At 42.0% G+C, this 72,089-nt stretch overlaps 1 protein-coding gene across 3 annotated transcripts; it reads right to left on the reverse strand.

Moving 5' to 3' along the window:
- Window positions 1-19,288: 19,288 nt before the first annotated feature.
- TAF1C (TATA-box binding protein associated factor, RNA polymerase I subunit C) lies at window positions 19,289-52,748 on the reverse strand. Of its 3 annotated transcripts, XM_063453534.1 has the most exons (15): window positions 52,621-52,748; window positions 46,071-46,205; window positions 45,812-45,905; window positions 45,271-45,383; window positions 42,951-43,046; window positions 42,526-42,593; window positions 36,998-37,236; window positions 34,593-34,721; window positions 28,349-28,466; window positions 28,090-28,161; window positions 27,880-28,015; window positions 26,192-26,320; window positions 25,782-25,956; window positions 22,723-22,860; window positions 19,289-22,534 (listed from the first exon to the last, which is right to left on the reverse strand). In XM_063453534.1, the coding sequence occupies exons 2-15, from the start codon at window positions 46,203-46,205 to the stop codon at window positions 21,072-21,074; spliced, it is 3,105 nt and encodes a 1,034-aa protein (XP_063309604.1). In that variant the 5' UTR covers window positions 52,621-52,748; the 3' UTR covers window positions 19,289-21,071. The 3 variants fall into 3 exon arrangements, with proteins under 3 accessions (XP_063309604.1, XP_063309603.1, XP_063309605.1); XM_063453533.1 differs by lacking the exon at window positions 52,621-52,748 and having other exon boundaries at window positions 46,071-46,280; XM_063453535.1 differs by lacking the exons at window positions 45,812-45,905; window positions 52,621-52,748 and having other exon boundaries at window positions 46,071-46,200.
- Window positions 52,749-72,089: the final 19,341 nt, after the last annotated feature.

A 72,089-nucleotide genomic window follows, 5' to 3' on the forward strand; every position in this document is an offset into this window, starting at 1 on the left:
CTGGGCAACCTCTTGCTTTCTAAATTGCATAATGTCCGGTGTTGGATGAGATGGTCCTGCAGCTGCTGAGAGACAATCTGAACAGAGACGTTTCCCTTGTCACAGGATATGCACAGCGTCCTTTTGGGCGACTTCCCTTTGGACGATCCTGAAGTCTTGGTACCTCTAGCACTACAATCAACAAACGTGCCTTTAAGTACTTTTCCACACTTTTTTTTTTAAAGGAAAAAAATGGCTTACCTACATTGCTTTGGTTGTGACCTATTATGATGAGATGAACCCGATTCCCTGGATCTTGAACGAGAATCCATCTGCAAGTCAATATGTGTGTCAAATGAAACTTCAACCAAGAAGAGTAAGCACATCAAGAAGAAAATAAATATAAGAAATTAACTTACTTTTTAGTCCAAAAGAAAAAGAAAGAAAATAGCCCAGCAAAGATGAGGTTAACAGACTATCCTGCTGAAGCTCCTATTTTAATCAGGAATCCCACTTCTGCCAGTATCGATCAGCATCTAAGCTAAAGAAATCTGGCGCTTTAAAAGCCAGGCGTCTGACGTCAATCAATGAAACCGCGCATGTGCAAAAGGGCCCGTGAACACGCGAACGGCTTTCCCGCGAATGGACCGCGAGTGCACGAATGATCCGTGCACTCGCGAACCGCCAAACACATATACAACATAGTAGCGCGCAAACGCGCTCTTGTTTGCGCCTGCACGCTCACTCGAACAAACTCCGCACAGGCGCCCTGAAACTCCCGAAAGTCGAGGCAACCTAACAAGCGGGATAAAGATATTCTTACCGGCTTACAGCGTCCTGGACGGGAAATTGTTCCCGTGTAACCTTCATCTTCCTCCATATTGCTTCTGGTGGGCAGACCTTTCTCCTTACTGACCAGCTTAAGGAGTGGACGCATTATTATGAATAATCCTTACTTGCTACTCCTAGGGTCACTGCAAGATGACAGAAAGGAAAAACCCCGGTCTCTAAAGGGGTTCTCTCCGGGGGACACCTTTGCGCAGGTCCGTGTACTGGAGACTTCCCAGGAGAGAGAGGGTGAACTCCCAAGGGGCTGGAGGAACTAATCCTCAGGTAAACCATAAAAGAAAATTTTCACAGTCTTAAGTCCAACATGTCCTAGTAATAGGACAGGAAAAAAAGACTGGGGAAGGAGGGGTAGGAGGTGGTACTTATACTACTTAATTATTAATCCTGTCCAATTGGGATAGGGAGGAGCTACACAATGTTGTGCTGCCAAGGATATGGCCAGGAAGTATATATATATATATATATATATATATATATATATATAAAATTATATATAAATTTAATCAATATCATTCTACGTGTAAAATTATACAAAATACTATATTAATCTGTAAGATATGAGATTTGAAATAATTGTTTAGTGAACAAGTGAGTGCGCTTTATTGTGTATTTTGTATATTTTGGCCCTATAATGTATGCATGTTCAGGTTCAGCCCTCTTTGTTTCATTTATATATATATTGTAACACACCAGCTCTCTTCCAGGTAGGATTTTGTCACAGATCTTGTAACCACAGCCTTCTAGGGTAATGTAGCCCCATGTAGCTAGAGCGCAGCTAAGCGAAAAAAGGCCTTGACAGGGGTTAGGAGGCGGGCTTAGGAGGAAGTAAGCAAGGGTTGGATTATGGGTAAGTAGGATTGGCTATTTAAATGAGCAGCCATTTTAGGTGAGTCATTCTAACTTTCTACCTGGTTGAGTTTGTGTTCGCCTCGGTGTGCGCGGACTTTGCTTGGTTGGATTTCCTTTGTCTCCTCTGCAGGGCCATGGACGACGTGGAGCGTTTGCTGGAGGGGATCAGGTCGGCAGCACGGCATCAGGGTGTCGACTGGCTACGGGCACAGCTCGGCCCTGCCCTGGCGGAGGCGGCGGATCGGGACGGTGATGGCGGGAGACCGGTCAGGGCTCGGAGGCCCCCGAGGAGGCTAAGCCCGGGCGCGGGGCCCGGTGAAGTTGTCCCCGGAAGCAGTGGGGTTTCGGTTGCGACCGGCAGCAGGCCCGGGAGCCGCGTGGTCGAGGCCTTGCCTCCCCGGCGGCGGCAGAAGGATGTCGCGGACGGGGCGCTGCTGCTTTCGGGTCGGAAGTGGCCGGGCGGCCCCCTGGTGTTGCAGGACCCACGGAGGGGAGGTCTGGGCGGGCTTCCCCCCCATCGGAGAGTAACGAGGATGACGAGGATGACGAGGCTGGATCCGGGAGACCGCATGGCCGGCCTGGGAGGCAACAGGCAAGTGCAGGGGGCTCCGGCCGGGGCCCTCTTGGCGGGAAGGTCGTTAAGGGGAGCTCTGCCACGGAGAGGGGTGGGAGTAGGCCAGTTGAGGGTGCCCAGGCCATAGTCCTAAGGGGGGAGGGTTCTGGGGCCCCGAAGCGTAAACGGGGATCGAAAGGTGTGAGTTCCAGGGGCGGGGGGGGGGGTCTCGGGATGTGGCCAGGTCAGAGAGCGGGTCCCCCGTAGGGGTGGTGGGTAGGTCTGGGCTGTCGGGGTCTAGTCAGCAGGGGGGTAGGGGTAAAGGGGCGGTGGTGGTAGGCGCGGGAAAAAGGGTTCCGGAGGCAGTCAGTCGGAGGACCAAGGGGGGTCGGGGACCGGGACCCTCGGTAGTGGTCGGGCGGCGGGGGGGCCCGGATTCTGGGAGTGGTAGCGACAGTCCATCACCCGTTAGATCGCAGGGGTCCTGGGAGGCACGGGGGAGGTCGGGTAGGCACTGCTCCCCCTCGGACAGCTCGGCAGGGGAATGTGCGGCAGCCCCTAGGTATGGTCGGCAGGGGCGGCCTAATAGTAGAGACGGGAGGAGTCGTAGCCCCAGGGGTTCCAGGGTGCCACGTGGTGGTAGAGGTCAGCGGGAGGCTTCGGTACAGGGCAGGCGCTCCCGGGGTCGTGACGGGAGGGGTATTGATGTCCGTTACACCCTACCCAGGACTTCTTCTCCTTGTCCTAGATCTCGGAGCCGTTCCGCCTCCTCGCAGGCTGGGCACCGGGTGGGCTCCCCGGTCGGCGAGACAGCAGCGGAAGTTCCTCTTCCTGGATGTCGGGCGATCTGCACTGCAGCCCCCACCGTCCCGGTGTCGGGGGGCTTGGCCGGTGAGTCCAGTGGGTCGATACACTCTAGTGCTTTAATTACCACACTTCAGGCACTACTCCACTCATTGGGGGCGGGGGGTGACACTAGCGGCATTGGTCAGGTGTGGGCTCCGGGTGCTGGGGCTACGGGCTCTCGGGTTGGGAACTCCACAGGGCCTAGTTCGGGCGGGGACATGGTGGTGCCGCAGGACGTAGGGGAGACTGGGAGCGAGCGGGCTGAGTTGACCGGGGGTATTCCCGACGCGGCTAGACAGCACGCGTATGTGTCGTTTGCGGGCCCGTTGGGGGTTCATTTGAAGCAGGAAGTGAAGGATAAGATATGGAAAGGGGAATTCTGTGAGATCTTCTCCCTCCTCCCATTGGAGGACTTTATAGACCTCAAGGAGGAGGATAAGAAGGACGAGAAGAAGGAGGAGGAGGAGGAGAAGAGGAAGCGGTATCGCAAGATTCCGAAATCCTTTGGGAATTGGCTGAGGGCTTTTTGTGTGCTGGCTAGCGTGCTCGGCGAGAAATCGCCGGGGTTATGCTCCTCTCTGTTTTGTTATTTGGATGGCATTTGGGAAGCGTACCGGACTTACGGGGGGTTGGCGTGGTGGCGGTATGACGAGCAGTTTAGGCAGCGGCTGGCGGCTAACCCGGGTATGCGGTGGGACCAAATGGACCTGCCGCTCTGGATGAAGTTAATGATGGCGCAAAAGGCGCAGCCCTTTCAGAACTCGGCCGGCGCTAGGGGGCAGTCCGCCTCGTCGGCCGCCTTACCAAAGGGCTTATGTTGGCTCTATAATGAGGGCCAATGCAAATGGGGGACCACCTGTCGCTTCAAGCATGAGTGCTCCGGCTGTGGAGGCGCTCATGGGCTCAACCGCTGCTTCAAGAAGGGGAAGTCCGGTGGCGCCGGTGCTGCTGTCGCGACCGGGGGAGGGGGTGCATCCGCTTCCCCTGGGCTTAACCCCAGTGAGGCTAAGCACGATGGAGCCATGGCTAAGCCGCTACGATAACAAGGCGGATGCCGCTGTGCTCCTGGCGGGTTTTGCGAAGGGGTTTTTCATTCCGTTCCAGGAGCGGGAGGGGGGATCGGGGAGGCTGCGCAACCTGAAGTCTGTGGCTGACTTCCCGGACGTGGTTAGGGAGAAGCTGGGCAAGGAAGTCGGGCTGGGCCGCATGGCGGGCCCGTTCGCAGTGCCTCCGCTGGAAGGCCTGCGGATTTCTCCACTTGGGGTGGTTCCCAAGAAGGAGCCGGGTAAATTTCGACTCATTCACCACCTCTCGTACCCGAAAGGGGAATCGGTGAATGACGGTATTCATAAGGACTTGTGCTCGGTGTCTTATGCATCTTTCGACCGGGCGGTCGATCTGGTCCGGCGGGCGGGGCGTGGGGCTCTGATGGCGAAGGTGGACATTGAGGCCGCGTTTCGGCTGCTGCCGGTCCACCGGGACTGTCATCACCTGCTGGGGTGTTTCTTCGAAGGGAACTACTTCGTGGACTTGTGCCTGCCCATGGGTTGTTCCATTTCGTGCTCCTATTTTGAGAAATTTAGCACTTTTCTCGAATGGGTGGTACGGGTGGAAGCGGGGAATCGTTTTATTGTGCATTATCTGGATGATTTTCTGTGCGTGGGGCCGGCTGATTCCTTGGATTGCCTGCGCCTGCTGCGGACGGTTGAGTGGGTGGCGGGCCACTTCGGGGTTCCGCTGGCGGCAGATAAAACTGAAGGCCCGACCACGTGTCTGAGTTTCCTGGGTCTGGAGATTGACTCTGGGTTGGGCGAATGTCGGCTGCCCCGAGATAAGCTGGACAGGCTTCGAGGGGCGGTGGCTGTTGTAGCGGGGGCGCGCAAGGTTACTCTGCGGCAGCTCCAGTCTTTGATTGGGCTGCTCAATTTTGCGTGTCGGGTCATTCCGATGGGAAGGGTCTTCAGTCGCAGCTTGTCGGCCGCTACTGCGGGGGTTCGGTCCCCGCACCATTTCATCCGGGTGTCGGCGGCCATGAAAGCGGACTTGGGCATTTGGGATGCCTTCTTGCGGGATTTTAATGGGACGGTGTTGTTCAGGCAGGAGGGCCAGTCATCGGCCGAGCTTGAGCTTTTCACGGATGCATCGGGCAGTGTAGGTTTTGGGGCATATTTTGGTGGCTGCTGGTGTGCGGAGAGGTGGCCGGACTCTTGGGGTTCGAGCCCTCTTATGCGCAACTTGGCTTTCCTGGAGTTGTTCCCGTTAGTGGTTGCGATGGCACTATGGGGCGACAGGCTGCGTGATCGGAAAGTGGTCTTTTTCTCGGATAACATGGCGGTGGTTCACGCGGTGAATCGTCAATCTGCGGCCTCAAGGCCGGTGGTTAGGCTGCTTAGGCGACTGGTATTGCTGTGTATGTCTCGGAATGTTGTTTTTCGCGCGCGGCATGTTCCTGGTTATTTGAATGAGGTGGCTGATGCTCTGTCTCGTTTTCAGTGGTCCCGATTCTGGCTGGTGGCGCCGGGGGCTTCGAAGGACGGGCAGGCTTGCCCGGACGAGATTTGGCAGCTGGGAACATCCTGCTTGGAGGACTTGTGAAGGCTTCCCTGGCGCCGGCCACTTGGGCCTCGTACAGTAAGGTTTGGGGCTTGTGGGAGCGGTCGCTGGACGGGCTGGCCATGGTCAGCGGGGAGGCTCTGCGGGATGCTTTCCTGTGGTACACCTGTCAGTTGCTGGCAAAAGGGGCGTCGCCTGCCATGGTGGACAGGTCCATGGCGGCGATGGCGTTTTGGTTCAGATGGCATGGGAAGGAGGACTTTACTAAGACTTTCATTATCAGGCAGGCCCTGAAGGGCTATCGCAAGGGACGCAGGTCGCCGGATACCAGGCGCCCGGTGTCGGTTCGACTACTGGGAGATTTGGTGGCTTTGTTGCCTGAAATCTGTTTTGATGGGTTCGAGGCTTCGCTGTTCAAGGTGGCGTTTATTTTGGCGTTTTTTTGGGGCATTCCGAATTGGGGAACTGGTGAGCGCTAATAAGAGGGTGCAAGGGGGCCTGCAATTTTCGGGGGTTCGTGTCTTGGATGGGAAGGTGGTGGTGCACCTAGGCAGATCCAAAACGGACGTCCGCGGCGTGGGCCGGGACGTGGCACTGGGGGCCTTGCCGGGCTCGGCTTTGTGCCCGTTGGCTGCTACGGCAGAGTACCTGGCGCGGAGGCCGGCGATGGGGGGTTCCTTGTTGGTGCATGCCGACGGATCCTCCCTCTCTCGGTTTCAGTTCACGAAAGTTTTTCGGTTGGGCTTGGGCAAGTTAGGGCTTCGGGCTGAACGATTTGGAACGCACTCGTTCCGTATTGGGGCTGCCACGGAGGCGGCTCGGTTGGGATTGGGGGACGAGGTGGTGAAACGGATCGGGAGGTGGGAATCGGTAAGATTCCGTTCCTATGTCAGATTGGGTCTGTTGGAGTAATGAGATTGGGGACCGTTTTATGCAAAAAAAAAAAATAAATAAGACGTGTTTTGGGAATAAGAGACTGGTAACTGGCTGTACTAAAATGGTTCACTGTGTTATTCGGGCTGGGGTGGGGGTCTCTGTCGGACTTCCCTCATCATTTGTTTTTCCCCCCAGGGCGTGAGGCATGGATCGTGGGCCATTCGTTTGTCTTCTGGGCCGAGAGGAGGGCCGCAGCTCGAGCGCAAGGCCAGCAGCTGGGTTTTCCGAGAGGCCAGTTGGCAGTTCGCTGGTTTGGGTATCGGGGTTTCTGCTGGGGGGATGTTTGTGGTAAACTGTTTGGGATGCTGGCGGCGGGATACACGCCAGACTTACTGGTCCTGCATATTGGGGGTAATGATCTGGGCCTTACGCCGCAACGCCGGCTGGTGAAGTGGATGAAGCAGGACATCAATAAGTTGAGGGGCCTGCTTCCGGGGGTCATGTTGGTTTGGTCGGAGATTGTCCCGAGGCGCCGGTGGCGGCACGCTCGGGATCCGTTAGCTATGGATAGGTGCAGGAAGAAAGTGAATAGCTTGATGGCAAGCTTTGTGCGGAAGGTAGGAGGTGTGGTGGTAAGGCACCTTGAGCTGGAGGAAGGGTTGCCAGGATACTACCGCTCGGATGGTGTTCACCTCTCGGAGGTGGGTTTGGACCTGCTCAACTTGGGTTGGCAGGATGGTATCAGGATGGCTCTGTTTATTCGGGGTGGCGGAGCTCAGACAGCTTAAGGGGTCAAGGTCTGAGCTTGTGGCGGGACGGGGAGCCGAAGGAGAGGAAATAGGCTCCCCTGGATGAACGTGAGGTGGAATAAACAGATTGTGGTCATCGGTGGTTGAGAGGTTTCGAGTCCTGGAGGTGACTCAGAACCTGGTGGGGCAGGGGTATCCGGGTATACCCCTGCCGTGGTTAATGGATGGTTGGCACTTTGGAATGTTGGTGTATGTTATAAATATGTTATATGTTATATGTTATAAATATGTATAGGTGTTATTATATGTGGGTCATTGCCTTTTGTATGGTAGCCGAAGGAACAGGATGCGAGGGGGCGGAGTATGGGGGGCAATGACCCATGTTTAATATGTTAATTTATTATTGTTATTATTATTATTATTATAATTATTATTATTATTATAATTATTGGTTAATAAAGCTGTGGACAAATTTCCCCATAATACTTAGTGTCCGTGTGTTATTGGGTTAGGTTATGGGGGTGGTTTGTCCTGGATTCCGACTGCCCAAATGGCGACTATACACCTGTCATGAAAGTCCAGGACACATCCAGCTCTGTTTTCAGATTTATTTGGTGAAACATATATACAGGTGTTTCAAAAGTGAAAAATAAACAAAACAAAATTCCTTACTCTTGCTTATTTTTTATTTATTTATTATTGCCATTTATATAGCGCCAACAGATTCCGTAGCGCTTTACAATATTATGAGAGGGGATTTAACTATAAATAGGACAATTACAAATAAACTTACAGGAACAATAGGTTGAAGAGGACCATGCTCAATCGAGCTTACATTCTATAGGAGATGGGTGTAAAACACATTAGGACAGGAATTTACAATCAAATAAGGTGGGCTGCCCTTTAGGAGAGGGCAAGAGACAGGTATGTGAGGTAAGGGTTAGTCTTGGAGGCCATAAGCTTTCCTAAAGAGATGGGTTTTAAGGCACTTCTTAAAAGATGCAAGACTAGGGGAGAGTCTGATGGCGGTAGGCTGGCTATTCCATAGGAAGGGAGCCGCCCGCGAGAAGTCCTGCAAGCGCGAGTTGGCCGTACGAGTGCGGACAACGGACAGGAGGTGGTCATGGGCAGAACGGAGAGACCGAGAAGGGACATACCTATGGATCTGTGAGGAGATATAAGAGGGGCTAGAGTTGTTCAGTGCTTTATAGGTGTGAGTTAGTACCTTGAATTGACTCCTATAGCATACAGGAAGCCAATGTAAGGACTGGCAGAGGGGTGAGGTGTGAGAGAAACGACTAGAGAGGAAAATCAGTCTAGCAGCAGCGTTCATTACGGACTGTAGGGGTGCAGTACGGCTTTTGGGAAGACCAATCAGGAGAGGGTTACAATAATCCATGCGGGAAATTACTAGAGCATGGACAAGCTCCTTGGTAGTATCTGGTGCAAGAAAGGGGCGGATGCGGGCTATGTTTTTAAGATGGAATCTACAGGATTTGGCAACATGCTGGATGTGAGGCTCAAAGGTGAGACCAGAGTCAAGTATGACGCCAAGACAACGCGCTTGCAAGGATGGACTGATGTTGGTACCACAAACTTGGAGGGAGAGCGAAAGAGGAGGATCAGTATTAGGAGGAGGAAAGACAAGGAGCTCAGTTTTTGAGAGATTGAGTTTCAGAAAGCGGGATGACATCCAGTCAGAGATGGAAGAAAGGCAAGCAGTGACACGTTGCAGGACGGCAGGGGAGAGGTCCGGGAGGAGAGATATAGCTGGGTGTCATCAGCGTACAGGTGGTAGTGAAATCCAAAAGAGGTAATAAGTTTGCCAAGAGAGGCAGTATAAAGAGAAAATAGAAGGGGACCAAGGACGGAGCCTTGGGGAACTCCAACCGAGACAGGGCAAGGGGAGGAGGTATCATTAGCTATACACAGCAAATCCCTATCTGAAATTGGGTGGCTTTCCCACTTGCCAATTGCCAATTTACAAAAAGTATACCTGCAAGACACCATTCCTCTGGCTTTTCCTCCTCACTCAGCAGCATGCTGATCCCTTCTTTTTAAAAGCCTGCTAGCTAATTGATCAGATACAGGTGAGGTGCAATTAGACATAAGTGATACTACTAAGCAAAATAAAAGTTCTGGTTCGACTGTTACATAGCAGCTGGTGCTATTGGAGCACTGGTCCACCCTGCTCTCCAAATGCTCCGCCCCAGGGACCCAGTAATGCAGTAATGCATCTTGCACACCTAACATCTCTCCCTGGGACATTTAACTCTCAAACCTCAGGCTGCTGTTCAGTAAATCAGGCCTAATATATATGCCATCAACTACCAAACCACATTTCCTCTCACAATATATATATATATATAAAATACACTTAGACAGTGTATGTGTGTGTATATATATATATATATATATATATATATAATCTAAGTATATAATTTTATTTTACACGGTTTTAACTTTTATTTTACTTTTTACAGACAGCAGGGGTCTACCTGTCATTCCAGGCACTCCCCCTGTAGGCACTGCTGTGGACGGCTATTCCGTCCATGTGATCGTGAGATCCTCACAAGGACCTTGTGATCACATGGCCCAGGAGAGCCGGAACGGCAGCAGGACTCCTCCCTGGGATGCCAGGTAAGTCCCCCCCACCGCGATCGCCGGCGAACAGGTAAGTACATAGGATGGCGGGGACGTGCTATGCCGCCCACTGGCGTTTAGAGCCAGGGGCCCCAAGGACTGCATAGCCCGCCCGCTGTTCTTAAGGGGTTAACATTGCAGCACTAAATGCAATAGGGGCACTACACCCAGATCACTTCAATGAGCTGAAATGGTCTGGATGCCTATAGCATCCCTTTAATGTATGCTTTCCTGTAGTCACCTCCAAAAATGCACCTATAATAGATGGGTGGGGTGCTCAGCCCAATAGGAATCTGGTCTGGATTCCAAATTTACATAGGAAATGGGGGCCGATGCAGCAGTAAGTATTGCAGTTAGCATGCTTGTGAAGAACGTCCCCAAGTTAACTTTTCAACTTTGCCCAAACAAACTATATTTCTCCTGGTTTGGTACTTTTCATATATCGAACGCACACTTCCTGGCAAAGGATGGCCATTTTCTGTCTACTGAATGCTACCAGCAGCACATGGCCGTGATCTCCCGTGAAACTATTTTCGCCCACTTACCCCTCCCGTTCCCAGTCACCTTTACCCAGTGTATTTATGTCCCTTTTTCGACCAGCCTGGAGAGCGGCCCCAAGGGCTGAGGTGACTAATCGCTCCCAGAGGAGCCCCACTTTTTTACCCACAGGAGCTTCCAACAATTGACCGACCGATTTTGGGCTTCGTCCACGTGTGCGGTCGGTCAAAACTTTCCCCTTGTAGCAATCCAGCTACACTGCATAGATCTAAGAACCCAAGTTCAAATACCGCTCAGATCTATGCAGAGCTATCCGGGGATAGAACATATGTGGGGGCTCCGACCTGTTTATAATATGTTTTGGGGTGTTTTATGCATTGTACCTCATGTGTCTGGGAGATAATTAGTTTAAGCAAAAGCAAACTCACTTATCTCCCAGACACAGAGAATCGGGTGGGTTTACCGTTTTGTGAATGGAGACCCCATACTGGCGGTCATGTATATAACCAGGTGACTTGGTCTAAAAAAATTAATACAAATACCATAGAGAAATAATGACAGCAAGCAAGGCAATCCACGAATATCCCAATACGGATCCCAATGACTGGACGACACACAGCATCAGGAGCAGAACTAACTTTTAATCCACACAACCTCCTTTTAAAGCATTCTCCCATGCAAGGGAGGGAGTCACCATAATTAGTACAGTAGCCAATAATGTAACAGTTACCTCCCACACATCTTCTTTGGAATTTTCCCACGCTGTGTAAAATGACAAAGAGCACTCTGATTGGCCTAAACCAGCCAATCAGTGTGTTCTTAGCCTAATTGCAGGGCCTGGCAAGGCTTTATAAGCCTCCCCCCGCCCTGCAAAGCTCAGTCTGCGCGGAGCCCTCCATGGGTGAAGATGGATTGTTTTTTTTGCGCTCGTTTATTTTATTTATTTATTTTTTATTGCGTCGGTTATTATGGCTTTTTATTTGGCCTTTTTGGGGCTGAAGAAAGAAGATTTTAGAAGAAAGAAAACATCGACTGGTAAGTTGTTTTTATCTCTTTTTTTTTTTACAGGTTTTTAGTTAAAGGTCCCCCCCTCATTATTTTTAGGGTGAGGGGGGTAGGTAGGGAGATATTTTTTTTTTTTGGGGGGGAGGGTTAACTAGGGCCCCCCCCCTTTGTATTTAGGGCCCCCACCCACCGCTTAGGGGTGGGGGCCGGGGGAGATTCACCACAATTAGTACAGTAACCAATCCCATAGACGTTGTGACAAACTGCCATTTGCCACTGGGCATTGGAGAGGACTGATTGCTAGCCTCCTGCCCTGCGACTATGGCCCTGGGATGTATTGCCCTTTAAGAACTGCATTTGGGCCTAATGGATCTTGGTATACTGTTTCTGGCCCTTTAACTGTGTTGTACAAAGAAAGGGTTTGTACTTTTAAACTGGCACTTCAGATGCAGTCGAAGTGCCGAAGTCGTCGAAGTGCCGAAGCAGCCGCCATTAGACAGTCGAACACGTGGTGGCGGCCATTTTAATCCAGTCGAACGCGGTGACCTGTACCTTCCCCCCTACCCTTTGACACTGCGGCTGGAGGCTAAGTTCCATTCGAAGATTCAAACACACGTTCGAACGGGACTTTGTCATTTTGGTGTAAAATAGACCTCCATTATACCATTATACTATTAAACCCTGCTACAACGCGACCCCGGTTCCACTTCGACAGAAGTCGAAGTGAGTTTGACGATTCGGATGGGACTTTGTTACTTTTCAGGGCAGAAATAGGTCAGTCCAAAGAGACTTTTTAATATTTCTGGAACCACTGAACGGATTTTCACAAATTTTGAATATGTTGTTCCACAAGTTGTGTTGTTCATACAAATTTAATTTTATTCATTTTTTTATTCATTTATGATGTAAAATGAGAAAGTTATAAAAATGTATTAAAAGTATAAGTTTTAGCTTGGAGATAATTTAGGAGATACAGTAAGAAACTCAATTATCTCCCAAGCAGAGGGAATGTGTGGGTTGTAACCTTTGTTTGATTGGTTAATGCCTAATTGCCTGTGGGCGTCTCCCTTGCAGGGGAGCACCACATAAAAGCAGAGTACCTGCCATTAAACATGAGTTCTTCTTGACCCTCAACACGTAGTCTTGTCTCGTGATTGGAGGGGACAGCTATATTCACACTGGGGACTGCTATGTGCTGCATATTCCCTTGAGCTTTAATCACTTAGCTCTTTTGAGAGCTTGATCCTGTTACGCTCTCCTTAGAGGAGAGGTCTTCCCCACACGGTCCTGGATGCTGGAGGTTCATGCAGGGTGGAAGGAAGACGGCGAGACTCCAGTTAAGCTACAGCGGTTGTGGAGTCTGCGGTGGTTGTGGTGTCTGCTGCAGTGTTTGGAGTCCTCAGGAAGCGCTGGGAGCATCCGTCAACGGAAGGTGTCCGTTACATTGGTGGCAAGCGGTGGGATGGCGTCCTAGTGCGAGGAGAAGCAGCTCAGAGACACTAGTAACATTTGGAGTTACAAATTGAAGGCAACGCTAGCCACTGCGCAGCGTCCCTACCTACGGCAGCATGGAGCAGGCATGGATAGAGCCCTGCGAAGAGCACCTCAACATGATACGTCGCTATGATGACGACGCTTACATTGAGGAGGTAAAGAGGCGGTTGGTTTGCTATGGCCCAGACCTTTCAAACGAGGTGGTCTCCCAAGTAATGCGCCAGTTGAGTGCTGAGAACAGTGCAGCAATGGCCATTGAGCGAAAACTGTGGAGCTTGAGGATATGGACACCCAATCTCCAGTGGCAGTTGGCGCCCCAGGGAGCCGAAGGTGGCGCCCTTCCTCCCCAGCGGCAGTGTGAAGTCCAGGGAGCTGAAGGTGGCGTCCTTCCTCCCCAGCGGCAGTGTGAAGTCCAGGGAGCCGAAGGTGTCGTCCTTCCCCCCCAGCAGCAGTGTGTCCTACAGGGAGCAGAGACAGTTGGTCTCTCTCTCCAGCAGCAGGACAATGTTATGGGAGTGGAGACAGGCAGTCTCCCTCTCCAGCGGCAGCCTGTGTTTCAGGGAGAGGAGTATAGCACCCTCTCTCCCTAGCGGCAGCTTACCCTAACAAGGGGAGACACCAATCTCCCAGACGGCACAGATGGGACCGTGGTCTCTGTGCCTGTCCAGATCCCCAACTACCCTCACAGGGACAACAGGAGGAGGGGGTAAGTACAAATTTCCCTCCTCAGCTAACTCCTAACTTGGCCCCAGGGTTAACAGAGGAGATGTTAACCCCCACTGACTCCCATGTTCCCCTGGCTACTGAGCCGGACTATGTTCCCAGTACCCCAGCAGAAGAGCTGGCAGCTGGGCAGAGTGCAGTCGGCCTCTGCCCTACCTTTGTCCCTTGTCCAGAGCCTGATGTCCTGCAGGCTATCCCAGCAGAAGAGCTGGCAGCTGGGCAGAGTGCAGTCGGCCTCTGCCCTACCTTTGTCCCTAGTCCAGAGCCTGATGTCCTGCAGGCTATCCCTGCAGAAGAGCTGGCATCAGGGCAGAGCGCCGCTGGCCTCTGCCCTAACGACCACCTTGTTACAGGACTGGCCTGCACTTCCTTCACCCCAGCAGAAGAGAAACATAGAAACATAGAATGTGACGGCAGATAAGAACCATTCGGCCCATCTAGTCTGCCCAGTTTTCTAAATACTTTCATTAGTCCCTGGCCTTATCTTATAGTTAGGATAGCCTTATGCCTATCCCACGCATGCTTAAACTCCTTTACTGTGTTAACCTCTACCACTTCAGCTGGAAGGCTATGCCATGCATCCACTACCCTCTCAGTAAAGTAATACTTCCTGATATTATTTTTTTTTTTTTTTAATTCTTTATTTTGGTTGTGCATTGTTGAGTACTTATGAAACATAAACATGTCAAATAAGAGCTTTACATCTTGCATCAAGCAATAAAATTATACATGTTGAGAGTGCTGCACATTTTTTTTTTTTTTTAAAAGAAGAGAAAAACATTAAGGAATAGTGGCGTTCAGTGTGTTGGGTGTAGATGAGTGAAGAGTATATTCTCATAGGCTACGCACTGACCATGATTATGAGGTACATAGATGTAAAGGTAAGGTGATGAGTCTATTACAGCTTACTGGTGAGTAGGAGAGCAGACCTCTAGCTAAACATGCGTGCAGTCTGTAGATGCGCGTTATTAAAGGCAGGTATAGAAGCTGGGAGCTGTAATTGAGTATGTTGAACAGTGCGGAGAACCAGGCTGTAGGGGATATTAAAAGGTGGTATCACCGTAATGAGACCTGATTTTACTTAATATAAACTCAGGGCTGGGTATAGGTCTAAAGTTACATGTAACGGTTTCCGCGTTAGGGTGTTCGTAGTGTGGGTGGTGCCCTCGTCTTTTCAGGGAGGGGGTGCTGCGTGCCTTCGTGGAAGGCCGACCTCTCAGTGGAGGTATTGCCCCTAACCAAGGGGGTAGCGGGGGGGTATAAATGATTCAGAGGTTGCGCATGTGTGGCTAAGAAGAACCGGACTAGGTTTATAGGAGGCATCTCTTTATGGGTGCCTGGTGTTGTGGTAGAATGCCTAATCTCCCTACTCCTGGGTGGTACAAGTCGAGGATCTTGTCCTCGTGTGGGAGATTCTGCAGTGGTAAACAAAAGGAAAAAAAAACATATGTATAACAACATTTGGTGAAAATAAGCAAATAAAATCAAATAAAATCATAGCGATAAATTTTTTGCAACTTCGCAACTGTGCGACTTAGAGCTGCTGGTCGAGTAAGGCCCCTCAGTGGGTATAGGTCGGTCTAGGAATGTCTCTGCCAGTCAGGTGTCCAACTGGCTATCGCTTGCTGATCTTGGCACAAATGGTGTCACATTGGATGGGTCCCATCCGTGGGTGCGATTTAGGCCCGTCGGGGCCGCCGTCTCCTCCTGGATATCCAGAGCTGCAAGGAACGCAGGAATATCAGTCCCTGTGGTTATTTTACGGATAGTCCCTTTATGTGTAATAAGAAGTGATCGTGGGGGTCCCCACCTGTAGGGCACTCCTGCCGCCCGTAGTTGGGCCGTGACGTGGGTCAAGGATTTTCGCCACTGCAGGGTGGCTTTGGATAAGTCCTGGTAAAAGGACAATTGTGAGTCCTCAAATGTAATTGGGGTCTTGTTTCTTACCGCTGTCATTATTTGCCCCTTATCGTGAGGTAGTGCGCAGCGGAGAATAACATCGCCCGGTGTTGTAGTGTTGGTAGCATTGGTAGGCGATACATCCCAGCGATGTTTACTTTTTTGGCGGTGGCGGGTGGCAGCACTGTGGCTAGTAACCGTCTTACATAGTGTGGTAGTTCCTCCTGAGGTATGGTGGCTGGTATGCCCCTGATTTTAATATGGTTGCGGCGGTACCTGTCCTCCTGTGTTGCCACTTGTATTGACAGAGCCTGTTGAGCTGCCTGTAGTTGGGCTATAGAGGTCTGTATATTGGAGGTGTCTTGACGGAGCTCTTTGACCTCTGCTTCTGTAGCTGCCAGTCTGCCTGTGAGCTGCTGCATGGAAGATTTCAGGATGGGCAGGTCAGCAGCAAGTAGGCCTTGAATGTCCTGTAGCATAGTAGATAGGATTTGGAGGTCCTGTTTAGTTGCAGGCTCAGTGTTGCTAACAGAGGCTGTGGACTGTGGCTGTGCGTCTTCCTTTGGGCTTTGCAGCTGGGGTGCTGCAGGGGCAATTGTGTGGGGAGGCCCTGGTGAGGGTGGGTGGTCGGGGGCCGCCATAGTGGCTGATGTGTGTCGTTGGAGCATGACACCTATGTCCCTCTGTTCGGGTACGTTACCGGGGGTGGATTTCTGAGTTCTGCGCCCCATGGATGTATTGGCAGTCGTTGTTTGGGGTGACCACAGTTCCGCTGCGTTTTCGTCGGGATCCCCGCCCCAGAGATACTCGAGGTCGCGGTATGAAGGCTTGTGGTAGGCCCCGGTTTTGCGTTTTGCCTTCAGATGCTTCGGGGAGTACTGGAAGGGCATCTGTGGATTCAGCAGGGTGTCCCCGGGCCGTTTAGGGCGTTTGCAGTGTCGGATGGCTGCTTGTTACCGAGATATTGTCGGGATTGCGAATTAGATTTGCGGAGCTGGGAGAAATGGCGTCCGGTCCGGTTCAGTGCCAGGCTCCGCCCCCCCGATATTATTTTTAAACCTTTGTCCCTCTAATTTAAGACTATATCCTCTTGTTGTGGTAGTTTTCCTTCTTTTAAATATAGTCTCCTCCTTTACTGTGTTGATTCCCTTTATGTATTTAAATGTTTCTATCATATCCCCCCTGTCTCGTCTTTCCTCTAAGCTATACATGTTCAGATCCTTTAACCTTTCCTGGTAAGTTTTATCCTGCAATCCATGAACCAGTTTAGTAGCCCTTCTTTGAACTCTCTCTAAGGTATCAATATCCTTCTGAAGATAGGGTCTCCAGTACTGTGTACAGTACTCCAAGTGAGGTCTCACCAGTGTTCTGTACAATGGCATGAGCACTTCCCTCTTTCTACTGCTAATACCTCTCCCTATACAACCAAGCATTCTGCTAGCATTTCCTGCTGCTCTATTACATTGTCTGCCTACCTTTAAGTCATCAGAAATAATCACCCCTAAATCCCTTTCCTCAGATGTTGAGGTTAGGACTATCAAATATTCTGTACTCTGCCCTTGGGTTTTTACGTCCAAGATGCATTATCTTGCACTTATCCACATTAAGAGCTGGCAGCTGGGCAGAGTGCAGTCGGCCTCTGCCCTACCTTTGTCCCTGGTCCAGAGCCTGATGTCCTGCTTGCTATCCCAGCAGAAGAGCTGGCATCAGGGCAGAGCGCCGCTGGCCTCTGCCCTACCGACCCCCTTGTTACAGGACTGGCCTGCACTCCCTTCACCGAAGCAGAAGCGCTGGCATCAGGGCAGAGCGCCGCTGGCCTCTGCCCCTCAAGTCCCCACAGCGTGTTGCTCCATCACCACAGCGAAATACCCAGGTGCAGTAACTGTTTGTTGTGGGTGGGCTGCTCTTGCACTTTGTTGTTGTGGGGGGGCTGCTCTGGCACTGGTTTATTGTGGGTTGGTGGATCGACTAACATAGGCTCGACTAACAGAAAGTCAGGTGCCTGGTTAGTCTTCCCCCCAAAGGGGAGATATGTGACAAACTGCCATTTGCCACTGGGCATTGGAGAGGACTGATTGCTAGCCTCCTGCCCTGCGACTATGGCCCTGGGATGTATTGCCCTTTAAGAACTGCATTTGGGCCTAATGGATCTTGGTATACTGTTTCTGGCCCTTTAACTGTGTTGTACAAAGAAAGGGTTTGTACTTTTAAACTGGCACTTCAGATGCAGTCGAAGTGCCGAAGTCATCGAAGTGCCGAAGCAGTCGAAGTGGCCACCATTAGACAGTCGAACACGTGGCGGCGGCCATTTTAATCCAGTCGAACGCGGTGACCTGTACCTTTCCCTACCCTTCGACACTGCGGCTGGAGGCTAAGTCACGTTCGAAGATTCAAACACACGTTCGAACGGGACTTTGTCGTTTTGGTGTAAAATAGACCTCCATTATACCATTATACTATTGAACCCTGCTACAACGCGACCCCGGTTCCACTTCGACACTTCGACAGAAGTCGAAGTGAGTTCGACGATTCGGATGTGACTTGGTTATTTTCAGGGCAGAAATAGACCGACCGCACAGCCTGAATCTGTGGAACTGTTTTGGGCATGCAAACAGGCGTGCGGTCGGTCCAAAGAGACTTTTTAATATTTCTGGAACCACTGAACGGATTTTCACGGATTTTGAATATGTTGTTCCACAAGTTGTTTTGGTCATAAAAATTTAAGTTTTATTCATTTACGATGTAAAATGAGAAAGTTATAAAAATGTATAAGTTTTAGCTTGGAGATAATTGAGGAGATACAGTAAGAAACTCAATTATCTCCCAAGCAGAGGGGAGGGAATTTGTGGGATGTAACCGTTATCTGATTGGTTAATGCCTAATTGCCTGTGGGCGTCTCCCTTGCAGGGGAGCACCGCATAAAAGCAGAGTACCTGCCATTAAACATGAGTTCTTCTTGACCCTCAACACGTAGTCTTGTCTCGTGATTGGAGGGGACAGCTATATTCACACTGGGGACTGCTATGTGCTGCATATTCCCTTGAGCTTTAAAATCACTTGGCTCTTTTGAGAGCTTGATCCTGTTACACTCTCCTTGGTGGAGAGGTCTTCCCCACACGGTCCTGGATGCTGGAGGTTCATGCAGGGTGGAAGGAAGATGGCGAGACTCCAGTTAAGCTACGGCGGTTGTGAAGTCTGCGGTGGTTGTGGTGTCTGCTGCAGTGTTTGGAATCCTCAGGAAGCGCTAGGAGCATCAGTCAACGGAAGGTGTCCGCTACAGACGTTACCTCCCACATATCTCCTCCCCTTAGATTAGCAATTAACACAATTATACAATGCATACTTTTCCCCACTTTTTAGATGTACCCCAAATATGTGTGATATACCTTTAATATGGTACCCCCTGGTAGCCCTGATCTGGGTGAGGAACATATCCAAAAATCACCCAGATCAGACCAGGGGTTCGGGAGTTATGGGAAGGTAAAGTTTTGACCGACCGCATGGGTAAGGTAGCCGAAAATAGTTCCATGAGATCTGGCTCTGCAGTCGGTCTCAGTTCGTGCCTCAAAAGTCCCAAAAGGCTATACCATCCATAGTGAAGTCGGTAACCGGATGAATCCCCTGGTTTGTGGAATTCATCCTACCGAACGACGGGCCGTTCGTGTGTTTCAATGGCACTTTCTTAAGTCCTGGAGGTCTTAGCGGTGCTCGGCTAGTCGAGTGTCTGTTTTGAGTTCCAGACACTCGATGACCAAACACCGCGGTTCGCGGGTTTAAGATGGCCGCCGCCACGTGTTCGGCTGCCACCCAGGGAATGTAGCAGCGTGTTTGTATGTGAAAGGGAATATGAAAAGCAATCAGGGAGGTAAATTACATGTATTCTTCACATCAGGGTGGTCCGGTTGTTCGGTACTTTGTTCGTATTGTGAATTTAGTGGTTCACCTGCAAGCTGGTATATCTTTATACCGAACAGAGTCTGGCCACATATAGTTATATGTAATTATGTATACTACAGGCATAGAAAAACTCTGAAGTGCCAACAATAAAAGAAATAGATGGGACAGCCAAAAGGGGTTCTGCTACAGGGAGTTATGTAGCTCTGGAGGTCTCAGTGGTGTTCGGTTGTTTGAGTATCCGATTTGAGTTCCAGACACTCGACGACCAAACACCGCTGAGATTTTCATGCGTAAGATGGCCGCCGCACGTGGTTCGTATGCCGAACGGTGACCACACAGGCACATCCAATGTATCAATTAAGCTGCGGTTTACAGAGTGTGAACGCTTAACGAGGCGCACACTTCTCACTGGTGAGGTCTAATGGTTCGGTAGTTTCATTCTATGAAACTACCGAACAATCATATGAAAGCTACATACACTTTACAGATATACAGGGAAACGGTTACACAAATAAATTTTCAATACGAATTCCTGAGGACAGCCTTAATACAATCCGCTACAGTGCTTTTACAGGGTAATTCAGGAACTGATGACAGAATAACATTTTAGATCTAAACAGAGGAATTGATGGAATTTCTCAAGCTATGGGTTTAATCAATCCCTGTGTAGCGGAATGGATGCCCTGGCTACACTTTTTTCCCCTTTCGTTCGGCTGTCTGTGCACCCCTGTTCGACTCTGTGTGGTGCCCTTGTTGGCACCTTCTGATCGCCGACCACCCCTGGCTGTTGGCCATGGGTTGATTGTTGGTGCAGGTGATTCCCCTGTGTGGCTGCCGTTCGTACGTGCTCCAGGAGTTGGCAGCCACTTTATCTCCCGGGGAACATGTACTGGTGCCCATCCAATTTCCCGAACAGCTATGAGAACAGCGTTTGGGAGACAATAACTACCAAACAAGGGGAGCATTCGCTCCCTTAAAGTCAGGGGGAGCATTTGTCGGTGTTCATGTGAGAACCCCCGAAAGATGACCGGTGATTGCCTTTTCTTTCTGTTTCAGTTTTGGGGCATCACCTAGTGGCCGACCGGTCGAAACTTCATTCGAATGGCGTTCCTGAACCACCTAAGGGATCTGAGCAGTATTTCGACAAAGTGGGTGCTCAGACTCAAGCTATTCGGCGACATGACTTTCGTGGGGTTCCTATGTTATTGCGATTTGTTTTTATGGCAGGTTGTAATATTGTGTGTGTTTTCCTGGATCTGAGAGATGGTTGAGTTATAGTTTTCTCACTCAATTGTCTCTCAGAGACAGAGGCTCCCTTAAAAATGTCGATGTGGAGACCCCATGCTGGCGGTCGGTTCATGAAGGCCAAATTAAACAGCGTTGATTACCAGAACTATGTGACGTCTAGTTGCTGGGGGGGGGAAGGGTCTTGGATTGCTACATTGCTTCTTTCAGCTTCGAGTAAGGAATAGCGAAGATACTTATGCTTGGTATTGGAGCTCTGCTACACCCTGTTATTTGCAAATATCTATTTTAACACAAATAGCCAACGTATAAATATATAAAAAAAAAGGTTTAATTTCTCACAAACAGCTAGTAGTGCAAATAAAGTAATTAATTCAGCAATAGGAAACTCTGACTGTTCTACAAGGTCCAGATCAGAAGCCCATCCGGGACCTTTTATTAGGAGGTTGGGAGCCCTGAGATGAGGATGGAGTCTGTGAGATTTGGACAGGTAACAAGGAGCTGGAAGAAGAGGGAAAGTCTACGGGTTCAGAGGGTTCCCCTAGGAAGGACAAAAAGTCCAGCATTGTTCGAGTCCTTTCCTTGGGTATTCCTTTTGAACGTAGAGACTGAGATGATAACAGAGTGGAAGAGTTGGCGATCTTCTTGTGGGTACTTGGATTCTGTTGTACGTTTTGGGATCTGAGCTTTTGTTTACTTGTTGCGTCAATATTTAAAGTTTTGGAGAGTTCGGACATTCCCCTAGACACAGTTGCTGATAATCCGGGAGAAGCAGAGATCATCGTCTGGGCTCCTGTGGTCACACCGGAAGACGATTCATGTTCTGAAAGACCAAGACTGTTTGACCACTGAGAGTTGGTGTCCATGTCAGAGTGTTCTGACTCAAAACTCAGGCTTGAGGTAAAGCTACTAGAGAGAGTGCTTCTACTATGAGCTCTCCGTAACTTCTGAATGCGTCGACGCTCTCTGAGAGACTGTATTTTACTGTTTTGGTTTAGGCCCAGGTAGTCATTCCACCAGAGTTCCAGCTTCCCCTCCCAAGCCGCAGTTAGCCTCTGGCTCAGTGAATCCTTCCAGCGTTGTGGACAAACAGATTCTAAAGGGTTGTGCTCTTTTTGAGTCTTAATTTGCACCAGTGTTCCTCGCCTCATACTTTCACGCAGTTTTCCACGCAGATTATCCAAATCCTGTGCTGGGTCTATTACAGCTAGAGTATGGATGAGCTGGTTTATATAAAACTTTGGGCGCTGTTGTCGTTCAGCTTTCCCACTACTGTAATCCTGGAGCAGATTGCTGAACCAGTGTTTGTATCGCAAGCAAGACTCAGAGCTTAGGGAAGGTTTGGTCTGGAAGGTAGGTATAGGTGCTGTCTTAGGAATACGATCAATATTGATGGGTTCTTCCACAGTTCTTGTCTCCTCTGATTCAAGATCAAATCCAGCAGTTTCATTGTGGTGATTGATGCCAACTTCATGATATGCGAGTGGAGTACGAATTGATCCTGGTGGTTGAGTTTCAGGTGTAAGACTTAATGCTAGAGCCTCTTCCTCAGAGCCAGTAACTACTGCACAAGTTTCTACAGAGGTGAAATCAATTTCTTCTTCTTGAACACTAACCACAGCATTCTGTGCCGTAGTTGGTTGCTGAACGGAACTCACGCTATGCGGTGTACATTGAGTACTGGTGCAGTCTGCCTCAGGTGTCCGTGGTACATTGTTTGAGTACTCCTCCAATGTTTGCTCATGACCAGGACCTTGCCATGTCTCAGGTCCTTGGCCAACATACAAAAGCCTCTGAACAAAGAGGTCTCCAGCCTCTGTGAGGTGAAAAACAGTCACGGACTCCTGGTCACCCTTCGTGCCAACAGCAGCCAATCCTGCATGGAAGATAAAAAGGAGCAAGAATAGTAAACCTAAAAGGAAGTTATAACAAGGGCATGTATAGTTCCTACTAGAAGTCTATAATAAGATCCTTTAAACATCTTAATAAGATCAGTTAAACATGCCACCCAAGACTTGCCAAGTCCAATAAACAGAGAACTTCAAAAGAAATGTTTGCATTTACCGGCTATAGAAGATGCTAGTCTCTGGGTCACCAAGTCCTGCTGCAGAGGGAGCAATGGGGGAAGATGCATCAGACTCCCAGCCAACTGTGGGAGAACAAGGGCTGGTAGGAGAAGCTGGCAAGTAGAAGTAGCACCCCCTGGAGGTAGAGTAGTATACAAAGCTCATTAATATCAGATAGAGGAATAAACGCCCAAACCTATTTCCTACCAAACTTAATTTCTTCTTTAAAATGGATTGGCTACACATTTAACAAATAAAGAATGAATGGCTATAACTGTTCTTACAAACATGGACTTATTATATTCCTACTCTGAATTTATAATTTTAGTGTAAAATAAGCAGCTTTATTCTCCTCTGCGGTTGTGGCTGGTCTACCCAACAGTGTACTACTTGTATATTGTAACTCTCTGTATAGTGTACCTGTATATTGTTACTCTCTGTATAGTGTACCTGTATGCTGTTACTCTCTGTATAGTGTACCTGTATGCTGTTACTCTCTGTATAGTGTACCTGTATACCGTAATTCTCTGTATAGTGTACCTGTATACTGTAACTCTCTGAATAGTGTACCTTTATATTGTTATTCTCTGTAGTGTACCTGTATACTGTAACTCTCTGTATAGTGTACCTGTATATTGTAATTCTCTGTATAGTGTACCTGTATATTGTTACTCTCTGTATAGTGTACCTGTATATTGTTACTCTCTGTATAATGTACCTGTATACCGTAACTCTCTGTATAATGTACCTGTATACCGTAATTCTCTGTATAGTGTACCTGTATACCGTAATTCTCTGTATAGTGTACCTGTATATTGTAATTCTCTGTATAGTGTACCTGTATACCGTAATTCTCTGTATAGTGTACCTGTATACCGTAATTCTCTGTATAGTGTACCTGTATATTGTAATTCTCTGTATAGTGTACCTGTATACCGTAATTCTCTGTATAGTGTACCTGTATACCGTAATTCTCTGTATAGTGTACCTGTATATTGTAATTCTCTGTATAGTGTACCTGTATACCGTAATTCTCTGTATAGTGTACCTGTATACCGTAATTCTCTGTATAGTGTACCTGTATATTGTAATTCTCTGTATAGTGTACCTGTATATTGTTACTCTCTATAGTGTACCTGTATACCGTAATTCTCTGTATAGTGTACCTGTATACCGTAATTCTCTGTATAGTGTACCTGTATACTGTAACTCTCTGTATAGTGTACCTGTATGCTGTAACTCTCTGTATACTTTAATTCTCTGTATAGTGTACCTGTATATTGTTACTCTCTGTATAGTGTACCTGTATACCGTAATTCTCTATATAGTGTACCTATATACTGTAACTCTGTATAGTGTAGCTGTATATCGTAATTCTCTGTATAGTGTACCTGTATACCGTAAATCTCTGTATAGTGTACCTGTATATTGTTACTCTCTGTATAGTGTACCTGTATGCTGTAACTCTCTGTATAGTGTACCTGTATACTGTAACTCTCTGTATAGTGTACCTGTATATTGTTACTCTCTGTATAGTGTACCTGTATATTGTTACTCTCTGTATAGTGTACCTGTATGCTGTAACTCTCTGTATAGTGTACCTGTATACTGTAACTCTCTGTATAGTGTACCTGTATATTGTTACTCTCTGTATAGTGTACCTGTATATTGTTACTCTCTGTATAGTGTACCTGTATATTGTTACTCTCTGTATAGTGTACCTGTATGCTGCAATTCTCTGTATAGTGTACCTGTATACCGTAATTCTCTATATAGTGTACCTATATACTGTAACTCTGTATAGTGTACCTGTATACCGTAATTCTCTGTATAGTGTACCTGTATGCTCTAATTCTCTGTATAGTGTACCTGTATACCGTAATTCTAGTGTACCTGTATATTGTTACTCTCTATAGTGTACCTGTATACCGTAATTCTCTGTATAGTGTACCTGTATACCGTAATTCTCTGTATAGTGTACCTGTATACCGTAATTCTCTGTATAGTGTACCTGTATATTGTAATTCTCTGTATAGTGTACCTGTATATTGTTACTCTCTGTATAGTGTACCTGTATATTGTTACTCTCTGTATAATGTACCTGTATACCGTAACTCTCTGTATAATGTACCTGTATAGTGTACCTGTATACCGTAATTCTCTGTATAGTGTACCTGTATATTGTAATTCTCTGTATAGTGTACCTGTATACCGTAATTCTCTGTATAGTGTACCTGTATACCGTAATTCTCTGTATAGTGTACCTGTATATTGTAATTCTCTGTATAGTGTACCTGTATACCGTAATTCTCTGTATAGTGTACCTGTATACCGTAATTCTCTGTATAGTGTACCTGTATATTGTAATTCTCTGTATAGTGTACCTGTATACCGTAATTCTCTGTATAGTGTACCTGTATACCGTAATTCTCTGTATAGTGTACCTGTATATTGTAATTCTCTGTATAGTGTACCTGTATATTGTTACTCTCTATAGTGTACCTGTATACCGTAATTCTCTGTATAGTGTACCTGTATACCGTAATTCTCTGTATAGTGTACCTGTATACTGTAACTCTCTGTATAGTGTACCTGTATGCTGTAACTCTCTGTATACTTTAATTCTCTGTATAGTGTACCTGTATATTGTTACTCTCTGTATAGTGTACCTGTATACCGTAATTCTCTATATAGTGTACCTATATACTGTAACTCTGTATAGTGTAGCTGTATATCGTAATTCTCTGTATAGTGTACCTGTATACCGTAAATCTCTGTATAGTGTACCTGTATATTGTTACTCTCTGTATAGTGTACCTGTATGCTGTAACTCTCTGTATAGTGTACCTGTATACTGTAACTCTCTGTATAGTGTACCTGTATATTGTTACTCTCTGTATAGTGTACCTGTATATTGTTACTCTCTGTATAGTGTACCTGTATGCTGTAACTCTCTGTATAGTGTACCTGTATACTGTAACTCTCTGTATAGTGTACCTGTATATTGTTACTCTCTGTATAGTGTACCTGTATATTGTTACTCTCTGTATAGTGTACCTGTATACTGTAGAAGGATGCTTTGCTGTTCGCATGCAGAACTGACCAGGACTTTATTGGATCGACCAGTTTCACTGCTGATTATGCTGGCGAATATGGGCGGAGAGTCCAACATATGCGCCCATTTCAGGACTGGAACCAGAGGAAAGCGCTCGTCCATGATATAGACCGAAAACTGGGAAGTGGAGACAGACAGATTTAATAGAAAACCAATGTCTTCCTGAGAGGGTCTAGACATCAGCTCAGAATACAGAGACATGGAATGATAAGATGAATGTATGCATGACGTGTTGCATCAGCCAAAAAATGGCGTACACACATGACATGGCACAAAGGCAGCAACAGGAAAAAACCCACAGGGGATCTTCAATATATTGATCCTTATTCCGCACTCGAACCACTGTGCCTACCTGTGTTGTAATGAGACAGTGCGCAGGGTTTGTCTCCCTCAAACAACGGGACAAATTAACTCGCTCTCCTCTCCGACACAAAGCTTCTTTTCCAATACGAAACAAATCCAGGCCTTGGGTGCCACCAACCTAGGGAGAACCAGACTCTCTTTATGCAGGACAATGGAGGGGGAGATAATCGGAAAGAAAGCGAGCACAGTATGTACGCAGACAGCATGCATTAATCGTATGATAAATCCTACCGTACATTCCCCACACTGGGCCATCACCCAGCAATGTTACACATGTCATCAGATTAACGGAGCCCACAGTCCCTCTCATTCTATCTGCTCCTGTAATAGTATGATAAATCCTACCGTACATTCCCCACACTGGGCCATCACCCAGCAATGTTACACATGTAATCAGATTAACGGAGCCCACAGTCCCCCTCATTCTATCTGCTCCTGTAATAGTATGATAAATCCTACCGTACATTCCCCACACTGGGCCATCACCCAGCCATGTTACACATGTAATCAGATTAACGGAGCCCACAGTCCCTCTCATTCTATCTGCTCCTGTAATAGTATGATAAATCCTACCGTACATTCCCCATACTGGGCCATCACCCAGCAATGTTACACATGTCATCAGATTTACGGAGCCCACAGTCCCCCTCATTCTATCTGCTCCTGTAATAGTATGATAAATCCTACCGTACATTCCCCACACTGGGCCATCACCCAGCAATGTTACACATGTCATCAGATTAACGGAGCCCACAGTCCCCCTCATTCTATCTGCTCCTGTAATAGTATGATAAATCCTACCGTACATTCCCCATACTGGGCCATCACCCAGCAATGTTACACATGTCATCAGATTAACGGAGCCCACAGTCCCCCTCATTCTATCTGCTCCTGTAATAGTATGATAAATCCTACCGTACATTCCCCACACTGGGCCATCACCCAGCAATGTTACACATGTCATCAGATTAACGGAGCCCACAGTCCCCCTCATTCTATCTGCTCCTGTAATAGTATGATAAATCCTACCGTACAGTCCCCACACTGGGCCATCACCCAGCAATGTTACACATGTAATCAGATTAACGGAGCCCACAGTCCCCCTCATTCTATCTGCTCCTGTAATAGTATGATAAATCCTACCGTACATTCCCCATACTGGGCCATCACCCAGCAATGTTACACATGTCATCAGATTAACGGAGCCCACAGTCCCCCTCATTCTACCTGCTCCTGTAATAGTATGATAAATCATCCGGTAACACGCCCCCTGCCAGGCGGTCACACGCCCCCTGCCAGACGCCCAGGAGGTCACATTCTCCCTGCCAGACGCCCAGGGGGTCACATACCCCCTGCCAGACGCCCAGGGGGTCACATACCCCCAGCCAATGTGTAGATGTATAAATATATGACACAGGACAAGTACTTATTATAAAAGGCTGGTTGAGTATGGAAGATTAACAGTGTTGATTCCTTGAGGTAGGTACATCAAGCAGCATATTACAAGGTTGTTTCCTCTATTTTATTTATTTATTATTGCCATTTATATAGCGCCAACAGATTCCATAGCGCTTGAGAGCTGTGTGGTGCTGCACAATATGTCCCCATCCTCCCCGCAGCCAGTACAGGGTTAATTCTACATGGTGGCAGTCATGTGTCAATAAGTAGGATATTTACCCTGATGTCTGTGGCTTGCACCCCTGTCCTGTCTGCATAGGTGAGCACCCTTGGGTGGTTGGTGAAATCACTCCATCTCCACTTCGAGTCATCACGGAAAAAGAGGTTGTCCTTGTCCTCTCGAACCTTCTGCAGACTGCAGACAGAAAATGTTATTTCTGCTCTCCTAGGAGCCATTTTTATATAGGAGGGCTTGGGGTAGGGTCTTACCCAGTCTCCACGCTCCATAAATAAAGGGCCCCGCTCTCCGTACAGACACACAACTCTCCCGGCAGGTGCGGGCTGAAAAAGGCAAAGCAAAGTTATTCCATTTGTATTACCATGTGAGGGGCTACCTCTATCAAGATGCAAGTCTGCAAGTATACATTGCACATTGAAAACTGGAGCAGGGAAAGGGGGGCAGTTTATGTAGGGGAGGGAAGGCAGCATGGCCGTTGGATAGAAGGTGTCAGAGGGTTGTTGACATTACCTGACATTGATACAGGTACTGGGATTCTGGGTATTAATTACTTGAAGTGGTCGGGGTGGGCTTTGGGGACAGAAGCTCCAGGAAGCCAAATGGTACGAGGACCGGACGCCAACAAAGACTGTGAACGATCAGAGAGATGTTAATATTTTACAAGTCATCAACACTAAATCACAAACATACACACACACTGCCAGGCAACCCCCATCGCCCTGAACACACACTGCTAAGCAACCCCCCTCTCCCCAAACAAACACTGCTAGGGATCCCATGTGGCGAAACAAACCTCGCCACTGGGCATTGAAGAAGCCTGTTTGCCCGCCTCCTGCCTGCTGACTATGGCCCCTGGGAGATTTGGCCCTTTAAATACAGTATTTGGGCATATTTTATTTTATTATGCTGCTGCTGGCCCTTTAAGAACCATCTGGGGGCATACTGTGGAGTTACTGGGTGGTCACCATTTCATGTATCAGAGACACATGGTGAGAACAATGGATGAAGCACATGGTGAGAACAATGGATGGCGGCCATTTTAACTCACAGACACTGTTTGGACTTTTCTACACGGTGCCATCTCGCGGGTATTTGGTGCACAAAGACATCGTGCAGTAGTTTTAAACTATACAACAGGGGACACATTATACAGTAATTCTTTTTTATATAATCTGTATATGTTCTGCGGAATCTGCATTAAACCGTATCTTCCAAACTACTGAACGGATCTGGGTGAATTTTGGATATGTGGTTTCCGATCTGGTTTATTGCATGTTTTGGGGTCCCTGTGATGTGTTTTATAAAACTGTATTTCTCTGCCTGTGATAATTATATTACCCATTGTGTTCAGTAATCATATCACAGGCAGAGGGGAGGATTTTGTGTGGGAGTGTCTGTGTGTATTGTACGAATTGATTGGTTGTATTTCAAAACCCTGTGGGCAGTACTAGGTTTGTGGATTGGGAATAAAAGAGGCTGTATGTGCCAGTACAGTCAGTTCTGCTTGATCTCAAAACAAAGTGTTGTCTCGTTATTGGTGGAATTGGATTGTATGCTGAGTGCCAGGAGTGTAAGCTGATTGTATGCTTTTCCTGTTCAGCTGTTTACAGCATTCATATGCTTGAGAGCATTTGCATGCTGCTCCAGTTCAGTGGTTGTGGTGTCTGCTGCAGTGCTTGGAGTCCTCAGGAAGCGCTAGGAGCATCCTTCAACGGAGGTACCCAGTCGGGGTGCCATGTGATCCGTTACATCCCATCCCCCCAATAAACACACTGCTGGGAACCCCCCCTTCCCTCCAGTACACACTGTTACAAACTGCCATTTGTAACTGGCCCTTTAAGTGACAAATTGCCCTGCTTCCCTGGGTTGTGGAGAAGCCTATTTGCCAGCCTCCTTCCTCATGACTATGACCCCTGGGAGATTGTGCCCCTGAAAACTTATGGACTTTTTTTTGGGTGTGTATGGCCCTTTAAGAACAGTCTGGGGACATATTGTGACTTTGTTGAACAATACCCCTTTAAGACTATGTCCCCAGACCTGTAAAATAACTTGCCCCTGGCTCTCTCCCACTTGGTTCAGTAAATGGGGCTTACTGAACCAAGTACCACACAGGCGGACCACCCAGAAGTTAAAGTGTGCAGGCAATTTACCTCCCAGGCTGGGAGCCTGCTGTAGGTAAATTGCTGAGCGCTGGGTCGCCGCAGTTCGTGCAAACCAACACGTGGCGGCGGCCATCTTTGTTCATTCGAACGAGGTCAGCGGTGTGTGGAGAAAAATCCATGGAACTAAAATCGGCTACACATTTTACCGAACACAGCAGACCCTTACCTTCTCCTACACTGAACTTTCAGCTGCAGAGACTAAGTCCCGTTCGAAGATTTGAACGCATAAAATATTTTTTTCTGCATAAAATTGACCGGCCGCACATCCCAAATCTATGGAACTGTTTTGGGCAGGAAAATGTGCTTGCGGTCAGTCATAAAGGACTTCCGTCTAACTTTTTATCCACTGGAGGGATTTGTGTGATTTTTGGTTATGTTTATATTTAAAGTATGCGGATTCTAAATATGTAATTATGAAGATTTGATGTATGGTTTTAAAGTTACAGTGTATGTATAAAAACTGTAAATTCCTGCCTGTGATTAATAATGTTAACTATTGTGTACTATAATTATATCACAGGCAGAGGGAGGGGGGGGGGGGGGGGGGGATTTTGTGTGTAATTGCTGGGAGTGTTTTCTGTAATGTACATGTGTTATTGGTGGTTCTGTAAAACCCTGTGGGTGGTCCTATCTAAGGGAAACCTGCATAAAAGGTCCTTTTGGTGCCAATAAAACAGAATGACTTGTCCCTCGACTCATGTTTGTAGGGGACAGCTATAATCACTACAGCTCTTCATACTCCCTTAGCTACTGAGCTCTTGTAAGAGTTCTTGTTCCTGATCCTGCTTCGCCCTGCAGAAGGAAGAGAGATCACCCACTGGACCCTGGTCGTAGGTCCAGGGTGGACAGCAGACGGCGAGACACCAGCCCAGCAGCGGTGGTTCGTGGAGCCTGCACTACTTATGGTGTCTACGGTGCTGATGGTCCTTTGGTGAGCGCTAGGAGCATCCTTTCTACGGTCCAACTTCCAGCAAGCCTGGAGGCAACCGTAACACACACTGCTAGAGAACCCCCCTCCCGCAAAACACACACTACTAGAGAATCCCCCCTCCCCCATACACACTGCTAGGACACCTCTCCCCCCAATACACACTGCTAGGGAAACCCTCCCCTCCATACACACTGCTAGGGAACCCCTCCCCCTCCATACACACTGCTAGGGAACCCCTCCCTGCCCATACACACTGCTAGGGAACCCCTCCCTGCCCATACACACTGCTAGGGAACCCCCCCCCCCCCACCATACACACTGCTAGGGAACGCCTCCCCCCCCATACACACTGCTAGGGAACGCCCCCCCCCCCCATACACACTACTAGGGAACGCCTCCCCCCCCCATACACACTGCTAGGGAACGCCTCCCCCCCCCATACACACTGCTAGGGAACGCCCCCCCCCCCATACACACTACTAGGGAACGCCTCCCCCCCCCATACACACTGCTAGGGAACGCCTCCCCCCAATACACACTGCTAGGGAACGCCTCCCCCCAATACACACTGCTAGGGAACTCCTCCCCCCAATACACACTGCTAGGGAACTCCTCCCCCCAATACACACTGGTAGGGAACGCCTCCCCCCAATACATACTGGTAGGGAACCCCTCCCTCCAATACACACTGCTAGGGAACCCCTCCCCCCCAATACACACTGCTAGGGAACGCCTCACCCCCAATACACACTGCTAGGGAACCCTTCCCCCCCAAAACACACTGCTAGGGAACCCCTCCCCAATACACACTGCTAGGGAACCCCTCCCTCCAATACACACTGCTAGGGAACCCCTCCCTCCAATACACACTGCTAGGGAACCCCTCCTTCCAATACACACTGCTAGGGAACCCCTCCCTCCAATACACACTGCTAGGGAACCCCTCCCCCAATACACACTGCTAGGGAACCCCTCCCCCAATACACACTGCTAGGGAACCCCTCCCCCAATACACACTGCTAGGGAACCCCTCCCTCCAATACACACTGCTAGGGAACCCCTCCCTCCAATACACACTGCTAGGGAACCCCTCCCTCCAATACACACTGCTAGGGAACCCCTCCCTCCAATACACACTGCTAGGGAACCCCTCCCTCCAATACACACTGCTAGGGAACCCCTCCCCCAATACACACTGCTAGGGAACCCCTCCCCCAATACACACTGCTAGGGAACCCCTCCCTCCAATACACACTGCTAGGGAACCCCTCCCTCCAATACACACTGCTAGGGAACTCCTCCCCCCAATACACACTGCTAGGGAACCCCACCCCCAATACACACGGATAGGGAACCCCACCCCCAATACACACTGCTAGGGAACCCCTCCCTCCAATACACACTGCTAGGGAACCCCTCCCTCCAATACACACTGCTAGGGAACCCCACCCCCAATACACACGGATAGGGAACCCCACCCCCAATACACACTGCTAGGGAACCCCTCCCTCCAATACACACTACTAGGGAACCCCTCCCTCCAATACACACTGCTAGGGAACCCCTCCCTCCAATACACACTGCTAGGGAACCCCTCCCTCCAATACACACTGCTAGGGAACCCCTCCAATACACACTGCTAGGGAACCCCTCCCCCAATACACACTGCTAGGGAACCCCTCCCCAATACACACTGCTAGGGAACCCCTCCCCCAATACACACTGCTAGGGAACCCCTCCCCAATACACACGGATAGGGAACCCCACCCCCAATACACACGGATAGGGAACCCCACCCCCAATACACACTGCTAGGGAACCCCTCCCCCAATACACACTGCTAGGGAACCCCTCCCTCCAATACACACTGCTAGGGAACCCCTCCCTCCAATACACACTGCTAGGGAACCCCTCCCTCCAATACACACTGCTAGGGAACCCCTCCCTCCAATACACACTGCTAGGGAACCCCTCCCCCCAATACACACTGCTAGGGAACCCCTCCCCCCAATACACATTGCTAGGGAACCCTTCCCCCTAATACACACTGCTAGGGAACCCCTCCCTCCAATACACACTGCTAGGGAACCCCTCCCTCCCAATACACACTGCTAGGGAACCCCTCCCCCCAATACACACTGCTAGGGAACCCCTCCCTCCAATACACACTGCTAGGGAACCCCTCCCCTCAATACACACTGCTAGGGAACCCCTCCCCCAATACACATTGCTAGGGAACCCCTCCCCCCAATACACATTGCTAGGGAACCCCTCCCTCCAATACACACTGCTAGGGAACCCCTCCCTCCCAATACACACTGCTAGGGAACCCCTCCCTCCAATACACACTGCTAGGGAACCCCTCCCTCCAATACACACTGCTAGGGAACCCCTCCCTCCAATACACACTGCTAGGGAACCCCTCCCCCCAATACACATTGCTAGGGAACCCCTCCCTCCAATACACACTGCTAGGGAACCCCTCCCCCAATACACACTGCTAGGGAACCCCTCCCTCCAATACACATTGCTAGGGAACCCCTCCCTCCAATACACACTGCTAGGGAACCCCTCCCCCCAATACACATTGCTAGGGAACCCCTCCCCCAATACACATTGCTAGGGAACCCCTCCCCCCAATACACATTGCTAGGGAACCCCTCCCCCCAATACACACTGCTAGGGAACCCCTCCCCCAATACACACTGCTAGGGAACCCCTCCCTCCAATACACATTGCTAGGGAACCCCTCCCTCCAATACACACTGCTAGGGAACCCCTCCCCCCAATACACCCTGCTAGGGAACCCCTCCCCCAATACACACTGCTAGGGAACCCCACCCCCAATACACACGGATAGGGAACCCCACCCCCAATACACACGGATAGGGAACCCCACCCCCAATACACACTGCTAGGGAACCCCTCCCTCCAATACACACTGCTAGGGAACCTCTCCCCCCAATACACACTGCTAGGGAACCCCTCCCCCAATACACATTGCTAGGGAACCCCTCCCCCAATACACACTGCTAGGGAACCCCTCCCCCCAATACACACTGCTAGGGAACCCCTCCCCCCAATACACACTGCTAGGGAACCTCTCCCCCCAATACATACATTTCTAGCCCCCTCTCGCAATACACACACTGCCGAGGATCATTAGTTTGAATTATCACTCTAGTAAATGTAGCGGACCCTGGGTAACCCGACTGGTTACCTCCGCTATTAATGAACAAAGAGAACCGTTTCTCACCCAGTAACTGGATGACACATTACTAGGTGTGAACATTCTAAATGAGGTTTCGTGGTGGTCCCTGTTCGGGATGTGAATGGAATCCTTTCGAGGCAGTTACACAAACACAAAGAATGAAACACAGGGTCAAGATAGGGAAAACACACGAAAGGGCTGTCAGGACTGTAACACACATCACAGGATGACCGGGGCAATTCACAGTTAAGCGGTAGTTCCGCTACAGTAAATATTCCTGAGTGAGTAATAATACTAGTTTATGCACGATCTGTGCCCAACTCTACAGTCTGCACGCTGAGATATGACAATGGGTCAGATACCAGACTTCAGAGATCCCCCCCAACACCACACTAGACCCCCGCATTCCTTATCACTTTATCAACACGACCACTTCCCCTCCACACCTACCTTCCTCTGAGAAGCTGGGGCTCCCTGTGCTCACTTGTAGGACCCGGGCTGCAAGATCATACACAACTGGATCTTTGCAAATCTTAACCTGTTTCTCAACAGACCGATCCAGAATCACCGGCTGGAAATCTGATTGTGCTAAGGAGCCTGCAACACAGATACAGGGATATCTACCTACAGGGGATCTACCTATGGGGGGGGGTGGCGGGGGCAGGGGAATCTACCTAGCAACCTGCAGCAAAGAGATTTACAGAGCAACCTGCACCAAAGAGATTTACCTACAGGGGGATCTACACACTGCAGGCTGCGCTCTGGGGAGATCCCCTGTAGGTTGCAGGAAGCTCTGTATCCTGCAACCTACAGGGGATCTCCCCAGGGCGCACCTTCCCGCAGTGAAGGGATCTCCCCAGGGCGCAGCTGCCCGCAGTGAAGGGATCTGCCCAGGGCGCAGCTGCCCGCAGTGAAGGGATCTGCCCAGGGCGCAGCTGCCCGCAGTGAAGGGATCTCCCCAGGGCGCAGCTGCCCGCAGTGAAGGGATCTCCCCAGGGCGCAGCTGCCCGCAGTGAAGGGATCTCCCCAGGGCGCAGCTGCCCGCAGTGAAGGGATCTCCCCAGGGCGCAGCTGCCCGCAGTGAAGGGATCTCCCCAGGGCGCAGCTGCCCGCAGTAAAGGGATCTCCCCACAAAGCTGCCCGCAGTAAAGGGATCTGCCCACAGCAAAGGGATCTCCCCACAGAGCTGCCCGCAGCGAAGAGATCTCCCCACAGAGCTGCCCGCAGCGAAGGGATCTCCCCACAGAGCTGCCCGCAGCGAAGGGATCTCCCCACATAGCAGCCCGCAGCGAAGGGATCTCCCCACAGAGCAGCCCGCAGCGAAGGGATCTCCCCACAGAGCTGCCCGCAGCGAAAGGATCTCCCCACAGAACAGCCCGCAGCGAAGGGATCTCCCCACAGAGCTGCCCGCAGCGAAAGGATCTCCCCACAGAACAGCCCGCAGCGAAGGGATCTCCCCACAGAGCTGCCCGCAGTGAAGGGATCTCCCCCACAGAGCTGCCCGCAGCGAAGGGATCTCCCCCACAGAGCTGCCCGCAGCGAAGGGATCTCCCCCACAGAGCTGCCCGCAGCGAAGGGATCTCCCCCACAGAGCTGCCCGCAGCGAAGGGATCTCCCCCACAGAGCTGCCCGCAGCGAAGGGATCTCCCCCACAGAGCTGCCCGCAGCGAAGGGATCTCCCCCACAGAGCTGCCCGCAGCGAAGGGATCTCCCCCACAGAGCTGCCCGCAGCGAAGGGATCTCCCCACACTGCTGCCCGCAGCGAAGGGATCTCCCCACACTGCTGCCCGCAGCGAAGGGATCTCCCCACACTGCTGCCCGCAGCGAAGGGATCTCCCCACACTGCTGCCCGCAGCGAAGGGATCTCCCCACACTGCTGCCCGCAGCGAAGGGATCTCCCCACACTGCTGCCCGCAGCGAAGGGATCTCCCCACACTGCTGCCCGCAGCGAAGGGATCTCCCCACACTGCTGCCCGCAGCGAAGGGATCTCCCCACACTGCTGCCCGCAGCGAAGGGATCTCCCCACACTGCTGCCCGCAGCGAAGGGATCTCCCCACACTGCTGCCCGCAGTGAAGGGATCTCCCCACACTGCTGCCCGCAGTGAAGGGATCTCCCCACACTGCTGCCCGCAGTGAAGGGATCTCCCCACAGAGCTGCCCGCAGTGAAGGGATCTCCCCACAGAGCTGCCCGCAGTGAAGGGATCTCCCCACAGAGCTGCCCGCAGTGAAGGGATCTCCCCACAGAGCTGCCCGCAGTGAAGGGATCTCCCCACAGAGCTGCCCGCAGTGAAGGGATCTCCCCACAGAGCTGCCCGCAGTGAAGGGATCTCCCCACAGAGCAGCCCGCAGCGAAGGGATCTCCCCACAGAGCTGCCCGCAGTGAAGGGATCTCCCCCACAGAGCTGCCCGCAGCGAAGGGATCTCCCCCACAGAGCTGCCCGCAGTGAAGGGATCTCGCCGTGTTTCTTACCATGTGATTGCATCGTATTGTAATTAAAGGTACAGTATTATAGGTGTATTCCTAAAGCTATCTTTTGTGGAAGCAGAATAGGGACTTGTTATTGGAATACACAGTGAGTCTGTGCTGCCATCTGCTGGCAAGCCTGGGCCCATTAAACACACTTTATAAATTATTCTTGAGTCAGAAAATGGATGAATGTTAGTTTAATTAACCGAAATGTACAATACAATACCCAACGCCACAGGGTATTTCAGCCAATCACTGCCCACCTCTACAGGATATTCCAGCCAATCACTGCCCACCTCTGCAGGATATTCCAGCCAATCACTGCCCACCTCTACACCCCTTAACGTCGCCACCTTGGAGACATAACATATCAGTTGTAAGGATACGGAGCTGGTTCATAGCTGCTCCTCGGGGGTAAATGAGACAGCCCTTCCAACCATCAGAGTATGGAATCCAGGACAGAGAGCCACCAGTGATCGACTCCTTGAACCTCAGCTGGTGCCAATCATCAAGCATGGCTTCGTGGACCACACGTGCCATCATCCTAGGAGGAAAATCCTGCAGCCAATCACAAGTACGGAATGAAAGGGAGCGTAGATGAGACTTGGAGTAAGAGAAGGGACAGCTGCCAAGAGAAAAACAGAGCATAAGGACAAAACCATGAAAGTGATGAGAGGGATTCTAGGAGGAGGGGCCATGGAAAGTGATAAGGAGAGGGATTCTGGGAGGGGACATGGAAAGTGATAAGGAGAGGGATTCTGGGAGGGGACATGGAAAGTGATAAGGAGAGGGATTCTGGGAGGGGACATGGAAAGTGATAAGGAGAGGGATTCTAGGAGGAGGGGGCATGGAAAGTGATAAGGAGAGGGATTCTGGGAGGGGACATGGAAAGTGATAAGGAGAGGGATTCTGGGAGAGGACATGGAAAGTGATAAGGAGAGGGATTCTGGGAGGAGGGGACATGGAAAGTGATAAGGAGAGGGATTCTGGGAGGAGGGGACATGGAAAGTGATAAGGAGAGGGATTCTGGGAGGAGGGGACATGGAAAGTGATAAGGAGAGGGATTCTGGGAGGAGGGGACATGGAAAGTGATAAGGAGAGGGATTCTGGGAGGGGACATGGAAAGTGATAAGGAGAGGGATTCTGGGAGGGGACATGGAAAGTGATAAGGAGAGGGATTCTGGGAGGGGACAGGGAAAGTGATAAGGAGAGGGATTCTGGGAGGGGACATGGAAAGTGATAAGGAGAGGGATTCTGGGAGGGGTCATGGAAAGTGATAAGGAGAGAGATTCTGGGAGGGGTCATGGAAAGTGATAAGGAGAGGGATTCTGGGAGGGGACATGGAAAGTGATAAGGAGAGGGATTTTAGGAGGAGGGGCCATGGGAAGTGATAAGGAGAGGGATTCTGGGAGGGGACATGGAAAGTGATAAGGAGAGGGATTCTGGGAGGGGACATGGAAAGTGATAAGGAGAGGGATTCTGGGAGGAGGGAACATGGAAAGTGATAAGGAGAGGGATTCTGGGAGGGGACAGGGAAAGTGATAAGGAGAGGGATTCTGGGAGAGGACATGGAAAGTGATAAGGAGAGGGATTCTGGGAGAGGACATGGAAAGTGATAAGGAGAGGGATTCTGGGAGGAGGGAACATGGAAAGTGATAAGGAGAGGGATTCTGGGAGGGGACATGGAAAGTGATAAGGAGAGGGATTCTGGGAGAGGACATGGAAAGTGATAAGGAGAGGGATTCTGGGAGGGGACTTGGAAAGGTATAAGGAGAGGGATTCTGGGAGGAGGGAACATGGAAAGTGATAAGGAGAGGGATTCTGGGAGGAGGGAACATGGAAAGTGATAAGGAGAGGGATTCTGGGAGGGGACATGGAAAGTGATAAGGAGAGGGATTCTGGGAGGGGACATGGAAAGTGATAAGGAGAGGGATTCTGGGAGGGGACATGGAAAGTGATAAGGAGAGGGATTCTGGGAGAGGACATGGAAAGTGATAAGGAGAGGGATTCTGGGAGGGGACATGGAAAGTGATAAGGAGAGGGATTCTGGGAGGGGACATGGAAAGTGATAAGGAGAGGGATTCTGGGAGGAGGGAACATGGAAAGTGATAAGGAGAGGGATTCTGGGAGGAGGGGACATGGAAAGTGATAAGGAGAGGGATTCTGGGAGGGGACATGGAAAGTGATAAGGAGAGGGATTCTGGGAGGGGACATGGAAAGTGATAAGGAGAGGGATTCTGGGAGGAGGGAACATGGAAAGTGATAAGGAGAGGGATTCTGGGAGGGGACAGGGAAAGTGATAAGGAGAGGGATTCTGGGAGAGGACATGGAAAGTGATAAGGAGAGGGATTCTGGGAGAGGACATGGAAAGTGATAAGGAGAGGGATTCTGGGAGGAGGGAACATGGAAAGTGATAAGGAGAGGGATTCTGGGAGGGGACATGGAAAGTGATAAGGAGAGGGATTCTGGGAGGGGACATGGAAAGTGATAAGGAGAGGGATTCTGGGAGGGGACATGGAAAGTGATAAGGAGAGGGATTCTGGGAGGGGACATGGAAAGTGATAAGGAGAGTGATTCTGGGAGGGGACATGGAAAGTGATAAGGAGAGGGATTCTGGGAGAGGACATGGAAAGTGATAAGGAGAGGGATTCTGGGAGGGGACATGGAAAGTGATAAGGAGAGGTATTCTGGGAGGGGACATGGAAAGTGATAAGGAGAGGGATTCTGGGAGAGGACATGGAAAGTGATAAGGAGAGGGATTCTGGGAGGAGGGGACATGGAAAGTGATAAGGAGAGGGATTCTGGGAGAGGACATGGAAAGTGATAAGGAGAGGGATTCTGGGAGGAGGGGACATGGAAAGTGATAAGGAGAGGGATTCTGGGAGGAGGGGACATGGAAAGTGATAAGGAGAGGTATTCTGGGAGGGGACATGGAAAGTGATAAGGAGAGGGATTCTGGGAGGGGACATGGAAAGTGATAAGGAGAGGGATTCTGGGAGGGGACATGGAAAGTGATAAGGAGAGGGATTCTGGGAGAGGACATGGAAAGTGATAAGGAGAGGGATTCTGGGAGGGGACATGGAAAGTGATAAGGAGAGGTATTCTGGGAGGGGACATGGAAAGTGATAAGGAGAGGGATTCTGGGAGAGGACATGGAAAGTGATAAGGAGAGGGATTCTGGGAGGAGGGGACATGGAAAGTGATAAGGAGAGGGATTCTGGGAGGAGGGGACATGGAAAGTGATAAGGAGAGGTATTCTGGGAGGGGACATGGAAAGTGATAAGGAGAGGGATTCTGGGAGAAGGTGACATGGAAAGTGATAAGGAGAGGGATTCTGGGAGGGGACATGGAAAGTGATAAGGAGAGGGATTCTGGGAGGGGACATGGAAAGTGATAAGGAGAGGGATTCTGGGAGGGGACTTGGAAAGGTATAAGGAGAGGGATTCTGGGAGAGGACATGGAAAGTGATAAGGAGAGGGATTCTGGGAGGGGACTTGGAAAGGTATAAGGAGAGGGATATCGGGGGATTGAACATGTTGGGGTACACAAATTATTTTTTCTCACTTGCTAAATGACAACCTGTCCTGACTGGTCCTAACATGTTTAGAACATTTATTACCTAATTAACACGTCCCTCCCTATCAATAAAAAAAAATAAAAATTATATATATATATGTAGGCTCCATGCACACTTATAGGCCGGCTGGTTTCAATAGACACCCACTTACAGTATCTGACCGTTATGTCAGCAGGGTTACTATAATCACAGCCTGCTGGAGTGCTGATGACGTGAGAAGCTGATTGACAGCTCTCAGCCAATGACTGACATTTAGTGCAATGACAGTTTCACAGAGTTAGTTAGCCTGGAACTCTAGTTCTGTGATGGCTACTGACATCCCAAGGACACTGGTGGTGGTAGAGAAATGTTAAACTCCGTATGTGCAGGGGTTCTTAGTGAAATGCAGCACACAAAATTCAACAGCAACGATCAATTCAAATCACTGAAGTGGTCATGGTGCCTTAAGTGCAGGTGATGTCTTTAACAGGTACTTCCTCTGACGGAACCACTGCCATTGTCATGATTCACCATTTGCATTGTTGTGAGAAATTAGTTGGTAAAATCCATAAAGGGACGCTATAGTACCCAAAACAATTTTAGCTTAATGAAGTCGTTTTGGTGTATAGATCATGTCCCTGCAGTCTCACTGCTCAATTCTCTGCTATTTAGGAATTAAATCTCTTTGTTTGTGAAGCCTTAGTCACACCTCCCTACATGTGTCTTACACAGTCTTCCTAATCACTTCCTGTAAAGAGTCATCTAATGTTTAAACTTCCTTTATTGCACATTCTGTTTAATTTAGAATTTCTTATCTCTTACTCTTACTAGCTTGCTACAGCCCACAGGGACCTCCTGTATGTAGCTAAAGTTCTTAAATTTAAAGAGCAGATGATAAATTGTTAAACCAAGTTAACATCTGATTGAAAATCAAAGTATTACTAGTCACAGCCAGGGGAGGGGTGGCTAGGGTTGTATTGACAGAAACAAAAGTGATTTAACTCCTAAATGGCAGATAATTGACCAGTTAAGACTACTGGGGCATGATCTATACACAAAAACTGGTTCATTACGAAAATCCACACCCTGATGTCCATGAAACTTTGAATTTCCAGATATTTAAAAAAAAAAAAAAGCTTAGCTGACATTAAAACTCAAATAAACTATCAAGGGATAATGGAAAAAAGTATATACTTCAATAATGGCAGCATTAAAAAATAGGAAAATCTGGTCCAAGTGGTTTCTAGTTCTTAGGATCAGCTCAATCAAGTCCACGTGCAATGATCTATGGCACTATTTAGCTTTGAATATAATTTGTATACCTGCTTAGAATTTAATAGCCCTGGAGTCTGGAAACCTCTGAATGGGTCATTTTCTCTCCGAGTTATTGTTGTGTATGTTTGATATGTTTTACCTATAGCACTATACATTGTACAGATTGCTGTAGGCTGGCGGTACCACCTGAGCACAAGGACTATCTACACAGGATTACTCAGAATATGTACATGTTGTTGAAAGGTAAATCTGCTATTCTGGTGACTCGGTCCCTCTGGTCACTATTCTCCAACCCTCGATTGAGGGGTCAATATTTCTTCAGTTGTTATTGTTCAATCTGCTCAGAAATTGACAATATGTTTATGTGGTGTATTTCCGAATGACTTGGAATTTCCTCCCATGGCTACAGCTTAGATTGCAGATATTATAAACTATTTGTATGTTCTATTTTAATGTTTAAAAGGTAAAAAAAAAAAAAGGTTGTTTTGGTGACTATTGTGTCACTTTAAGGTTTAACCGAGTAATTATTTTTTTTATTTGCACATTATGACCATTGCATGCAGGACTGTCTGGCACACTGTTAATTTCACAGTCTGCGTTCCACTGCCATTCTCCACCATTTAAAGAGTTGTGTCTTATTGGTGAAAACCCGCTTCCCAGCACGTGTTGTTTATGGTTAAGTGGTATTGTTAAAGGGACCAGTCACAACGTCCTTACAATATGTTCGATGTATTAATCTCCATAATGCACAGATGGGCTGACATTGTGGGACCTCGAAACACATGACGCTAGAACATACAAATCCCAGTCTGTCCAAAATTAGGGAGAGTTACTGCCGCTCACAAGTACAACTCCCATGAATCATGATCAGAACAGGACATATGTCCAGCAGCTACCATTAACAACAACAACAAAAATGCTGTAACTAAAAGATGCAACCAGTTAACATAACATAATGGAAACATGCTGCAGCACATGGTACTAGGATTAGCCATGTGAGTGAGAACAAAGAAATCTGGGGGAGTCATGCGCCAAGTGAGCCAGGGTGAGGTGGGTGCAGGGGAAGAAGAGTCGGACTCTCACTCTTGGTGTGGAATGGTTCTCAGAGACTGCAGCAGACTGGTCATCCTCAAACGGCGTGTTCTGTCCTTCTGTAAACAAATACAGCAAGGGCAACGTTTACACATAACCCTTCTACAATGTGCCCAAACATCTAGACCACCTATGTATAAAAAAATCGTGGCATTATTCCATTTGTTCTACAGTAACGTGCTCCACAGTTATAGTAAATAACAAATACATATGTAATATTACACTAAAGTCGCAGCCATTCCCAATTACTGGCCTCCGGTGACCAGCTGGAGATATTTCAGTGGCTGTCTCATGTGACTAGTCCCCAAACCCTCTCTGACTCAATTACAGGCTGCCTTGGCTCCTCTCTAACTCGATGGACGGCTTAAAACACCCAGTTCCTGTTGGATGGCTGACCCTCCCTGGGGCAGACTCACGCGAATGCATTTGTCCCCGAAGTAGCAGTGTGGTTCCAGAAGCCTGCCCATCGCATGGAATGCAGTGTCGCTGTGATCCCATGTGAACTGGTGCAGCTAATACAGAAAAAGGAAGTGGAGACAGATTAATAGACTCAATATTCAATAGTCTTAAACCACTAAAACCATCCCTACAGCACCCAGCAAAGCTGCCAGTGGAGTGTTCCTTATCATTTATATAGCACCAACGTATTCTGCAGCGCTTTACAATATTTTAAAGTGGGAAAATAAACAGCAAATGAGAAAATTACAACATGTTACAGGAACAATAGGTTAATGAGGACCCTGCTCAAAAATGTACTAACCAGAGGACGCCATAACTTGCAATAGCTGCACATAGCCTTCCAATCTGCAGATCACATGGACATTCACCAAATAGCTGCTCCCGCTACAGACTAACTGTGGACATTCCAGCAACACGTGTTATTCATTTTAGAGTTTTTGCCTAAATATTTGATTTTGTGTTTGCAGTTGTAACCCTGTCTCTCCCATTCTGAAATCCTTCCGCCATGTTGGTTCCTGTACAGGATGTCAGCCCCTCCCTGCATCGGCGATCTCATAAAACAGCCGTAAATCAGGAAGCACAGCAAAGACTTCTGGGAAATCTGACAACTGAACTACAAATCCCAGAAACCGTTGCTGTGTAAATACATTTCACTAGAATAATGTAAACTGGCTTACGGCTAAAAGGTTTTCTTTTTTGCAAGAAGGAATAAATAATTATTAAAATGCTAAAGTAAAATAGGCTCTCCCATGGATACATAAAATAATTCATAAGGTATCTGCAAATTACATTTTTCATTGGGTTTTCATTTATAGGCCTCTGATTCTCAATCTCATCTTCACATTTTTGGTTGAACATAAGAATACATTTCTATTTTCATTTTTTTACCTTCTTTATAGATTTTAAAAAGCAGTTTTATAACAATTTCAGGAAACTGCCCATAATGTGAACCCAGGACCCTCCTTTACTGCCATAAGCCAGGACACATCTGGCCAATCGCTGCACCCTCCTCTCCTGCCAAAACCTAACTCAGGACATGATTGGCCAATCGCTGCACCCGTCTTTCCTGCCATAACTCAGGACATGATTGGCCAATCCCTGCACCAATCTCTCCTGCAATAACCTAACCCAGGACACAACTGGAAAATCCCTGCACCAATCTCTCCTGCAATAACCTAACTCAGGACACGACTGGAAAATCCCTGCACCAATCTCTCCTGCAATAACCTAACTCAGGACACGACTGGAAAATCCCTGCACCAATCTCTCCTGCAATAACCTAACTCAGGACACGACTGGAAAATCCCTGCACCAATCTCTCCTGCAATAACCTAACTCAGGACACGACTGGAAAATCCCTGCACCAATCTCTCCTGCAATAACCTAACTCAGGACACGACTGGAAAATCCCTGCACCAATCTCTCCTGCAATAACCTAACTCAGGACACGACTGGAAAATCCCTGCACCAATCTGTCCTGCAATAACCTAACTCAGGACACGACTGGAAAATCCCTGCACCAATCTCTCCTGCAATAACCTAACTCAGGACACAACTGGAAAATCCCTGCACCAATCTCTCCTGCAATAACCTAACTCAGGACACGACTGGAAAATCCCTGCACCAATCTCTCCTGCAATAACCTAACTCAGGACACAACTGGAAAATCCCTGCACCAATCTCTCCTGCAATAACCTAACTCAGGACACGACTGGAAAATCCCTGCACCAATCTCTCCTGCAATAACCTAACTCAGGACACAACTGGAAAATCCCTGCACCAATCTCTCCTGCAATAACCTAACCCAGGACACGACTGGAAAATCCCTGCACCCTCCTCTTCTGCCCATAACCCAGGAGACAACTGGCCAATCCCTGCACCCTTCTCTCAGCCCTTAACACAGGAAAAAACTGGCCAATCCCTGCACCCTCTTCTCCTGCCCATAACCTAACCCAAGAATAATAAAAAAAACAATCAGAGCCTGGATTTGCGGATTGACTTCCAGCATTCATAGTGTAATTGGTTACTATCCCAAGTCCATGCTATTGGTTAGCCTTGGATTTGTAATGTAACTATATATATATATATATATATATATATATATATATATATATATATATCACACTCTGAATGCAAGAACATTGTATTAATGTGATATATTAGGCAGACCTTGTGTCCCCCTGGAGGCCTTTGCTCAGGCAGGTCATGAGTCTATCAGCGGAGCGGTCGGTTAGATCCACAGTGACAGGGTATGCAAGAATATGTTGTGGGTCCAACCTGTTTGCTGAAATTCATCTTTTTTGCTGCATCCCTGAGCTTGACATCTTCACAGAGTGCCTGTTTGTGTGGAATAAACAGGTCCCTTTCTGTCACTGGAGAAAATCCACAGCCTGTATAAACATAACATTATGACAAAAACGGTCAGTCCATTGCCCACCAAGCCACATACCCCCAGATAGAGTATCCACCAAAGAAAACTGCCCACCAAGCCACATACCCCCAGCTGGCAGAGTGCCCACCCCAGCAAACTGCTCACCACACCATTAAATTCTACTTGGATGAGTACCCATCCCAGTGAACTGCCCTCCGCACTGCGAAGTGGTGGAGTACTCAACCCTAAAAACTGCAAACAAAGCCATGTGCCCCCACTCTGAGTACCCAGAGAATGATCCCTCTACCACAGCAAAACACCAACAGACCCGTCCCCTCAGCCCACAGAGCAATCCGCAAAGTTGGAAAGGCAGACACAGATGTGTTCCCTCCACAGGGCTTTTTAACACGAACTGACACAGAACAGGATTTAAGCCATTCATCCTACCGGTATTGGGCTCCAGGAAGGGGAGAGGGGTGGGTTCCACAGTAACCCATTTTTCTGCAGTTCTGCTACAAAATGGAATGAAGCTGCAACCAGCCTGGGGGAGAAAAAACAGAGCATGACACCCACCCTGACACCCACCCTGACACCAGCCAGCGCCCACAGATGTCATAAGGTATATTACAGCCAGCAGGCACCAGGCACAGTCATTGACAAACCTGAGCAAACTGGCCTAAGTAGACAAAATCTGCTAAAGGCTTACCTCTGGGGGGTCCGCAGTGGACTGACGCACCTTGCCAAGCTCCCCCCATCCCTGTACAGGAGGACCACTGATTATTTCTCCATTGATGGGCCCCTCATTGTAAAATCCAGGAAAAAGAGGACAAGGAAAATCCATCTGGAAAACATACATGAACATCTGGAATTAGCAGGTGGACGTCAATGGTTTGTAACCTCCCACATGAAGCACCTCCTTACAGGGTCACTAGATAAATATAAACCCTTTAAACCACTCAAAGGACAGGTGGCTGACTTGGAAAACCAGCAACATAGCCCTTGCTGATCGTACCTACCCCAGCAAAAACGTCCACTTGGCCATTTGCTCCCATTTAATGACGTACTCACAACAGTGAGCAGACCAGAGTGCGAACCCCCATTTACTTTTTAATATATACACCCTACCCCTCCACTCCGGGAGACACTTAGGAAGTTAAACGGTTTATCTCCCATGGTATAATTGGTGTAGGACAAACCGTATTGGGATGCAGGGGTGGGCGTAAAAGAATATGGCTGTGACGGAAGCCCTGTATCACGGCCTTCTGGAGAGGCGTAAAGGTCATCCTCCTACTCAAAGACTATGGGCCTCGTCCAAGTAGCCGCTAAAAGGGTCTGTTGTCCCTGTCCCCTTTGTTCGGCTTTATGCTGTGTTGTTCTGAGTGCCTGTATGTTTCCCTTATATGTATTAAATTTAATAAATGCTTAAGACTATGCCTTTCACCGTCCCTCCTTTTCCTGTCTTATGGTTTTCCCAATAGGTCGTTGTCCCATTGTTCCAGGGACACGTGAAGACCGATTCACACTGGATGCTATGTCCCTCCTTTAAGTCACCCATGTTTCTCAGCCCTTGTTATGGTCCATCACCACAATGGTTTATTTAACAGTTCGCTAGTCACACTAATTGTAATTATTGGTTGCTATCCCAAGTCCATACTGCTATTGGTTAGCTTGGGATATGTAAAGTAACACTCTATATATATATATATATATATATATATATATAACACTATATATAGTTTATAGAGTGTGTTATATATATATATATATAGTGTGTATATATATATATATATATATATATATATATATATCACACTCTATACACTATATATATATATATATCACACTCTATACACTATATATATATATATATATATATCACACTCTATACACTATATATATATATATATATATATCACACTCTATACACTATATATATATATATATATATATATATATATCACACTCTATACACTATATATATATATCACTCTATACACTATATATATATATATCACACTCTATACACTATATATATATATCACACTCTATACACTATATATATATATATCACACTCTATACACTATATATATATATATCACACTCTATACACTATATATATATATCACACTCTATACACTATATATATATATCACACTCTATACACTATATATATATATCACACTCTATACACTATATATATATATCACACTCTATACACTATATATATCACACTCTATACACTATATATATCACACTCTATACACTATATATATCACACTCTATACACTATATATATATCATGATAGTACAGAAGATACAAACACTGATAAGTGTAGGATGGTATTAAAAGAGCAAGTCGGTTGTGGTGTGCCGGAACCGACGATGAGGTAGGCCTGTAAATAAAGAGGGCAAAAGTAGAAAATCAAATTTATTACATACCAGCAATATACATACTTTAACCAGACATGTCTTGAAAGGCATTTCTTACTTCTTGTACCGGGTTAGGTATGTATCTAGAGTAAGCCGATGATTTCCAGCGCCCTAGTGACTTGATAACATGAACTGGAATGTTTGCACTGGATGCTGTGGAGGCCGCTCCTATCTGGAAGGAGTGGCCCGAATAGTTAGCTGATTTGAGGCCCAGCTGTGTAAGTAAAGACCTGACGTGTGTCATAAAGGTGGTGGTAGTGAGTGCCGAACCTTGTAGACTGAAAGTGGTTGAGATGGTGGTGCGTTGCTATGCTGGGTATATGAGTCCAGTAGTTTGACGGGGCTCCACCTGTTGTGAGTAGGATAGTACTTAACCTCTACTGAAAGTGCACGTTGACTGGTTTTGGAGTGAGGCAGAGTCAAGATATAATAGTCCATGTGTTTTGTTAAGTGTGAATGAAGTAGGATGTGAGTGGACTGTGTTGTGCTGATGGCGGTAAATTCTCTTGGTCTCAAGAAACCATAAACAAGGCTACGTATATGGCGGTTCTAACGATGAGGTTTGTGTTGTTGGCAAAGGGTTTAAATCTAGTGAATTGTATAAGTCTTTAAAAATATGGAAATCTATGGGTAGCCTCTGGGCCGTACGTGGGGGTTTGGATCTCTGAATACCCCTAAGGATGTTCTTAATTGGTAGGAGGACACTTGATTTGTCTGGTTGTAAAGTTAGCATGTGATGTTGGATGCCTGTCAGATATGGTTTGATTGCGTTGTATGATAGTTTGAGTTTGAGGTGGCAAAAAGAAGCAAAGCCCAACCAGGATGTCACGATAAAAGGTTGTAAGATGTTGTGTTCAGAAAGGAATCTTTAAATCAAATGAAAGCTCTATCGTAAGTTTCCCGGGTATTAGTAGACAGTGCTAATTGGGACAATGTTCTGCTATGTTGCATAATAGCTTCTAGTCCATTACTAGATGGTGGAATAGTGGGGTGTTCGTGGCTGTGAGTGCGGCTGACGGGAGTATTTGACGAAAAGCCTGGAAATTAAAGCGAGACAAATTGTCAGCAGCAGTGTTACATACACCTGGAACATGAATACAAAACAAGAGAAAATTATGACATGCAGCCAGCCAAGTGAGTTTCCTCAAGAATCTCATAATAGTCAGTGATTTGGATCGGCCTTGTTTATAATGTGACAAGTTACTTGGTTGTCTGAGTAGCAACGTACAGACGAACCTGCCCATAAAAGCACCCATGCCACGGCAACCGTCACGATGGGATATATCTCAAACAGAGCTGAGGTAGTGGAAAAACCCTCCAGGTCCTGAACTTCTGAAGGCCAGCTGCCCCAAAGCCATTCGTTCCTGAAAAATTGCTGCAAAACCTGTGGTAGACGCCGCGTCTGACCAAATGGTAGGTGAGGAGTCAGACAATTTTGGAAGGAACATGCTTTTACCATTCAAGGTGGTTAAAAAATTTCTCCACATAATTACGCCTGCCATGGCTTGGGTATCCAGGGGTGACCTGTGTCCATCATGTCTAAAAGTGGGAAACATGTAAAGGAGTTGTGAGATGAAAGCCCGGCCTTGAGGTATGATGCGAATGGCAAAATTCAGTGACCCAAGCAGAGACTGTAATTCTTGCGGTTGCAAGTACCGAGTTGTGTGTAGAGATTATGTTGATCAGAATGTTTTCTACCTTGGGCGTGGCAGGCTAGCTTGCATGGTGGCTGAGTCTAGTATGATACCCAGGAATGTGATGAAGGTATCTGGTCCTTCAGTCTTTGTGGAGGAGACTGGGACACCCACCTGTTCGAATAGACTGATGGTTTCTTTTAGGCTACTGGGAGGGGAAATATAGGGTTTCGGCGAATATGTCGAAAATGGACGGACTACTTTGGAACCTAAATGTTAAACGTGAGCAAAATAGTAGTTCCCTGCCCACTTGATACCATGCAGGTGACACAGTGTAGGGTGGATAGGCAATAACTTGAAAGCATTGTGATATCAGTCTTACTGAGCCATGCTCCGGCCCCTGTCTGCATGATAGCCGTAATGGCGTGATCTATGGTGGAATATTGCAGTGAAAATTCCTCAGAGGGTATGAGGGAGTTCAGACTAGGAGTGGCAGAGGTGTGAGGTGTTGATAGATCAATGATAAGTCTCTGTTTGTGAGAAGATTTCCCCGTGACAATACCGATGGGGTTTGTCCGCCATGTGGTGAACGGAGGGGACTGGAAGGGCCCCCATAGGAAGTCCTCTGCCACTTCCTGGCTATGAGTGTCTCCACCGCTGTAGGGTTTGTTGTGCGGATTGTAAATTAGGACATTCCAGGATTCCGGAAGGCATGTGTATGAGGCCTGTGTGAATCCTTCTGATAGACCCGAGATAATGAATTCCACCAAATGTCTAGATGGATGATGTGGCAGTAATGTCGTAAGTACAGAAATGTTTATTGATGTTAAGTATAGTTTTGGGATACATTTTATTTGGACACAGATTTAGCATGTGCCCTGAAACAGATGGCTGGAGAAAGTGATAGCAACTCAACCAGTGCTGGAGGGGTCGCAGCGGCCGACCCAGCCATGGTAAGGGGTGTAGTGACCGATTCCCCAGGGGTGATACTGGCAGGCTAACTAGGCCTGAAAGGCGAAAAATTAATCTTGTTTTGTGACAGGTGAGGCCCTGCTAGTTGCCAAGTGGCTATGAGAGGCTCTGTCTATGAGTTGGCGCGAGGGGTTATTGAGGCCACCCGTCGTAGTGGCAGGAATCGTAGGCCTCTCGGTGATAGTAAAAGAAAACAGGGGGAGGGAGTGACAGGTGAGGCCCTCTCTATAATATTGCGAGGCGGCTAACTCACGTGTGGCCCGATGGCGTTTGCCTCCGAAACGTTGAGGCGGGGTGTTGGCCTCGCGGACCACTAAACGATAGGCAGAAATGCCAAGAAGGGAGGTACCTATTTGGGCCTATACCCCTAACTTGCCAGTACTCTATGGCCTAGAAGAATGAAACGTATGTGAACTACAACGTGAGCAGGCTTACGTACCTGGTAGTATGTATGAAGTTTTGAGATTCGACAGGTATGAAAACCTGGATAAACCTAAAAAGGGATAGAGTGAGAATGGATCCTGTGAGACCTGTGTAGTCTGTATAGGCTGGGATTAGGGCTTCTAGCAGTATGTGTGGGAGGTGTAAAATCTATGAGTATGATAGTGACATGACTGCCCATGCTTGGTGACAAGCGTTACGCTGAGTCCGATACCTGGCAGCAGGGGATTGGAAGTGTAATGTGTATATATGGAAGGTGATCAGCGGATATGCATGTCACTAAACTGATCTGGGAATGCAAGGGACTTTTAAATGTGAAGTGACAATATGCAGAATCATAAATGTTGCTGTAAAGTGACGTATGAATGTATGAACCAGAACGTGTGATTCAAAAACCGAAAGTCTTGTAAGACGTATATGCCGTGTTCTTGAATACTCGTGTTACGTCGTCTGAGTGTGTCAAGAAAAGGCCTGAGTTTGTAAATGCCATGTGAAATGACAATCTATGCAGAAAATGTTGTAACGTGACGTATGAGTGGTTGAACCAACGCGTGTGATTCAACCCGAAACCCTCTGTGGAAGGTAGGACGGTGTTCTTATATACTCGTGGTATATCGTATGAGTATGATAAGAAATGGCCTGAATAGTTAGTGCCATGTAATCATAATGTACATGGTTGTAATAACATCATATCTCCATTATACTCTTTGAAAATAGGACCGTGTCCTTGAACTCGTGGTATGTCGTACGAGCATGACAGAAAAAGGAGCCGTAATGTAGGCTAACCATAACAGTAATATACATGTAATATCTGCATTGTAAAATAAAATAACTATTATTATTAAAACCATATATATATATATATATATATATATATATATATATATATATATATATATAATAAGCAAACTGAAACAAAATAGACAACCTAAGATCGTGTAAAATAAGTATTTGAAAGTTTAACCGATTACTGTGCAGGAAACGTATGATTGGTTGGATCAGTACGTGTGATTCAACCCGAGTATGCATGAAAAGGAATTAAATCCTTGTGTCATGGTTAACAAAGAAATGAGGCCTGTAACGTAGGCTGATTTAATTGTAATGAAATGGATAATTATAAAAAAAAACAAAAAACTCCACTAAGCGTGGGAGTCCAATGGTCTATACAGAAATGTTAGCTGGTTTCATACCCTGATGTAATAAGTGATACCATAAAAATAGCATGAAAATGGTCTGTCTATTTAACCAAGCAACTTTTTAACCAAATGTAAATACATGAAATGATGAAATGTAACTCACGAAAAAGATCTATGTGAATACATAGCAGAATAACCGAATCTTAGTATGAAGGGAAACAGAAGTTAGCATGAATAGCTTAACCGTATGCATTTTAATGCGAACAGCAATCGTGCATAGAATATACTAGGAATAAGTGCCGAACGGAAAACATAACCGAAATGTCAATCGTTTAAATAAAGCAAGGTTGGTTTTTACATGAAATGCAATAATGTCTGAGAAGCCTGTAGTACACTGAATGACCGGTAGGGGTCAGTGTGTAGGCGAAAATGCAGTGGTTCGTTGGTTTGTACATGAAATGCGATAATGTCTAAGAAGCCTGTAATACACCCAAAGACCGGTAGGGGGTTTAAACGAATGATATGCATGAACATGCAATGGTTTTAGAACAGACTTAGACAAAATGCAGCCGTAAAGTGAGGACCTGACCCGTGCATGGTGCCGTGGGACTGATGCCTGGCATAACGGGTAGGTTGACTTACGGTTTGTGAGTCACTTGGACACCATCCACGGCGATGGATTGAAGAAAGAAGGTGGTAGGCCGGAAAAGCCTGTGGCTGGATTCCTGACACAGCTCTGCTTAAAAAACCTCATGGAGTAATCAGGTAAAATGGCATCTGGATGACCCGGAAGTGGAAATGATGCAGCGCTGACCTCGAATGATATGGAGCCAAGTAAGGGGTGTCCCTTAAGTAGGGAAGAGATGTGTCATACGCCCCTCCCACAATTACAGGCCAAAAGGCCTTAATACATATATATATATACATATATTTTCCACTCTCATTAGTTCATGTTCCCGCAACCCCAGGCGTCTCTTTCACACCTTTAATTCTCTTCTTCGCCCTGCTGTGGCCACCCCCAAAACTAACCTTACTGCTGATAACTTCGCATGTTACTTCACTGACAAGATTGAACAGCTAAGGAAAGAATTCTCCCCTCCTTGCCTTTCTGTTTCTCAATCACACATAGATCATGCCTTTCCTACCCTTCAGACATTCTCCCCAGCTACTGACCAAGAGGTGGCTGCTCTTCTTTGCTCCTCTCGCCCCACCACTTGCCCGCTCGATCCTGTCCCATCTCACCTTATTAGATCTCTCTCCACTTGTCTCGTGCCTTCTCTAACACACATCTTCAACTGCTCGCTCTCCTCTGGCATCGTCCCTGCTGACCTTAAACATGCCACTGTAGTACCTATACTAAAAAAACCATCCCTCGACCCATCCACCCCCTCTAACTACCGTCCCATATCCCTGCTCCCTTTTTCCTCAAAGCTTCTGGAAAGACTTGTCTTCACCCGTGTGTCTCATTTCCTCAATTCCAACTCTCTCCTTGACCCTCTTCAATCTGGCTTCCGCCCTCTCCACTCTACAGAGACTGCCCTTATCAAAGTTACTAACGACCTAATCGCAGCTAAATCCAAAGGCCACTACTCCATACTAATTCTTCTTGACCTCTCAGCGGCCTTTGACACCGTTGATCATGCTCTCCTTCTTCAAACTCTTCAATCGCTTGGTCTCTGTGACTCTGTCCTCTCATGGTTTTCCTCTTATCTCTCCCAACGCTCATTCAGTGTCTCCTTTTCTAATGATACCTCCTCCCCTTGCCCTGTCTCAGTTGGAGTTCCCCAAGGCTCCGTCCTTGGTCCCCTTCTATTTTCTCTTTATACTGCCTCTCTTGGCAAACTTATTACCTCTTTTGGATTTCACTACCACCTGTACGCTGATGACACCCAGCTATATCTCTCCTCCCCGGACCTCTCCCCTGCCGTCCTGCAACGTGTCACTGCTTGCCTTTCTTCCATCTCTGACTGGATGTCCTCCCGCTTTCTGAAACTCAATCTCTCAAAAACTGAGCTCCTTGTCTTTCCTCCTCCTAATACTGATCCTCCTCTTTCGCTCTCCCTCCAAGTTTGTGGTACCAACATCAGTCCATCCTTGCAAGCGCGCTGTCTTGGCGTCATACTTGACTCTGGTCTCACCTTTGAGCCTCACATCCAGCATGTTGCCAAATCCTGTAGATTCCATCTTAAAAACATAGCCCGCATCCGCCCCTTTCTTGCACCAGATACTACCAAGGAGCTTGTCCATGCTCTAGTAATTTCCCGCATGGATTATTGTAACCCTCTCCTGATTGGTCTCCCCAATAGCCGTACTGCACCCTTACAGTCCGTAATGAATGCTGCTGCTAGATTGATTTTCCTCTCTAGTCGTTTCTCTCACACCTCACCCCTCTGCCAGTCCTTACATTGGCTTCCTGTATGCTATAGGAGTCAATTCAAGGTACTAACTCACACCTATAAAGCACTGAACAACTCTAGCCCCTCTTATATCTCCTCACAGATCCATAGGTATGTCCCTTCTCGGTCTCTCCGTTCTGCCCGTGACCACCTCCTGTCCGTTGTCCGCACTCGTACGGCCAACTCGCGCTTGCAGGACTTCTCGCGGGCGGCTCCCTTCCTATGGAATAGCCTGCCTACCGCCATCAGACTCTCCCCTAGTCTTGCATCTTTTAAGAAGTGCCTTAAAACCCATCTCTTTAGGAAAGCTTATGGCCTCCAAGACTAACCCTTACCTCACATACCTGTCTCTTGCCCTCTCCAAAAGGGCAGCCCACCTTATTTGATTGTAAATTCCTGTCCTAATGTGTTTTACACCCCACCTCCTATAGAATGTAAGCTCGTTTGAGCAGGGTCCTCTTCAACCTATTGTTCCTGTAAGTTTATTTGTAACTGTCCTATTTATAGTTAAATCCCCCTCTCATAATATTGTAAAGCGCTACGGAATCTGTTGGCGCTATATAAATGGCAATAATAAATAAATAAATAAATATATATATATATATATATATATATCACACACTCTATACACTATATATATATATATCACACTCTATACACTATATATATATATATATATCACACTCTATACACTATATATATATATATAATCACACTCTATACACTATATATATATATATATATAATCACACTCTATACACTATATATATATATATATATAATCACACTCTATACACTATATATATATATATATAATCACACTCTATACACTATATATATATATATATATAATCACACTCTATACACTATATATATATATATATATAATCACACTCTATACACTATATATATATATATATATATATATATATATATATATATATATATATATATATACATACATATACACATATACACATACAGGGAGTGTAGAATTATTAGGCAAATGAGTATTTTGACCACATCATCCTCTTTATGCATGTTGTCTTACTCCAAGCTGTATAGGCTCGAAAGCCTACTACCAATTAAGCATATTAGGTGATGTGCATCTCTGTAATGAGAAAGGGTGTGGTCTAATGACATCAACACCCTATATCAGGTGTCCATAATTATTAGGCAACTTCCTTTCCTTTGGCAAAATGGGTCAAAAGAAGGACTTGAAAGGCTCAGAAAAGTCAAAAATAGTGAGATATCTTGCAGAGGGATGCAGCACTCTTAAAATTGCAAAGCTTCTGAAGCGTGATCATCAAACAATCAAGCGTTTCATTCAAAATAGTTAACAGGGTCGCAAGAAGCGTGTGGAGAAACCAAGGCGCAAAATAACTGCCCATGAACTGAGAAAAGTCAAGCGTACAGCTGCCAAGATGCCACTTGCCACCAGTTTGGCCATATTTCAGAGCTGCAACATCACTGGAGTGCCCAAAAGCACAAGGTGTGCAATACTCAGAGACATGGCCAAGGTAAGAAAGGCTGAAAGACGACCACCACTGAACAAGACACACAAGCTGAAACGTCAAGACTGGGCCAAGAAATATCTCAAGACTGATTTTTCTAAGGTTTTATGGACTGATGAAATGAGAGTGAGTCTTGATGGGCCAGATGGATGGATTGGTAAAGGGCAGAGAGCTCCAGTCCGACTCAGACGCCAGCAAGGTGGAGGTGGAGTACTGGTTTGGGCTGGTATCATCAAAGATGAGCTTGTGGGGCCTTTTCGGGTTGAGGATGGAGTCAAGCTCAACTCCCAGTCCTACTGCCAGTTTCTGGAAGACACCTTCTTCAAGCAGTGGTACAGGAAGAAGTCTGCATCCTTCAAGAAAAACATGATTTTCATGCAGAACAATGCTCCATTACACGCGTCCAAGTACTCCACAGCGTGGCTGGCAAGAAAGGGTATAAAAGAAGAAAATCTAATGACATGGCCTCCTTGTTCAACTGATCTGAACCCCATTGAGAACCTGTGGTCCATCATCAAATGTGAAATTTACAAGGAGGGAAAACAGTACACCTCTCTGAACAGTGTCTGGGAGGCTGTGGTTGCTTCTGCACGCAATGTTGATGGTGAACAGATCAAAACACTGACAGAATCCATGGATGGCAGGCTTTTGAGTGTCCTTGCAAAGAAAGGTGGCTATATTGGTCACTGATTTGTTTTTGTTTTGTTTTTGAATGTCAGAAATGTATATTTGTGAATGTTGAGATGTTATATTGGTTTCACTGGTAAAAATAAATAATTGAAATGGGTATATATTTGTTTTTTGTTAAGTTGCCTAATAATTATGCACAGTAATAGTCACCTGCACACACAGATATCCCCCTAAAATAGCTATAACTAAAACAAACTAAAAACTACTTCCAAAAATATTCAGCTTTGATATTACTGAGTTTTTTGGGTTCATTGAGAACATGGTTGTTGTTCAATAATAAAATTAATCCTCAAAAATACAACTTGCCTAATAATTCTGCACTCCCTGTATATATATATATCACACTCTCTATACACTATATATATATATCACACTCTCTATACACTATATATATATATCACACTCTCTATACACTATATATATATATCACACTCTCTATACACTATATATATATCACACTCTATACACTATATATATATATCACACTCTATACACTATATATATATATATATATATCACACTCTATACACTATATATATATATATATATCACACTCTATACACTATATATATATATATATATATCACACTCTATACACTATATATATATATATATATATATATCACACTCTATACACTATATATATATATATATCACACTCTATACACTATATATATATATATATATATATATATATATATATATCACACTCTATACACTATATATATATATATATATATCACACTCTATACACTATATATATATCACACTCTATACACTATATATATATATATCACACTCTATACACTATATATATATATATATCACACTCTCTATACACTATATATATATATATCACACTCTATACACTATATATATATATATATATCACACTCTATACACTATATATATATATCACACTCTATACACTATATATATATATATAACACACTCTATACACTATATATATATATATCACACTCTCTATACACTATATATATATATATATATATATCACACTCTATACACTATATATATATATAACACACTCTATACACTATATATATATATATCACACTCTCTATACACTATATATATATATATATATATATATATCACACTCTATACACTATATATATATATAACACACTCTATACACTATATATATATATATCACACTCTATACACTATATATATATATATATCACACTCTATACACTATATATATATATCACACTCTATACACTATATATATATATATCTCACACTCTATACACTATATATATATATAACACACTCTATACACTATATATATATACATATCACACTCTATACACTATATATATATATATCACACTCTCTATACACTATATATATATATATATCACACTCTATACACTATATATATATATAACACACTCTATACACTATATATATATATATATCACACTCTCTATACACTATATATATATATATCACACTCTATACACTATATATATATATATCACACTCTCTATACACTATATATATATATATATATCACACTCTCTATACACTATATATATATATATATCACACTCTATACACTATATATATATATATCACACTCTCTATACACTATATATATATATATATCACACTCTCTATACACTATATATATATATATATCACACTCTCTATACACTATATATATATATATCACACTCTCTATACACTATATATATATATATATATCACACTCTCTATACACTATATATATATATATCACACTCTCTATACACTATATATATATATATATATCACACTCTCTATACACTATATATATATATATATCACACTCTCTATACACTATATATATATATATCACACTCTCTATACACTATATATATATATATCACACTCTCTATACACTATATATATATATATATATCACACTCTCTATACACTATATATATAAAACACTCTATACACTATATATATATATATATATCACACTCTATACACTATATATATATATATATATATCACACTCTATACACTATATATATCACACTCTATACACTATATATATATATATCACACTCTATACACTATATATATATATCACACTCTATACACTATATATATATATATATCACACTCTATACACTATATATATATATATCACACTCTATACACTATATATATATATATATCACACTCTATACACTATATATATATATATCACACTCTATACACTATATATATATATCACACTCTATACACTATATATATATATATATCACACTCTATACACTATATATATATATATCACACTCTATACACTATATATATATATATATCACACACTCTATACACTATATATATATATATATCACACTCTATACACTATATATATATATATCACACTCTATACACTATATATATATATAACACACTCTATACACTATATATATATATATATCACACTCTATACACTATATATATATATATCACACTCTATACACTATATATATATATATATATATATATCACACTCTATACACTATATATATATATATAACACACTCTATACACTATATATATATATATATCACACTCTATACACTATATATATATATAACACACTCTATACACTATATATATATATATATCACACTCTATACACTATATATATATATATATCACACTCTCTATACACTATATATATATATATATCACACTCTCTATACACTATATATATATATATCACACTCTCTATACACTATATATATATATATATCACACTCTCTATACACTATATATATATATATATCACACTCTCTATACACTATATATATATATATCACACTCTCTATACACTATATATATAAAACACTCTATACACTATATATATATATATATATCACACTCTATACACTATATATATATATATATATATATATCACACTCTATACACTATATATATATATATCACACTCTATACACTATATATATCACACTCTATACACTATATATATATCACACTCTATACACTATATATATATATCACACTCTATACACTATATATATATATATATCACACTCTATACACTACAGGGAGTGCAGAATTATTAGGCAAGTTGTATTTTTGAGGATTAATTTTATTATTGAACAACAACCATGTTCTCAATGAACCCAAAAAACTCATTAATATCAAAGCTGAACATTTTTGGAAGTAGTTTTTAGTTTGTTTTTAGTTATAGCTATTTTAGGGGGATATCTGTGTGTGCAGGTGACTATTACTGTGCATAATTATTAGGAAACTTAACAAAAAACAAATATATACCCATTTCAATTATTTATTTTTACCAGTGAAACCAATATAACATCTCAACATTCACAAATATACATTTCTGACATTCAAAAACAAAACAAAAACAAATCAGTGACCAATATAGCCACCTTTCTTTGCAAGGACACTCAAAAGCCTGCCATCCATGGATTCTGTCAGTGTTTTGATCTGTTCACCATTAACATTGCGTGCAGCAGCAACCACAGCCTCCCAGACACTGTTCAGAGAGGTGTACTGTTTTCCCTCCTTGTAAATCTCACATTTGATGATGGACCACAGGTTCTCAATGGGGTTCAGATCAGGTGAACAAGGAGGCCATGTCATTAGATTTTCTTCTTTTATACCCTTTCTTGCCAGCCACGCTGTGGAGTACTTGAACGCGTGTGATGGAGCATTGTCCTGCATGAAAATCATGTTTTTCTTGAAGGATGCAGACTTCTTCCTGTACCACTGCTTGAAGAAGGTGTCTTCCAGAAACTGGGAGTTGAGCTTGACTCCATCCTCAACCCGAAAAGGCCCCACAAGCTCACCTTTGATGATACCAGCCCAAACCAGTACTCCACCTCCACCTTGCTGGTGTCTGAGTCGGACTGGAGCTCTCTGCCCTTTACCAATCCATCCATCTGGCCCATCAAGACTCACTCTCATTTCATCAGTCCATAAAACCTTAGAAAAATCAGTCTTGAGATATTTCTTGGCCCAGTCTTGACGTTTCAGCTTGTGTGTCTTGTTCAGTGGTGGTCGTCTTTCAGCCTTTCTTACCTTGGCCATGTCTCTGAGTATTGCACACCTTGTGCTTTCGGGCACTCCAGTGATGTTGCAGCTCTGAAATATGGCCAAACTGGTGGCAAGTGGCATCTTGGCAGCTGCACGCTTGACTTTTCTCAGTTCATGGGCAGTTATTTTGCGCCTTGGTTTCTCCACACGCTTCTTGCGACCCTGTTGACTATTTTGAATGAAACGCTTGATTGTTCGATGATCACGCTTCAGAAGCTTTGATATTTTAAGAGTGCTGCATCCCTCTGCAAGATATCTCACTATTTTTGACTTCTCTGAGCCTGTCAAGTCCTTCTTTTGACCCATTTTGCCAAAGGAAAGGAAGTTGCCTAATAATTATGCACACCTGATATAGGGTGTTGATGTCATTAGACCACACCCCTTCTCATTACAGAGATGCACATCACCTAATATGCTTAATTGGTAGTAGGCTTTCGAGCCTATACAGCTTGGAGTAAGACAACATGCATAAAGAGGATGATGTGGTCAAAATACTAATTTGCCTAATAATTCTGCACACAGTGTATATATATATATCACACTCTATACACTATATATATATATATATATCACACTCTATACACTATATATATATATATATCACACTCTATACACTATATATATATATATATCACACTCTATACACTATATATATATATATCACACTCTATACACTATATATATATATATCACACTCTATACACTATATATATATATCACACTCTATACACTATATATATATATATCACACTCTATACACTATATATATATATATATCACACTCTATACACTATATATATATATATCACACTCTATACACTATATATATATATATCACACTCTATACACTATATATATATATAACACACTCTATACACTATATATATATATATATATATCACACTCTATACACTATATATATATATATCACACTCTATACACTATATATATATATATATATCACACTCTATACACTATATATATATATAACACACTCTATACACTATATATATATATATATCACACTCTATACACTATATATATATATAACACACTCTATACACTATATATATATATATATCACACTCTATACACTATATATATATATATCACACTCTATACACTATATATATATATATATATATCACACACTCTATACACTATATATATATATATATCACACTCTATACACTATATATATATATATATATCACACTCTATACACTATATATATAAAACACTCTATACACTATATATATATATATATATCACACTCTATACACTATATATATAAAACACTCTATACACTATATATATATATATCACACTCTATACACTATATATATATATAACACACTCTATACACTATATATATATATCACACTCTATACACTATATATATAAAACACTCTATACACTATATATATATATATCACACTCTATACACTATATATATATATAACACACTCTATACACTATATATATATATCACACTCTATACACTATATATATATATATAACACACTATACACTATATATATATATCACACTCTATACACTATATATATATATCACACACTCTATACACACTATATATATATATATCACACTCTATACAATATATATATATATCACACTCTATACACTATATATATATATATAACACACTCTATACACTATATATATATATATATCACACTCTATACACTATATATATATATCACACTCTATACACTATATATATATATATAACACACTATACACTATATATATATATCACACTCTATACACTATATATATATATCACACTCTATACACTATATATATATATATAACACACTATACACTATATATATATCACACTCTATACACTATATATATATATCACACACTCTATACACACTATATATATATATATCACACTCTATACAATATATATATATATATCACACTCTATACACTATATATATATATATATATATATAACACACTCTATACACTATATATATATATCACACTCTATACACTATATATATATATATAACACACTATACACTATATATATATATCACACTCTATACACTATATATATATATCACACACTCTATACACACTATATATATATATATATATATAACACACTATACACTATATATATATATCACAATATATATATATAAAACACACTCTATACACTATATATATATATATATATCACACACTCTATACACTATATATATAACACACTCTATACACTATATATATATATATATATATCACACACTCTATACACTATATATATATATATATATATATATCACACACTCTATACACTATATATATATATAACACTCTATACACTATATATATATATAACACTCTATACACTATATATATATATATATATATATATATATATATATATCACACACTTTATACACTATATATATATATATATATATATATATATATCACACACTATACACTATATATATATATATCACACACTCTATACACTATATATATATATATATATATCACACACTCTATACACTATATATATATATATATATATCACACCCTCTATACACTATATATATATATATATATATATATATCACACACTCTATACACTATATATATATATATCACACACTCTATACACTATATATATATATATATATCACACACTCTATACACTATATATATATATATATATATATATATATATCACACACACTCTATACACTATATATATATCACACACTCTATACACTATATATATATATATATATATATATCACACACTATACACTATATATATATATCACACACTCTATACATATATATATATATATATATATATATATATATATATATATATATATATATATATATATAGTGTATAGAGTGTGATATATATATATATATATCACACACTCTATACACTATATATATATATATATATATCACACTCTATACACTATATATATATATATATATATATATATCACACACTCTATACACTATATATATATATATATATATATATCACACTCTATACACTATATATGTATATATATATATCACACTCTATACACTATATATATATAACACACTCTATACACTATATATATATATAACACACTCTATACACTATATATATATATCACACTCTATACACTATATATATATATATATATATATATCACACTCTATACACTATATATATATATATATATATCACACACTCTATACACTATATATATATATATATCACACTCTATATAGTGTATAGAGTGTGATATATATATATAGTGTATAGAGTGTGTTATATATATATATAGTGTATAGAGTGTGTTATATATATATATAGTGTATAGAGTGTGATATATATATATACATATATAGTGTATAGAGTGTGATATATATATATATATATAGTGTATAGAGTGTGATATATATATATATATATATATAGTGTATAGAGTGTGATATATATATATATATATATATATATATATAGTGTATAGAGTGTGATATATATATATATATATATAGTGTATAGAGTGTGATATATATATATAGTGTATAGAGTGTGTTATATATATATATAGTGTATAGAGTGTGTTATATATATATATATAGTGTATAGAGTGTGATATATATATATACATATATAGTGTATAGAGTGTGATATATATATATATATATATATATAGTGTATAGAGTGTGTGATATATATATATATTATATATATATAGTGTATAGAGTGTGATATATATATATATATATATATAGTGTATAGAGTGTGCTATATATATATAGTGTATAGAGTGTGTTATATATATATAGTGTATAGAGTGTGTTATATATATATATATATATAGTGTATAGAGTGTGATATATATATATATAGTGTATAGAGTGTGATATATATATATATATATAGTGTATAGAGTGTGATATATATATATATATATATATATATATATATATAGTGTATAGAGTGATATATATATATATATATATAGTGTAGAGTGTGATATATATATATATAGTGTATAGAGTGTGATATATATATATATATATATATATAGTGTATAGAGTGATATATATATATATATATATATATAGTGTATAGAGTGTGTTATATATATATATATAGTGTATAGAGTGTGTTATATATATATATAGTGTATAGAGTGTGTGATATATATATATATATATATATATATATATATATATCACACACTCTATACACTATATATATATAACACACTCTATACACTATATATATATATATATAACACACTCTATACACTATATATATATATATATATATCACTCTATACACTATATATATATATATATATATCACTCTATACACTATATATATATATATATATATCACACTCTATACACTATATATATATATATCACACTCTACACTATATATATATATATATATATATATATAACACTCTATACTATATATATATATATATATATCACACTCTATACACTATATATATATATATCACACTCTATACACTATATATATATATATATATCACACTCTATACACTATATATATATATATATATATATAACACACTCTATACACTATATATATATAACACACTCTATACACTATATATATATATAGCACACTCTATACACTATATATATATATATATATCACACACTCTATACACTATATATATCACACACTCTATACACTATATATATATATATATATATATATATATCACACACTCTATACACTATATCACACACTCTATACACTATATATATATATATATATATATATATCACTCTATACACTATATATATCACACTCTATACACTATATATATCACACTCTATACACTATATATATATATATATATATATATATATATATATATAAAACACACTCTATACACTATATATATATATATATATATATATATAACACACTCTATACACTATATATATATATATAACACACTCTATACACTATATATATATACCACACTCTATACACTATATATATATATATATATATATATATATATATATATATATATCACACACTCTATACACTATATATATATCACACTCTATACACTATATATATATATATATCACACTCTATACACTATATATATATATCACACTCTATACACTATATATATATATATATATATATATATAACACACTCTATACACTATATATATATATATATATATATATATATATCACACTCTATACACTATATATATATATACCACACTCTATACACTATATATATATACCACACTCTATACACTATATATATCACACTCTATACACTATATATATATATATATATATATCACACTCTATACACTATATATATATATATATATATATATATATATATCACACACTCTATACACTATATATATATATAACACACTCTATACACTATATATAACACACTCTATACACTATATATATATCACACTCTATACACTATATATATATCACACTCTATACACTATATATATATATATCACACTCTATACACTATATATATATATATATATATATAACACACTCTATACACTATATATATAGCACACTCTATATATATATATAGCACACTCTATCACACTCTATATATATATATATATATCACACTCTATACACTATATATATATATATATCACAATCTATACACTATATATATATCACACTCTATACACTATATATATATATATATATATATATATATATATATATATATATATAACACACTCTATACACTATATATATAGCACACTCTATATATATATATATATAGCACACTCTATACACTATATATATATATCACACACTCTATACACTATATATATATATATCACACACTCTATACACTATATATATATCACACTCTATACACTATATATATATATCACACACTCTATACACTATATATATCACACACTCTATACACTATATATATATATATATATATATATATATATATATATATATATATATATCACACTCTATACACTATATATATATATATATATCACACTCTATACACTATATATATATATATATATATATATCACACACTCTATACACTATATATATCACACTCTATACACTCTATATATATATATATATATATATATATATATATATATATATCACAATCTATACACTATATATATATATCACACTCTATACACTATATATATATATATATATATATATATATATATAACACACTCTATACACTATATATATAGCACACTATATATATATAGCACACTCTATACACTATATATATATCACACACTCTATACACTATATATATATATATATATCACACACTCTATACACTATATATATATATATATATCACACTCTATACACTATATATATATATATATATATATATATATATATATATATCACACTCTATACACTATATATATATCACACTCTATACACTATATATATATATCACACTCTATACACTATATATATATATATATATATATATATATATATATATATATATCTATCACACACTCTATACACTATATATATATATATATATCACACTCTATACACTATATATATATATATATATATATATATATATCACACTCTATACACTATATATATATATATATATATATATCACACTCTATACACTATATATATATCACACTCTATACACTATATATATATATATATCACACTCTATACACTATATATATATATCACACTCTATACACTATATATATATATATATATATATATATAACACACTCTATACACTATATATATATATATATATATATATATATCACACTCTATACACTATATATATATATAACACACTCTATACACTATATATATATACCACACTCTATACACTATATATATCACACTCTATACACTATATATATATATATATATATCACACTCTATACACTATATATATATATATATATATATATATATATATCACACACTCTATACACTATATATATATATAACACACTCTATACACTATATATAACACACTCTATACACTATATATATATCACACTCTATACACTATATATATATCACACTCTATACACTATATATATATATATATATCACACTCTATACACTATATATATATATATTATATATATAACACACTCTATACACTATATATATAGCACACTCTATATATATATTATAGCACACTCTATCACACTCTATATATATATATATATATATCACACTCTATACACTATATATATATATATATCACAATCTATACACTATATATATATCACACTCTATACACTATATATATATATATATATATATATATATATATATATATATATATAACACACTCTATACACTATATATATAGCACACTCTATATATATATATATATAGCACACTCTATACACTATATATATATATCACACACTCTATACACTATATATATATATATCACACACTCTATACACTATATATATATCACACTCTATACACTATATATATATATCACACACTCTATACACTATATATATCACACACTCTATACACTATATATATATATATATATATATATATATATATATATATATCACACTCTATACACTATATATATATATATATATCACACTCTATACACTATATATATATATATATATATATATATCACACACTCTATACACTATATATATCACACTCTATACACTCTATATATATATATATATCACAATCTATACACTATATATATATATCACACTCTATACACTATATATATATATATATATATATATATATATATAACACACTCTATACACTATATATATAGCACACTATATATATATAGCACACTCTATACACTATATATATATCACACACTCTATACACTATATATATATATATATATCACACACTCTATACACTATATATATATATATATATCACACTCTATACACTATATATATATATATATATATATATATATATATATCACACTCTATACACTATATATATATCACACTCTATACACTATATATATATATCACACTCTATACACTATATATATATATATATATATATATATATATATATATCTATCACACACTCTATACACTATATATATATATATATATATCACACTCTATACACTATATATATATATATATATATATCACACTCTATACACTATATATATATATATATATATATATCACACACTCTATACACTATATATATCACACTCTATACACTATATATCACACTCTATACACTATATATATATCACACTCTATACACTATATATATATATATCACACTCTATACACTATATATATCACACTCTATACACTATATATATATATATCACACTCTATACACTATATATATATATATGTATATATATCACACTCTATACATTATATATATATATATATATATATATTCACACTCTATACACTATATATATATATATATATATATATATATATATAACACACTCTATACACTATATATATATATAACACACTCTATACACTATATATATATATATCACACACTCTATATATATATATATATATATATATATATCACACTCTATACACTATATATATATATATATATATATATATATAACACACTCTATACACTCTATACACTATATATAACACACTCTATACACTATATATATATATATATATATATATATATATAAAACACACTCTATATATATATATATATATATATATATATAACACACTCTATACACTATATATATATATATATCACACACTCTATACACTATATATATATATCACACTCTATACACTATATATATATCACACTCTATACACTATATATATATATATATATCACACACTCTATACACTATATATATATATATATATATATATATATATATATATCACACTCTATACACTATATATATATATATATATATATCACACTCTATACACTATATATATATATAACACTCTATACACTATATATATATATATATATATATATCACACTCTATACACTATATATATCACACACTCTATACACTATATATATATATATATATCACACTCTATACACTATATATATATATATCACACTCTATACACTATATATATATATCACACTCTATACACTATATATATATATATATATCTATCACACTCTATACACTATATATATATATCACACTCTATACACTATATATATATATATCACACACTCTATACACTATATATATATATATATATATATATATCACACTCTATACACTATATATATATCACACTCTATACATATCACACTCTATACACTATATATATATATATATCACACTCTATACACTATATATATATATATATATATATATATATATATATATATATATATATCACACTCTATACACTATATATATATATATATATATATATATCACACACTCTATACACTATATATATATATATATATCACACTCTATACACTATATATATATATATATATATATATATATATATATATATATATATATATATCACACTCTATACACTATATATATATATCACACTCTATACACTATATATATATCACACTCTATACACTATATATATATATATCACACTCTATACACTATATATATATATCACACACTCTATACACTATATATATCTATCACACTCTATACACTATATATATATATATATATCACACTCTATACACTATATATATATAACACACTCTATACACTATATATATATATATATATATATATATCACACACTCTATACACTATATATATATATATATATATATAACACACTCTATACACTATATATATATCACACTCTATACACTATATATATCACACTCTATACACTATATATATATATATATATATATATCACACACTCTATATATATATATATATATATATCACACTCTATACACTATATATATATATATATATATCACACTCTATACACTATATATATATCACACACTCTATACACTATATATATATATATATATATATATCACACTCTATACACTATATATATATATATATATATATATCACACTCTATACACTATATATATATATATAATCACACTCTATACACTATATATATATATATCTATCACACTCTATACACTATATATATATATCTATCTATCACACTCTATACACTATATATATATATATCACACACTCTATACACTATATATATATATATACATATATATATATATATATATATATCACACTCTATACACTATATATATATATATATATATATATCACACTCTATACACTATATATATATATCACACACTCTATACACTATATATATATATATATATATAACACACTCTATACACTATATATATATCACACTCTATACACTATATATATATATCACACTCTATACACTATATATATATATATATATATATATATATATCACACACTCTATACACTATATATATATATATATATCACACTCTATACACTATATATATATATATATATATATCACACTCTATACACTATATATATATCACACACTCTATACACTATATATATATATATATATATATATATATATCACACTCTATACACTATATATATATACTATATATATATATATATCACACTCTATACACTATATATATATATATATATATCACACTCTATACACTATATATATATATATATATATCACACACTCTATACACTATATATATATATATATATATATATATATATATATATATATATATATCACACTCTATACACTATATATATATATATATCACACTCTATACACTATATATATATATCACACACTCTATACACTATATATTATATATATCACACTCTATACACTATATATATATATATCACACTCTATACACTATATATATATATCACACTCTATACACTATATATATATATATCACACTCTATACACTATATATATATATATCACACTCTATACACTATATATATATATATCACACACTCTATACACTATATATATATATATATCACACTCTATACACTATATATATATATATCACACTCTATACACTATATATATATCACACTCTATACACTATATATATATATATATATATATATATCACACACTCTATACACTATATATATATATATATATATATATATCACACTCTATACACTATATATATATATATATCACACTCTATACACTATATATATATATATACACACTCTATACACTATATAAATATATATATCACACTCTATACACTATATATATATATATATATATCACACTC

This window comes from Pelobates fuscus, chromosome 5 (genome assembly GCF_036172605.1).
Source record: "Pelobates fuscus isolate aPelFus1 chromosome 5, aPelFus1.pri, whole genome shotgun sequence".
Classification (NCBI taxonomy): domain Eukaryota; kingdom Metazoa; phylum Chordata; class Amphibia; order Anura; family Pelobatidae; genus Pelobates; species Pelobates fuscus.

Coding starts and splice junctions, on each gene's coding strand:
- TAF1C (XM_063453533.1), bottom strand. CDS start 46,226: ATGTTCATGTATGTTTTCCAGATGGATTTTCCTTGTCCTCTTTTTCCT. Junction 28,467..34,592: donor CCCCAGCTTCTCAGAGGAAG/GTAGGTGTGGAG, acceptor GATCGTTCACAG/TCTTTGTTGGCGTCCGGTCC. Junction 28,162..28,348: donor AGTACCTGTATCAATGTCAG/GTAATGTCAACA, acceptor TGCCTTTTTCAG/CCCGCACCTGCCGGGAGAGT.